Here is a 72,089-nt window from a genome sequence, read left to right as displayed (position 1 = left end):
GAAACCGAGCCCTAATAATACTCGTGGAAAGAGGGAAACCGAGCCCTAATAATACTCGTGGAAAGAGGGTACCGAGCCCTAATAATACTCGAGGAAGGAGGGTACCGAGCCCTAATAATACTCGAGGAATGTAGGGCGTAATGCTCTTTATAACGTAAGATATGAAAGTAAGTTAATACAAAAGAAAGTAAGAAAGTAAGAAAGTATGAAAGTAAGAAAGTATCAAAGTATGAATGAAAGAATATAATGTTATGTGAATGGTATGATTATGTGATTATCTAGAACTCACTCAGCGTAGCTGACTTTTAGTATGCACGCAGGTGAGTAGGATGAGGCAGCTCGCTTGAGGAGACACGTGGCACTGAACAAGAGCCTGGCATCTGAAGACTTATGATGTTTTAATTTTAATGTTTTAATGTGAAAAACAAAGGATGTTTTGAGACAAGTTATGGAATATTGTAATGTTTTATGAAAGTTTTATATTCCGCGTAAATGTTTTAATTAACTCTGATATTTAGAACTGTGTTTATGAGTAAATCCAACATGAAAGTAGGGTTACCGGTAACGGGGCCTTACAAGTTGGTATCAGAGCAAAGTTCGAGAGATTTAAGCATCCTACATGCTTAGACTCGAACAGAGAATGGGATTTAAGTAAGAAAGGAAAGAAGATGCCAGTCCAAGAATGCCATGTGTCGCTCAAGCAAGATCAGTAAAGGTAAATTGTATGATTAAATGATATATGTTAATGAGAAAGAAAAGATATGTGAACGACAGGGATAGGGATAATTGATTGTTTGATTCGACTAACTGCTTAAGTAGAACCAGCACAAATAGACTCATAAAGGGAAGTGTATAGGACACGGAAAGCAACGTGATCAGCTAGTCACAGCTGGCCACTGTTATTACCTGTTAGCCTTGCTATCCTTGTACTGAATAGTTCCTTGAGTGATGAAGTTTGTGTTTTCCCCTTAGAATACAATGGCTGGAGCTGGAGACATTGTTGGAGCTGGAGGTCGCACTGGACGACGCGGCAGGCCTCGTCGTGTCCAGCAACCTTCGGTTGAGACAGTTTCCAACACCGAAGCTGAAGGAAGCGCAGCTGGAAAAAACCCGGAAAACAATGAAGGAGTTCAACTGGATCCCGCCATTCAAGCAGCTATTGTTCAAGCTGTGGCCACTGCTGTGAAGAATATTACCCCGGGAAGGTCTGCTGGAAGCCGTGAAAGAACTGTTGAAGGGGCCGGTGGTAATGGTAGAAGGGATGATGAGAGGGAAAGGGGTGACTCAAGTGAGGTAAGGTCTGTGAAAGATGATGATAGGAAGAGGGGCCGAGGCGGTTGCAACTATAAGTCCTTCAAAGGTTGTGACCCGCCTAAGCTGACTGGTTTAGGAGACGCAATCGCTACTCTTCAGTGGATAACCGCCATGGATAAGGTTATCCGCATTAGCGAGTGCCGTCCCGATCAAGCGGTAGGTTATGCTACTCAATCATTCGAGGATGAGGCTATGTATTGGTGGGAGAGTGTGGAGCAGAGGAAGACCCGTGAAGAGATCAAGGAGATGAAATGGGACGATCTGAAGGAGTTAGTGATGATGAAGTTCTGTGCTGACGCCGAGGTTGAAAGGGCGGAGATGAAGTTCCTAAACTTGAAAGCTGGGACAATGACACATCGTGAGTACACCACCGAGTTCAATCGAATGTCTAGGTTGGTGCCCGATATGGTCAACACTGAGGCTAAAAGGATCAAGTGTTACGTGAGGGGATTACCACAGAGAGTCCGCATGTTAGTCAGGACAAGTAAACCTGCTACTTTCGATTCTGCTGTCGAACTCGCAGAAATGGTCTATGCAGACTTGACTGCGGATGATGTGGTGGTGGGAGACGAGGAGAAAGAAAAGAAATGGGTCGCTCCTGCTAAACGACCCGGTACCCAGATGTGGAACCCTAAGAACAAGCAGCCGAGAGTTTGGGAGAATAGGTCGTGCAAGACCTGTGGCAAGGCACACAGTGGTGAGTATAGGTGGGGAAAGGGTTCGGATACATGTCATAAGTGTGGAAAGATTCATGCCGGAGAATGTAGATTTGGGTCGAATGTTTGCTACAAGTGTGGGAAGGCAGGTCATTATGCTCATGAGTGCAGTTCTAAGCCTGCGTGCTACAAGTGTGGTAAGACAGGTCACTTTGCTAGGGAGTGTACCGAGAGTGAAGCTGGAGGTAGTGGAAGGAAAAATGCCGATCAAGCTAGGCCAAGAACTAGAGCCTACATGCTGACCCAAGAACAAGCCAAGCAGATTCCGGATGTTGTCACAGGTACGTTTCTAGTGAACGGTGTTTCCGCTACTGTATTATTTGATTCGGGCGCAAACAAAAGTTTCGTAGCCACACCATTTAGTAAACTATCTAAAATGAAATGTTGCCGAGTGTCTAAGACCCTTATAGTAGAAACCGCTAGTGACACTTCGGTTAAAATAATGAAAATGGTTAAGAACTGTAGGATAGAATTGGAGGGACATGAGTTCCCTGTTACCTTGTACGTTATGACCTTGGGAGGGTTCGATGTGGTTTTGGGTATGGATTGGTTGTCTGAGTTTGAGGCTCAGATAGTATGTAAGAGTAGGATTATAAGGTTAAAGTCATTGGATGGTAGCGCGGTAACGGTCTATGGTGATAAGGAAAGTTCTGGGCTTAACGTCATTTCGATGATGAAAGCCGAGGGTTTGCTAAGGCGAGGGTGTTGTGCCTACCTGGCGTATGTCGTCAACGCTACGGCCGAGACGAAAGAAATGAAAGATGTTCCTATTGTGCGCGACTACCCAGAAGTATTCCCTGAGGATCTTCCGGGGTTGCCACCAGAGCGAGAGATAGAATTTCAGATAGATTTAATACCAGGAGCCCAACCTGTCGCGAAAGCGCCTTACCGTCTAGCACCGTCCGAGATGAAAGAATTGATGTCACAACTGCAAGAACTCCTCGACAAAGGTTTCATAAGACCGAGTGTTTCCCCGTGGGGCGCACCAGTTTTGTTCGTGAAGAAGAAGGATGGAAGTATGAGAATGTGCATAGATTATCGTGAGTTGAATAAGCTGACGGTAAAGAATAGATATCCGTTGCCAAGGATTGATGATCTGTTTGACCAACTGCAAGGTTCAAGTTGGTTCTCACGAATAGATCTCAGATCAGGCTACCATCAGCTGAAGGTGAAAGAGGCAGACATCCCTAAGACAGCGTTCCGAACGCGGTATGGACACTACGAGTTCCTCGTAATGTCATTCGGTCTAACCAATGCTCCTGCAGCATTTATGGACATGATGAATAGGGTGTGTCGACCGATGTTGGATAAGTCGGTTATCGTCTTCATCGATGATATATTGGTTTATTCAAAGAGCGAGTCTGAACATGCTGGGCATCTGAGAGAGGTACTGGAGACTCTGAAGAAAGAGAAGTTGTATGCCAAGTTTTCGAAGTGCGCGTTCTGGTTAAGAGAAGTGCAATTTTTAGGTCACGTGATTAATCCTGAAGGGATTACCGTGGACCCAGCTAAGATTGAAGCGATAACGAATTGGAAGACTCCGCTGAATCCGACTGATATACGAAGTTTCCTAGGGTTAGCTGGCTACTATAGGAGATTCATCGAAGGTTTCTCCAAGATAGCCGCACCGCTGACCGGTATGACCCGAAAGTCGATAGTACTCAGTTGGGGAAAGTTTCAGGAAGAAGCCTTTGAAGAATTGAAGAAGAGGCTCACGCAAGCTCCAATCCTTACTTTGCCCGATGGCGACGAGGATTTCGTTGTTTGTGCTGATGCCTCGCATCAAGGGTTAGGTTGCGTGTTGATGCAACGGGGGAAGGTGATAGCTTACGCGTCTAGACAGTTGAAGGTCCATGAAAGTACTTATCCGACACATGATCTGGAGTTAGCAGCTGTAGTGCATGCTCTTAAGATATGGAGGCATTATCTGTACGGTACTAAGTGTACTATCTATACCGATCATAAGAGTTTAAAGTACTTCTTCGAACAGAAAGAACTGAACATGAGGCAGAGAAGATGGTTAGAATTGATAAAGGATTACGACTGTGAGATTAGGTATTACCCCGGTAAAGCTAACGTGGTCGCTGATGCGTTAAGTCGTAAGAATGAGGAAGTCCTTGCAACAGTGAAGTCATATAAGTTGATCATGAACTCAAGTCTTTTTGAAGAAATCATCAAAGTGCAGTCAGAAGTGTTAGTAGACGAAGGGTTAGTAAAGAAAGAAAGGATTTATGGCCAGCAAGATGAGTTGATGGAAAACACTCATGGAGTTAAAACTAGATTTGACCGTATGTGGATTCCACGCCATGGTGATCTTAGAAGTCGAATCTTAGATGAAGCTCATAAGTCAAGGTACTCAATCCATCCTGGAGCTACAAAGATGTACCAAGACTTGAAAAGAGATTACTGGTGGCCAGGAATGAAGAATGATGTAGTGGATTATGTTAGTAAGTGCTTAACTTGCTTACAAGTCAAGGCCGAGCACCAAAAGCCTTATGGGAAGATGCAACCGCTAGAGATACCTGAGTGGAAATGGGAACACATCACCATGGATTTCATAACTAAGCTACCTCGTACAGCTAAGCAACATGATACCATCTGGGTGATTGTGGACCGTTTGACCAAGAGTGCTCACTTTCTGCCCATACGAGAGGCCATCTCGTCAGAAACGTTAGCAAGCTTGTTCGTCAAGGAAGTTGTAACCAAGCATGGAGTACCGTTATCAATCGTGTCTGATAGGGATACACGGTTTACTTCGAGGTTCTGGAAGAAATTCCATGAAGCTATGGGGACGAGGTTGAACATCGGTACGGCGTATCATCCTCAAACCGATGGACAGTCTGAAAGGACGATCCAAACCCTTGAGGATATGCTAAGTGCTTGTGTCTTAGATTTTGGTGGAAGTTGGGATGATCATCTGCATCTGGCAGAGTTCTCCTATAACAACAGTTACCATTCAAATATTGGTATGCCACCGTTTGAGATGCTTTATGGTAGACGATGTAGAACCCCGGTGTGTTGGGGTGAGATTGGTCAGAAAGAAATGGGAAGTCTAGAAGTGGTTCAAGAAACGTCTTCAAAGTTCGATCAGATCAAAGCAAGAATGAAAGCCGCGCAAGACAGACAAAAGTCTTATGCAGATAAGCGGCGACGACCAATTGAGTTTAACGTTGGTGACAATGTGATGATCAAGGTCTCGCCTTGGAAGGGGATTATCCGTTTTAGGAAAAAAGGAAAGTTGAGTCCAATGTACATTGGACCGTTCAGGATTGTAAATCGTGTGGGTGAAGTAGCTTATAAACTGAATTTACCCGATGAGTTAGAAGGAATTCATTCAACCTTCCATGTTTCTCATCTGAGGAAGTGTCTAGCTGATGACACGTCTCACGTGCCATTGATGGATATTGAGGTTGATGAGCAATTGAACTACATCGAGCAACCGATAGAGATCGTTGATCGCAAGGAAAAGCAGCTTCGTCACAAGATTATACCTTTGGTAAAAGTGATATGGAAACACCGCAAAGGATCGGATGCTACTTGGGAAGCCGAGGATGAGATGCGCAAGTTTTACCCTAGTTTGTTTATGTAATAGTTAGGTTTCGGGGACGAAACCTCTTTAAGGGGGGAAGACTTGTAACATCCTAAAATTTATAATGTTGAATAAAGAAAGTTATGTTTGTGATTTCGCGTTTTTAATTATTAATATCGGGTAGGAGCGGATCAGGGACTTGGATTAATTGAGATGGGTTAAATGAGAATGGGATTTAAGGGATATAAATATCCCCTAAACCCAAAAATATCTTCATTTACATCTATTCCTTCACACTTCCAAAACACACACACACCCCATACACAAGCCGACCGGCGGCCGAGATCTGAGGAGAGAGAGAGAGGCCGAGAGCCGTAGAGAGAGAGACCAAGATCCGAGAGAGAAGAGAGAGCGGTTGGTTGTGATTAAGCAAGGAAACGAGATCCAACAAGCTCAAAAAGGTAAGATTCTTGAACTTTGAAGTTTAAAGATCCAAGCTTTTTTTAGTGTTAAGTGACCGGAAATGGTCGGGAAGCGTAGTGGGTGATATTGAACCATAGCGGGGGTGTTAAAATCGCTCGAAATGTTGGACAGAAACCAAACAGCAGGCTGTCTGGGCAACTTCGCCTTCATCTGGGCAACTTCGCCTTCAAGCGATGAACTTCGCCTGCAAGCTAAGTTCGCCTGATGAACTTCGCCTGCAAGCTAAGTTCGCCTGATGACAAGTTCGCCTGAGGTTTAAGTTCGCCTGATGACAAGTTCGCCTGAGGTTTAACTTCGCCTAAAGCTAAGTTCGCCTGAGGTTTAACTTCGCCTAAAGCTAAGTTCGCCTGAGGTTTAACTTCGCCTGATGACAAGTTCGCCTGAGGTTTAACTTCGCCTAAAGCTAAGTTCGCCTGAGGTTTAACTTCGCCTGATGACAAGTTCGCCTGAGGTTTAACTTCGCCTAAAGCCAAGTTCGTTTAGAAAATAAATTAAAAATCTAATGAAAAATGTGTTAAGACAGTTAATGGAAATAAAATTTTCCAAGCTGACCTGGCAGCTCGACCCCAGCCAGGGGCTCTGCCCCTTGGACCCTGCTAGGGGCTGCCGCCCCTAGACCCCCGCTGCCAGGGGCGCTGCCCCCGGACCCCCGTTCGTTGTGGGTCATATAAAGATAGAAATACATTATGAGAAGTGATAGTTAATTAATACGTATACTTGTTATACAGTCAGCCGTGCACAACTGAAGAAAGGGATTACGATTAACGGTGAACGAAACCGTGTTCAGGTGAGTTTCTAGCCCCATTTATGTGTTATGTTTTCGGGGCTGTGTGCATACTCAATATGTTTGTTAATACGCTTATCCTAAGAGATAAGTGTATGCCTTATGTGAATAATGTGAAATGTATGAATGATGGCTTGACGGTACGTGAACGATCTTCGGATATTGCACGTACTGTCAGGTTGTAACGCTAAGTTAAGGTAAGTATGCTATGTATGCTTATGTGTATGAATGTGATAAAGTTAATAAAAGAAGGAAAGGATGGTTGTATGGTTACGAAAAGGGTACCGAGCCCTAATAATACTCGAGGTATGATGTATGGTTGTATGGTAACGAAGAGGGAATCGAACCCTACTAATATTCGAGAACTAGGGAACCGAACCCTACTAATATTCGAGGAAAGAGGGAAACCGAGCCCTAATAATACTCGTGGAAAGAGGGAAACCGAGCCCTAATAATACTCGTGGAAAGAGGGTACCGAGCCCTAATAATACTCGAGGAAGGAGGGTACCGAGCCCTAATAATACTCGAGGAAGGAGGGTACCGAGCCCTAATAATACTCGAGGTATGTAGGGCGTAATGCTCTTCATAACGTAAGATATGAAAGTAAGTTAATACAAAAGAAAGTAAGAAAGTAAGAAAGTATGAAAGTAAGAAAGTATGAAAGTATGAATGAAAGAATATAATGTTATGTGAATGGTATGATTATGTGATTATCTAGAACTCACTCAGCGTAGCTGACGTTTAGTATGCACGCAGGTGAGTAGGATGAGGCAGCTCGCTTGAGGAGACACGTGGCACTGAACAAGAGCCTGGCATCTGAAGACTTATGATGTTTTAATTTTAATGTTTTAATGTGAAAAACAAAGGATGTTTTGAGACAAGTTATGGAATATTGTAATGTTTTATGAAAGTTTTATATTCCGCGTAAATGTTTTAATTAACTCTGATATTTAGAACTGTGTTTATGAGTAAATCCAACTTGAAAGTAGGGTTACCAGTAACGGGGCCTTACAGTACGTGATCTAAAACATATTATCATATTAGTCCATCTTGTTATCATTTTCTTTCAGATATTATTTAATTATAAATATATAGATTATTTAATTATAATTAATATATATATATATATATATATATATATATATGAAATTCATTTAAAGTTGGTAGCATGTAAGTTACTTAAGTGAATTGAATACCATTATTTATGAAATTAATTATGGCTACCTAGCTCATAACTTTCATATAGGTTTTGAATTGAGTATCATTAAATTCAAATCAAATATTTGTTTCAATAATCTTTTAATTTATCTGCTATACTATTAAAACAATAACTCTTTACATAAATAATGTGTATAAATAATAATAATAATAATAATAATAATAAATATGTTCCTTATTGAGTTTGGCTTTTCTTTTCAAAGTTTCATGAAAGTTATTTTTTATTTTGTTTCATTTCGGTTTTTGGTTTTTGTTCGGTATTAGTTTTTATAAAGTTGTTTCGTTTTAGTTCAATTTTGTTTTGTTTTTTGTCAATATTCTTTTAATCTATCTACTATCTACTATACTATTAAAGCAATAACTCTTTATAAAGATAATATGCATTCTCATAATTTCTTGTGAATTAAATAATTCAAAATTATATTATAACATATTCTAATCTATTATACTATTAATAATAATAAATATGTTCCTTAATGAGTTTGGCTTTTCTTTTCAAAGTTTCATGGTAGTTATTTTTTATTTTGGTTTCATTTCGGTTTTTGGTTTTTGTTCGTTATTAGTTTTTTATAAAGCGGTTTCGTTTCGGTTCGATTTTGTTTTGTTTTAGTTTCATTTTAGGTGGGTTTAAATTTATTCAGTTTTTCGTATTGGTTTTTACAGTTTTTGTTTTTGGTTCGGTTTTAGTTTTACAGTTCATTTCGGTTTATGTTTATATTTTTTGGTATTTGGTTTTATTTAGATTTTCGGTTTTGGTTTTGGTTTTGATTTTGGTTTAGTTCTTTTCAATTTAGTTTCAATTCAATTTGTATTTTGTTTGTTTGGTGTTTGGTTTAAGAGCCTATTGAAAAATGAGAAAATATGGAGGGTTCATAAATTAAGTGAAAGGTTCACATGAGTTTTAACTTTCAAGTTGGTTGAAGTCACTTAAGCTTCATATTTTTTTGAATATTCATCACCAGTAATAATGAATTCGCATATGGTAGAATGGATTTCAAAAGCTAACAATGTTGTATGTGTTACGCCTCATTTTTGTTCTTAGTCTTCAAGTGTATTATTTCAATTTTTTATTTATGAAAATGGGGCATTTTTAGAAATGTTTCGATTTGCTTTGGTTCGGGTCAAAATGGTTCATTTTAAAAGGGTATCAGTTTAGTTCTGGCCAACGATTCAATATTAAAAGGTATTGCTTTCGTTCGTGTTTTAACGGGTCTTTCTAATCGTATCGATTTAGTTCAGGTCATAATGGGTCAATTTTAGAAGACATCGATTTGGTTCGGGTTAAAATGGTTCATTCTCAAAACGTAACGATTTGATTATAGTCAAAACATGTCATTTTAAAAAGGTTTCGATTTGGTTATGTTATTAAATGCGCTTTGGGTGTGCTTCAGTTTATTAGGGTGCAAGACCTTTCACATGATATGTAAAAATAGTTTTCGTAGTCAGTTAGTCATTATGTTTGTTAGATTGGTATATGAATGCTTATGTTATCAATTGCGTTCTCAGTCTAGGAAGAAAAGCAGCCCAAATCATTCTTAAACGCTTATCGGGAAACTTTCCTGTATGCTTATTTTCTTATTTGCTTTCTTTCTATACTAATGTTAGTGAAATTTGCTTGTTTTCTGTTAATATTATTTTTTTAAGTTTATAAACTTCGTGTTTTAAAGTTTTAAATTTTCTTTATAAAAATTATACTATGTAAACTTATTCATTATAAGTTTATGTATTTCAATATTTTTTGGGTATGAAAATGAATTTTAATTAGAAATTATGTTGTTGTCTTTAAAATATATTAAAAATAACTTGAAGTTTGAAATTATATATGAATTTATTTGACGATTTCTATATTTTCGTCCGTGTTGTGCACTGGTTAATAACCTAGTCTTTCAAAAAATCTATCTCATTTTATGATCTAGCTTATTCATAATGATCATTGTTATATTATTATTATTATTATTATTATTATTATTGTTGTTGTTATACTTAGTCTGGATAGAACTGAACGTTTCTTTTATTGTATTCTATGATCAATGTTGCAAATTAGTAAGGTTATGATAAACTTATTTTATAAGATGACATTGTTATCATACTGAAATCGTATAATACTTGCTATGATACTCGCATATGTTATCATATTAGTGCTTATACTGTAACTTAATTGAAAATTTTATGAATACTATAAGATTTAAATTTAACTATTTGAAATGTATGTATATAAAAATATGTGTGTTAAAGATTGTATCATAGCTTGTTGTGTTTCATATGTTACTACTTTCAAAGTGATCAAGTAAATGGCCAAAGTTGTGGTATATGATCTCAAGTTACAAATGAAATTAGGTAAATATTCACTTGCAGTATATGACACCCCATGTGTCATACTCCTTAAAGCTCATTATTAAATTATTGCTAAAATTTTTATAAGAACTTGAAAAGATAGAATTACTCCATCACAATTACTTCTCAGTTGATGTTATGTGATGAGAAGAATATTTATACAAGTTGAATATAAAAATTTTCATTGTCAAACCTAAAATATTCTCTTGAAGTAGCAAGACTGTTAAATATATATATATATATACACACACACACACAACGTATCAAATGATCACCATGAAAGTTATGTGGTGCTAATCCATTCCTTGAAGTGAATATGATAATTGAATGATTAATGTAAAGGCCGCGATTATGTATGTAATTAAGGAAATTGTAATTACGTCACCATGAAAGTTGTGTGATTAATAATCCATTCCTTGAGGTTAATATGATGATCGGTGTAAAGTCTATGATAATGGTAATTGAAGAACTTGTTATGATACTCATGTTACTAATGAGATTAACTATGTTAACAATCTGATGATTAGACAATGATCGTTATAAAGTTCATGATCATGGTAAATGAGGAAATGGTAATGAACCTCACGTTGATAATGAGATCAACCATGTTAATAGTAAAATTGATCAAAAGAAGTGGCACACTAAGGGAGTGATTATACGAGAATAAAATCCGGAAACGTGTTTTAACATGAATGTTTGAAGTGATAATACATTATTCTCTCATATTTTCTGTCGTGTATTAAACAAACACGAGTGAAACTAAAGCATATAAGATCATAAGTTAGAAATTTATGGATCATGATTGTTTAATATATTGGCTTGACTGGTTGAACCTTTCCGAGTCATTGATGATGTGAAAATATTAAAGAACCAGAAGATTCGTCATGGTAATTAAACATACAATGGTTGCTCTCAACAGAAATCAATTATTAACCAACGATGTTGGGTGTAAATTTCTAATTTTCTATGGGAATGTTAAAAGTATATGTGTATCCCGATATGATACCATTTAGTGTTTTGAAATCGATGCATCGTCTAAATGGTTCTCAAATTCGCAACCTAGAGTTTGCATGGCATGTGGTTTAGCTAATAAAGATAGCAGACACATTATTCTAAACTATTTTAGTGATATTCATTCCCATTTTAGTAAATGATTATTGGAATAAGTGTTAACTACATTTGACGAATGTTGTTACAAAAATTGCTTTCGTCGAAGATTATAACCAAATATGTATGATTGATTGCAAATCCAATAATCATTAGAGCAAAAGTTCATATTTGTATATTGGAACATATGTCTTACATGATGTAATATTAATTTACATCAAGCCAATAAGTTATAATACCTTCCTCCCCCATTACAATTGTTTTTCGGTCAGGAACCAAATACTTCCCATTTATAGTTTTTAAAAGTGTGGTATATGTTGCAATTACTCCACCAAAATGCATAATGATGGGACGCCAAAAAAGGTTGGTATTATGCATTGTATATGAATAAATAATAACCATTAAAGGTTGAATTCGTTAATGACGAAACTAACTGGTTTCTCATTTTAGACAAATCATTATTCATTTATTCTTAACATGACGGGGAGATTATAAAAAATTGGAGAATAAAGAAAAGGTTGGAATGAATTATTATGTTATATCGATCCTCAAACTAATGATAATTCATTTACAAGAATATACTAATTAAATTAATAATTGATGTATATAAATTAATACATCTTTTCGGCACTAAAATATCATAAAAATAGCCGTAATATCGGCAATTATATTAGAATAAATAACCACCAATGTTTATAATTTCTATCTATAGGTAATATAGCCCTAAAGAATAAAACGAGCTGATATATGAAGAAAAAAGGAGAAAAAACTATGAAAGTGAACTCAGCACACCCCATGGTGAATCAAGGCATGACCATGTCAAGAACATATGAAGAAAACACAAAGTTCAGGAAGTCACAACATGGCCATCATAACCTCAACACACCCCATGTTGAAAGTACAAGAGGAAAAAGACAAAATAGAATGTTCTGAAGCTTAACATGGCCATGTTCAACCTAAACACGCTGATGTTTATAGTACAAGAGAAAATACAAATTTGGAATCTTCCAGACTCACCACGGCCATGTTCAGAGGTCATCACGGCTGTGTTCTCTCTCCTGCTGCACCATCTGACAACAAGCATTAAATATAATAGGACAAAGTGATCAACACGGGTCGTGTTGAGCCCCCAGCTCAGCCTATAAATTGAAGGATCATTTTGACATCCACATCGGTTGGGGAGGAGAACTAAGCCTTCTTTATAAGGAGGTGGATACCTTCCCCATCATAACGCGTTTTGGGCGCTTAATGGTAGTGGATGAGAGGAGAATTCCACAGTTAAGCATGCTCAGGTGGAAGTAGTATCAAGATGGGTGACCAGGGAAGTCTTCACCTGGGCAACCAAAAGCAAATCCGTGAGGCGATGGTGGTACATCCCGGCCAAAGCGGACAATATTATGATACGGCGGTAGCTGGGCTGCTACAATCATCTTCCACATTCAACACACCTTCAATAACACTAAATTTAACTTCATCCACCTCCTTTCCCCAACATTAATAATGGAATTATCCCATCCATCCAACCTTTGAAGATCAAGGAGATTAAGCTCTCGGAAGAAGTCATTAGCATCAAAGATTAGTCATCTAAATTGGTCAAATTGTTCAAATTTGATCATGTTTGTATCTATTACTTTGATGTATAACATTGTGCTTACTATTGGCTAAACTTTCATAGTATCATCTTGGTTTATTATGAATCTTAATTAAAGTTTAATAATATTGGTTAGACATGTGATTAGTTTATAAAAAGTAGAGGTTATGTTGTAATTATCAGTTGATGAGAAATGTTAAAATACTCTAAAAATTTGCACCAAGTGCCGAACTTGAAGATAAGCCGGGGAACTGCCACTCTTGTGAGGCCTTGGTTAATAAAGATATGAACCTTAAAAGAGACACCAAGTGCCGAGCTTGGCATAAGTCAAGAAATTGTCACTCTTGTGAGGCCTTGGTTGATAAACTATAAATCTTTAAAAGAGACACCAAGTACTGAGCTTAATGATAAGCTGGGGAACTTCCATTCTTGTAAGGGCTTGGTTAAATAACATGAATCCTAATATGAACATAGACCAAATAAATTATTAGTAGTAATTGATCATCTTAAAATGGGAATACTGGCAATATTGTGAAAATTGGATTGTTGATATTCATCATCTAAAGTCTGTTAATTACTTATCAAGTGAGTGTGCAATATAACGAATTTCAAACTAGTCTTGGATGGTTATTACATGAGTCTTATAATTGTCCAAGAGTTGTGTGGGTTAATACTTGGTAATTCCATATTAATCCTCTACAACTTAACAATCTTAATGGGTATTTTAAGTATAATACAATGGTTATTTTTACTAAAATATCAAGGACAATTCACTTAGTAATTTAAAGTAAGTTACCTTATAAATACTTAATACAAATCACTTGCTTTCATAAAATGATGTTTTAGTAGAGATCATAAAATTATGCATATCTCTTTCTTTAATTATCATGGAATAACATGACGTAGAAATAAGGTGTTATTCTCACATTTAATTACTATAGCAAGCTTATATCACATGTTTACCAATTACTTGTTTAAACAAGTTAAGAGGAGTTTTAACCAAGATGACACACTTTTATCCTTGATCATCTTTATAAAAATATAAAAACCCAAAAATATTGTCTTTAATTTATGCTTTTAAATTTCTTTTAAAATTTACTTGTCAAAACAAAACTTTATGATGCTTACTTCCAGTTAAAATACATACAACGATTTATTAGTAAAAATCAAATAAGTGTGTCCGTGGATCGATACTTGGTTCTTACCGATACTATTCTTCATATATGCTAGGTACACTTTCTTATTTGTGTGTGGTCTAGTTAACTTAAGAATCATTTTTATAAATTAAAAACTCAACATTGTGTGAAATAAACCTTTTGAAAAGCTTAACACATTTTCACTACACCACGCATCGTATTAAGTTTTTGGCGCCGTTGCCGAGGGCACACGGTGAATTTTTACAAACAATCCAAGTATTTATTAAACCTTATTTATAGTGTATATATTTAAAACTTTATCAAAAGAATAAAAATATTTTTTTCCTTATTTATTTTTATCTTTCTAATTTTTTATAAGTTGCTTATTTTAGCTTAATTTTAGTTGTGCTATTAGGCTTTTCCTTTCTACTTTCCTAAGTAGTGTATGTCCTTTACATCTACTCCCGAACTCGTTTCACCACTTTCCAAACCCGAACGCCACTTTCACCGAAGAAAATGCACTCGGGTACGAAAAGCAACCAAAGGAGTTAAGGATGAAACGGAAGGAGATAAAACAACCAAGGAGAACCAAGAGGAAGCTATGATGGCAGAACTAAACAGCGAGCTAAACATGAGCCAATATGGCAAGCCGACACTTGATGACTATAGAAATAGCGTTATGCCACCCGAAATTCTTGAAAACTTCAAAATAAAATCTAGCACCATTCATATGATTGAAAACTCTGTCCAATTTCATGGACTCCTCGACGAAGATCATTTATCTCATATTTCTCGACTTCGTCGAATTTGTGGAACTTTCAAAATCCAAAATTGCTCCAAAGATCAAGCAAGTTTCAAACTATTCCTATTTTCCCTATGAGGCAACGCCTTGGAATGGCTTGAATCTTTACAATCCGGTGCCATCACCACTGGAATTAGATGGTAGAGCAATTCCTTCTAAAATACTTTCCACCCAACAAAACTGATAAGTATCGCGCCATCATCACCGGCTTCCGGACGGATGAAGACGAGTCACTACATGCAGCATGGGAGAGATACAAGAGCCTTCTTCGATTATATCGCGCCATGGATTGAACAAGTGGCTTTAAGTCCAAACTTTTTTCGACGCTCAAACTAGCGAAAACAAATAAGCAATCGATCAGGTCACTGACGGAAATCTCGGAACCAAATCTCCGAATGAGACATTAGAAACTCGTTAACCCAGACGAACCCGAAACTGATAACTCAAAAATTTTAAGAAACATTCCAAGTAGTATTTAATCTTATCGGGTATTCAAACTATAAAACTCAATCATCAAACGACATTCTATATTATGTCCGGTCACCGAATCAAAACAAAACAAAAACCGAAATATAAGATTTAAGATCCATTAGGTATTTCAAATATCACCATAAACTATGTTTTTATAAAAATAAAAACATTCCTTTACTTTAATCAAAAACTAATTATCTAAAATGATAAAGACAACAAAATATATTATATCTCAAAAAAATAATAATAAATTAATTAAATATCCAAATCAAATCTCTAGCCACTCCTCCTTCTCACCATCCACGTCTCTTCTCTGCAGCACCAATAAAAGTCCTTGCATGCCTTCACAATCCAAGAAATCCTCTGTTCCCAAATCTTCACCTCAACCTTTAAAATCAATATTGATCTTCACTTCCTTCAACACCTCACCTCTTTGTTCTCTCTCTTAATCAGCCAAGAAATACCAAGGGAAACTGGCAAACTACAACCCAAACTTTCGGTATTTGTGGGTTCTGCCCAAGATCAAGAAAATCGGTAATTCCTTGTCATAACCTCATTCTATTCTGATTCTGAGCCCCGTTCAATTATTTCTAATACTCTAGTCGCATTATTGTAGCCCTAATCATCGTGTCTCTCTCTGTACTGCTTGTGGAACCAGCCCAGAAGCAAGGTATCAGGCTACTCATGAAACTCTAACGTGCACCAGGTACCACAGCCCGTATTCATTTCTGTGTGCATGTTATTCTGAGCATTGACTCTGTGTTAAACCCGTCTGTTAAACTCGTGAACAAAGCAGTAAATAACCTTACTTAAAAGTTATCTCAACACTTGTTAATGAACATATTAAAATCTGGTTAAATGCGTTAGTAAATTAACCCTTTGAATATTTAGAATCTATAAATAAAAACTATGCTTTTAAACTAACAAACGGGCCAAAACCGGGTATGTTTGCATTAATGCGGCCAAGAGCATGTTTTTAAAACCCGAGGAATGTTAAAACAACTTATTTTTATGCATCATAACTTGTCTTAATAGGTTTGATGGCTAAAAGTGGGTTTTTGTTTAAAAAGGGTATTTTTGGAACAAAGAATCAAGTTAAACCGTAACTTCCGGAAAATATAAAACGAACCTTTAAAACAGAAGATTATAATTTTAAATAGGTAAATATAAGCTATGAAATGTTTAAGGGAAATTAGATTTACAAAACAGGCCCGTTTGTAAACTTTAAAGTATTATTTCATTTAAAACCGAACGGGCCGGTTTTTAAGACTAAACGCTCCAAAAAGGTAAGACTCACATTTTTCCAGAAAATTATGTTTAAAACAATTAGCATAATTGTATAAAACATTTTATGGAAAAACAACACCTTTTTAGACAAGATTTAGCATTTAACCGCTAGTTGCGTCGTACCGACATAAACCGAACGGGCAGTTTCAAAGATACAAAAATATGCACATTCTGATTTTTTCAGTAATTGTATTTTAATAAAGTCATAATTTTAGTGTTTACTTATTTTCCTAAAATTAACCAAGTTTTAAACTCGGTTTCACCAAAACGAATGCTAAACGAAAGTACGGGAACTAAGTGCTTACAGCAACAAACTCGCTAAATTCTCAGGCCTGAAAATAATATGTTTTTGTATGCCATAAGTTTCTGGAAAATTTTGATCTTTAATTATAAGGGAATTCTTTTATGCAAACTATATTTTTAAGGCTAATCGTTAAAAACCGACAACACGGGTGACTACCGGTATTGTTAACTTTTGAAAACCCGAGGCCTAATGTTTTTAACCACAAATGATTATGCTATTAATATGAATAAATTATATAGTTTTTATCGTCGTACAGTAACCCACAACCGAACCTAAGGCCCAAACTTTCTAAATATAGGAACTTTATTAAAACCCGGTCAAGTAAAATGAGATAACTGACACATTTAGAAGTTAAACTACATACTTGAACACACATCATCGACATTATAAATTGTATAAGAGTAAACTTTCCATAAAAGAAAACTTTATCCACCGGGAACTTAACACTTGGGCCAACGCTTAGAATTAAATACCCATTTCACCGTTGAACCTTTGTTAAGGTTGGAACTAATTGAATTAAGTATTTATAACTCATTATTTACCATAGGAACCACTGCTTACGAGAAGTCGGTCGTTGAACTACTTGGAGCATTCTGTGAATCTCCCGTGTAATCCTTTTTTTACTTAAATTTTTGGGAACTAGTACATACTCCTAAACTTTTTATATGGTATGGAATTATCGGGGTGTATTACTGCTAAATTTTGTCCCGACTTTTACACAATCATTAGCCCGAGGAAATGGGTCGGAGGCTTGTATGGGAGTACTATTTGGGAGACCCCCACGCACAGTGACCCTATGTTGGGTAAACTACATTGAGATTTGTGGATCGTTGCGGCATATAACCTGCTTGTTTGATTATTGCTTTTAGCAGGTCGATAGTCCGGGACGGTATAACTTCTAGTATAAGTTAGGGATACTTATACTAGTTTTAGGTTTGATTATGGACTTGATATATGATATACCATGATGTGTCAATTTTATTATTATGTGTCTTAAACTCACGAGCTCACCAACTTTATGTTGGCATCTTTTAGTATGTACTTTTCAGGGATCTTAGCCATTGAAGAGAGGGATCAGGTCATGCCCTAGTCGCCTTAGTGAATCGTAGAAGTCTTGGTTCTCAAGAATAAGGGAAGTAGTCATGGAAGAGTACTCAAAAAATAAAGATGTAATCGTTAGATGACCTCCTAGACTAATTAATGGTGCTATGCACCTAAGACAATTTAAGGGTCATGGTTGACCCGTTTGCTTTAGTTGTACCTTTGAATTTGAAAACTCCTAGTATGTTATAAATTTTCTTTTAAGTTTATTTACTTTCCGCTGCAAATGATTGATACCAGTTGGTTACGACTAGCCCCCCCCCCCCCCCCCCCCCCCGGGACGAGTGTAACACTTATCAAATGAGTTTGCAACATAACCTTTTTCAAACAACTCTTGGATGGTTATTACATGAGTTCTATAACTGTCCAAGAGTTGTGTGGGTTAATACTTTGTAATTCAAGTTTAATCATTTACAGCTTAACTAATATTAATTGGTATTTTAAGTATAATACAAAGGTTATTTTACTAAAATATCAAGGACAATGCACTTAGTAATTTAAGGGATTGTCTCATCTTTAAAGTAAGTTACCTTATAAATACTTAATATAAACCATTTGTTTACATCAACTGATGTTTTAATGGAGGTCATGAAGTTATGCATATCTTTCTCTTTAATTATCTTGGAATAACACGACTTAGAAATAAGGTGTTATTTTCACATTTAATCACCATAGCAAGCTTATATCACATGTTTACCAATTATTTGTTAAACCAAGTTAAGAAGAGTGTTAACCAAGATGACACACTTTTATTCTTGATCATCTCTATAGAAATATAAAAACCCAAAAATATTGTCTTTAATTTATGTTTTTAAATTTCTTTTGAAATTTACTTGTCAAACCAAAACTACTATGATGTTTACTTTCGGTTAAAATAAATAGAATGATTTAGTAGTAAAAAACAAACAAGTGTGTCCGTGGATCGATAGTTGGTCTTACCGATACTATTCTATATATACGATAGGTACACTTGTCGATTTGTGTGTGGTCTAGTTAAGATAAAAATTATTTTTAAAAATTTAAACTCGACATTGTGTGAAATAAAACTTTTGAAAAACTTAACACTTTTTCACTACACCACGCATCGCATCAATAATCATACGCATTCGCTGACCTAAATAAAGTGACTAGCTAAGTCACATGTACCAATTGCTAGTTCTCCAATTACGATTAGTGCCCCTAAAGGACAACCATATATTGGTGATGAGTATATAACACGTCTGAAGCGTGATACACTATTAGGTTCCAAGAATAAAAATCTTCGAAAACGGAGCAAGTAATGAAAATGGTCAAGTCAAGGTATAGTAGAAGGGTCTCCCGAAGAGATATTAGACATGATGGTTCTAGAAGAACTTCATACCTCAATAAAGAGATCCTAGTAAATTCTATCATGTCTAAAATTATGTGTAACCAACACAAAATCGACGTCGATGATGTTTTGTATAACATTTAGCGCATGAAGTAATGAAAATGACGAGGATCAAGAAATATGTTATGTCGACAATAAATAAAACGTGAAATAATCGGCTAAAAAAGAAAGGCACAATAAGACATAACTAAAATCTCTCATGAGTCTATACGCAAACAAGGCATAGTGTGAAATGATAAATCATGTGTAGAAGTTTTTGAACAAGTGGTCCATACAACTGAAAGTTATAAAATATGGTTGACGCATATCGAGCTTTTGTACGCAAGCGTAGTTAGAAATGTAAAATTATGTTGTTTAAGACATAACTGGTGGCACAAGAATTTTCATAAAATTAAGAGATATAATCTCCAGTGATGGATTAAATAACTTCCAATTTGATAATATAATAGAGAATTGATATGCGTCTAATATATATTTAAAATGCAATTTATATGAAATCCTCAAAGGATTTAATTTACCAAAATCATTATAAAATAAGTTATCGAGAACAATATAATTAATAGCAACATGTAAATTCATATTCGAGTACATTGTTATTCTTTTATACATTGATAAATGATATATATGTGGAACTCCTAGTGAGTTTCTAAAAGACTATTTATTGTTTAAAAGTGAACATCTTAATGATGTAATTCATATGCATCAATAAGCATATGGTGAATTCAAACTCTTGAAGATTAAAATTGTATACATGAATAGTCTACATGGAAGTAAGTTCATAATGGATTGTGAATGCATGAAGCATTGTTATTAAAAGTTCGAGAAATATACAATTCGAGGAATTAAAAGCTCGAGAAATATATAACTATGATATATGTTGATGAGAGCATTGCATCTCCTAAATAGATTGTATGTGGGTCAAGCATTTTTTATAATGATATTTTATGTCAATCAAACTTCATCCTGAAAATGTTTGAACATTTTTATGAATAAAGTTCATCTAATATAGAACAAATTACCCTTAGGGGGTGTTTGGTACAGAGAATGGAATTGTAGAGAAATGGAATTGCAGAGAAAGGGAATTGGTCTGGAGAATGAGAATTGACTGTTCTGTTTGGTAGTACAGAGATTTCAGTAGAGAAATATAGCTGAGAATCATTTCTCTTGTTTGGTACATAGGAAATAAACAGATAATTATATCAACTTTATCATTAGCACAAGTATTTTTTTCATAACAAATATTTATTAAAAAATAAAAAACATATAAAAAGATGCATAAATTCCAACCAAATTTAGTAATGAAACGAACTTCCTGCCGAACAAATGACTGAACGTTCAGTTCATTTGCAGGCCTATTTCAAATATTTGATCATACAAAAATATTTAAAATTACCCGAACAAACTTGACTTCTTTCTCATAATATTGCATAGGATTCCGCATGTAAATCATTAATTCATCCAAAAGATACCAAACATCTCCACCTAACACTACATCCTTGTACATTGATTTTGTTTCATCAACTTCTCTAACTGGCTGCAGTTGTAAAATGAATTTAACATAAAAATAAAAAAAAATTGGCCATGAAATATGTATATATCTAACAAGAAAGTAAGTTTTATATGAAGATTATAACGTTACCATGATAAAGTTTTCGGCATAAGCCATGTCAAAAAGCTGATTATACTTCTTGTAGAGGAATCTTTTTGAAGTAATGTGTAAAAGCATTAGCGATTCCCTTAAAAACCACAAAACCAAGATTCCGGGAAGTAATGCAATTATAAACTTTAATAAGTAATAGCTTTGCTTCCTTTGAAGTAAGTCAACTTCAGCTCCTGAATTTGTGATCATTTCAAAAAGGTATGGATCAAGAGGCATATCAACCTATAGAAAACAACCCGAATCAGTCAAAGTCAAAGGAAAAAGTTGCAGAGTTTTTAATATATTAAAAGTATGAAACTTACAACATATTCTAGAGGGAACCCTTCATTCATTGTTACATATAATGTTTTCAGGTCCTCAGTGAACACAACAGCAGCCACCTGTCAAAGCTCTATATTGAGAAAAATGAGGTGTTCAGAAAGAGAAATCTAAGAAAAAGTCACATGTCTGACCTCAGAATGTTCAAGTTTTTCAAGAAAATAAGTGTAAGGCAGTTTAGGGCGGTAACGCCACCATCTTTTTGATATCCAAAGTGCTCTAACCCTTGTGTGCCTTTGGCTTTCGCCTTTGCATCTTCTTCACGAAAACTTTTTTCAACCTCTTTCATGTCAAATTCAATTGCATATTTAGCACGTGATGAATCTAACTGTTCGGCTAATTGCTCCCTTCTCAGAATATCTTTCCATATTTGCAGGCTTTCTTGCCATGTTCCTTTAGTTTCTTGATTATTATCTAGCAACAAAAAACCATCAGATATTTTTACTAAACATTAGTAGACTTGTAAACAAACCAAATGCTCAATGAACAGTTCGTGAACCATTCGTTTATGTTCGTTTATTTACGTACGAACATGAACACAAAGTTTTGTTCATTTAGTTAAACGAACGAACATGATTACTTGTCCCGTTCGCTCATTTATGTTCATGAACGTTCGTTTACGTTTTTTCATTTAAATTATTTTATGTTCGTTGGTTTACGAATTTTTTAGGTCGTTAACATATTCATTTAAATTTTTAGGCCCATTAAAGTTTACTCTAGTCTAAATAACTTTTTAGACCACAAACATTGTTGTTCACATTTACTTTTAATAGGTTTTAGTTCAGTTATGTTGTTCATCTATGTTCAGTTATGTTTGTTTGTTTAAGTTCCTGAACCGTTCGTTTATACTTTATGCTGTTAACAAACAAACATAGACGAATACGTTCATTTTCTTAACAAACAAACACACACAAGAAAACCCTGTTCATTTATTTGTTCGTGTTCAAACGCTTGTTCGGTTAAAGCTATACGAATGAACGAACATGAACATGCTCCGTTTGTGTTCATTCGATTCATTTAAAGGCCTAAACATTAGATACAAAAATGGCATTTCTAAAACTAACCTGAAAGCCCTAATTCTTCCTGAAGTTTATTCTTATCCTGTGTCTTCAATTTCACAATCTGAAAGCTCATGTTTTCATTTTCATCCTCACCTTTAAAGCTACAAATTACACAAAACTATAAATTTATGTACGTGTGACTTTTTTCTAACCAAATTGGATGAAGATTGAAGTTACGTTAAATCGTGTTACTTGATAGGAACTTAAATCGCCGGATGCACACAGCCCTTGTAATCGACCATTTACTCATGTTACAACTTTATGTATCAAGTAAGAATGAAAAGTACCGGGGTCATGGGTAATATACTGAAACCCCATATATAAAATGGCTTTCATCCTTGGTTCAAATAGATATACAGAGAAACTGATACGAAGATGAAGAAATCGTAGTTATAAAGAACATGTTAATGTGACGGAAGAGTGAAGGAGCAGAAGCAAGCAAAATCCTAAAGTAGGGTTTCAAAAACCAAAGATATGTTGTTAAAGAAGAAGGAGAGGATGGAAGAATCATACCTAGCAGATCGATGGAGGAAACCCTGGAATGAGACTGAGAAATGGAACCCTAGAAATCCAATTCTCCGCTTTTTTTAGAGAAACGAAATCAGAGAAATGGAAATGGTTTATTTCCATTTCTCGCCTCTTTCTTTCATAAACAAACAAGAGAATTCTTTCCAATTCCATTTCTCACCCATCAATTCCCTCTACCAAACACCCCCTTATTCTATATGGAAATTCTTGGTCAAGAAGTACCATACTTTATTGCAATTGATGCAATATTTCTTGCTAGTTATCACAACTAAAAATATTATTTATATATAATTTGTTTCTAGTGAAAGAACATCTAAATGAGCTAAACATTTTTATACATGCAAGGTATGAAAGATATGACTTTATATTTTACTAACCCGTAAAAAATGTTTGGTTAGTTGTAATAATAGAGTGATTGTAATCTAAGAAAGTCATACATGAAGATAGTACATCATTGCTCGAAATAAGGATGTGTGCACTACAAGATCAAACAGCCGATTGTTAACTGCAAAAGTCTTAAACAAACTTTTCCAAAAGATTGAAACTCGTCACTTGAAGGATGTATAAACGAGGAGGAGTATTATATGCATTGCACTCTTTTTCCCTTAGCTAAAGGTTTTGTCCAATTAGGTTTTCCTAACAAGCTTTTTAACGAGACAACATCCCAAGCATGTTTATAGAAGTTCTATATTATTTTCTTCGTCACATGAATAGTCAAGGGGAAGTGTTACGAACATTCATATATGGTGACTATTCACATTCTAACTCCCATATCACCATTATGTTTGTATTAATACTATTACCCTATAAATAGATGGTTCATATGATATACTCAATGAAAGTGTTCTTTCATTTCTTTTATATTCTCTCCATACATCGTGTGATGTTGCTATTTAAAATTGTTATAAAACATTAATTATGTTTGTATAACAATTTCCCTTAAAAGTCATACATAGTTATAGAAATGTCACATTCTTTTCTTTTCTAAAACTTTGATAGCCTTTTTAATTATCGAACGACCTAACCAGAATTCTTCCTGTCTTTTCTGTAAGACGTACCCTTCATAATTACGTAAAGTACGTTGCATAACATTATATTCTAGAACTAAATATGCTTTAATTACTGCTAGACCAACAAACACGCTCCAATTTCATACATCAGTTATTCTATTCATTATTCTATTGATTATTTAAATGAGGAATACTATAACTTTAGTCGTTACCATCTTCAACAGTTCAATGTACTTTATGTAAATTATTTTTTAGGGACGTAACCAAACGACGCAGTTGTTGACTATGTAAACATGTTTCGCAAATTTTTTGAAGTTTAGGTCAAAATATTATAACAAATTATTTGTGTAATAGATATTAATATCTAAATAAGATAGTTGACAGTATCCTTCTAAGTTCTAACGAATCCATTTCCTTGAAGCTATTAAGAAACTACATGACTCTTGCCTTATTTTTAAATTTCATGTTTAGGCCCAAACGGTTATTTAGTTTTATCATAACAAATATTAATGATTAAACAAGTTCTTTGATCACATAAATACAACTTCGATGGATTAAATTCGCATTATATGTTCCTCGTTGATAGCAAGATGACTCCACAATCAAATTGTTGTAATTAAGTCCCCTAATAGACTGGTTTGTGAAATTCATACAAATATATTTGTATAAAAATATAAAAAAAATAATTTATAAGCATGTTAAGTGTCAACGAGTTTTGGCTTAACTGGTATTGAAGAGGGGGGGGGGGGGTGATGATTTGTGCTGGAGACCGTAAGATCTCAAGTTTGAATTCGATCCCAATCTGGTTTTCCTCGAAACAAGAGATAGTGAGCTTGGGTTAGCTAGCGCTGTCAATGATAGTGAGCATATGAGGCTCAACTTTTGTCATTGGTTAACCTCGGTTAACCGGACTTTATTGGTTGATCATTAAAAAGATAAGCCAATTAAGTATTACACAATCTTCCAAAATTGATTAAAGCGAAATTGATTATTGCAAAATTGGTTATTGGTTTGTTTCAATTGGTTTTGTATGGTGGCACGTGTAAGGAAACGACATATTGACTTGTAAACAAAAGTCAAACCGCGTATGGTAGGTATGAAGGTTTAGAGCAGTTAGTGATGTCAGGGAATTTGACCCTTTTGGATTTGTCTTCTAAGTCAATAACCATCCAAACAAACATATATCAACAATTCTCAAGTTTTCTTATATCGAATGTAATCGGATATATTTATTAATTCATGTATTTATAATAGATGTTGTGAGGGAATATAATGTATAGAAGTCAACAACACTAAGCTTAAATAACAATCAATCGTATTTTATCTTCATCGTGTCCTAATACACTTTACACAATTTGAGTAGAGTGATAAACGAGTCAAGTCACTTGTATACTACTCAGGATTGGCTACTAAAAAACTCGAAACAAGCCGAGTTTAAAGTAGCATGGGCTCGAGTATAAATTAAAGCTTATCTACTAAACGAGCTGGAGTGTGAACTTCACGAGCGTTATTTAGTATTATATAAATATTATCATTTTTATTTTATATAATAGTATATAATTACATAATTATGTATAAAGTATAATAAAATAACTAATAAAAAGACAATTGTGTCTAAAAACATAAGAGATAAACCATTGATAATAACTCTATAAAAAAAATAAAAAATAAAAAGACTAGGATTAAGTGATTATAATTGTTTACCACTAACTAGTTACATCATTTCAATGAGACAGTAAACGAATAGGAATCTCAGTTGTCGATAATTATAATTGTTTACTTCTAACCGGTTTTATCATATTTTTAGAATATAGAATACTTCTTTTATTCGTCATTATATTTTTCAAAAATTATACCAATAAATCGATGATTTTTTCTTCAATATGAGTATACAATTTGTTACAGGCTCTTTTTCTTTTTTCAAAAAAATAAAGTTTTAAAGTTGTTGAATTGACCGTGTTTAATAATGCACCAGGATATCATTAAGGGTGAGTGTCTTAATTCAAACTTTGCTTCCAAACCTTTTTCTTCCGAAGCATTTACGTATTTTACGTCCACCCATTTTGAACATGATGTGACGTCTCCTAGTGACTTTTTTTTAGCATAACTCCATGATAAAGAAAAATTAAATTTTTAATAATGATAGAAACTAGGGTATGAGTCGAGCTCAAGCTTCACAACTTATTCAACTAGGACTTAAAGAATTATAAGCAAGTCAAGCTAAAACTTTCTTAAATTAAACTAGCTTAGACGAGCTCAGGCTCGCCGCTCAGGCTCCCAGCTTGTTACACACAAACACAACTATGAGTGTGTCCATAAACCAAGATGATGTTCATAAATATACACATAAATAATTTTTTTTAAATGTGTAATTTTAATAATTAAATAGGTTTACAAAAACTATGCTATCATATTAATAAACTAAATCCTTAAGACGAAAAGATTTGAAGGTGGTTTGTATAAAAAATAAAACTGCACCTTGAGCGACTTTCGACCCATTGCCACTTCAATCGAATTTCTTGACTTGACCCGCAGGAAATAAAGCACGACCCAAATCATAGGATAAAAATCTGAAGCATTATACATATCATTTGACATTTATTGCTGCAGCCATGGTTCTTAGTTTCCTAGAAACTTCCAAAAAAGACGGTCGATCTTGTGGATCAGCTGACCAGCAACTTTGCATTAATGACTTCCATTCAGGATCACACCATGTCGGTATTGTAGGACGCAACATGTTGTTCACAATTCCTCCTATTAATAACCAAGCAAGCCATAAAATATACAACTGTACAAGTATCATATTCCCTACATCTTAAGCAACGTTATAAAACTAAAAGCGAACAATCCTTTTAACGCTTACCAATTACATTAGCACAATGCATATTTGTATAAGGTTCGTCTCCGGTCAGCAACTCCCACATGACCATCCCGAACGAATAAACATCAATCTAATTTTGAAAAGAAAATGCCAACAATATATCAAATTACCTTAAAATATGTGTTATAAGGTAATAATAATATACCTTTTCTGTTACCATGTGATTTTTTCCACTAAGAAGCTCAGGTGCCATCCACGGTAGGGTTCCACGAACACCACCGGATACCATCGTGTGTTGTTTCACTTTTGATAAGCCGAGATCTCCTATCTAAAATATTTATAGAACTAACATTTATATGCAACAAGTATGGATGCATGTATATAGTTGTTTATCTAAGTTCACATAGATACCTTGCAAATTGGTCTGTGTGGATCTCTCATATTAACCAGCAGATTTTCACATTTTAAGTCGAAGTGAACAACGTTTCTTGCATGCAAATATTCCATTCCGAAAGCAGTATCCATGGCTATTATTAATCTTTTACGCCGATCTATAGTCCTGCCCAAAAAGATAGTTTTATATTTTAGACAACCAAAAACCAACTAAACTCATCAGGTTGTCATATCTAGCTCGTTTAATAAACAGGTCGTGTTGGTTTGATCAGTGTAACCTGTTTAGTTAAATATGTCTCCCTGTCAGCCCAATTGATTTGGCTAAGCAAATCGACCCGTCAACCTGCTTATAACTTGATTATAGCCGGTTTACAGCCTGTCAAACCGTCAACATGTTTGACTCGTTTATATAAATGAGTGGTGTCCAGGTTAACGATTCAACCAGCCAACCCGACACGACATGAAGATAACCACGATTTGTGTTGTCATATCCAACAAGTTTAGCAAACATGTTGTTTTCGGGTTATGTGTAACCCATTAGTTAAACATGTCACCCCATTGGCCCGTCAACCTATGTAATTAAACAGATCGACCCGTACAACCCTGGTTGTATGCTACAACCCATTTAACAAATTTACAACTCAATTATAACCAGTTTATAGCCTGCCAACCTCTTTAGATAAGCGGGTCATGTTCAAGGTACACAATTTTAAACTAGTCGAGATTAGAGTTGTCTTTGACATAAATATATATATGGGTCGGGTAAGGGTTAACGATTCAACCGCCAACCCGACACGATTGACACCTATACCAAAAACGTTACAGTTACAAACATCTAAAAAGTGACAAAAGTTGTACCTATCTTTTTTCTTTAAGAACTGTTTTAAAGACCCATTAATCATGTACTCTGTCACGGTAGCCAACGAACCATCAGGCCCGTCACGAACTATCCCATAAAACGATACAACATTTGGGTGGTGCAATGAACTTAACATCAAAGCCTCCTTCCAGAAATCTGCAATCTGTATTCAAAAAACAATAATTGTAAATTATGACCAAATTTAATAAAAAAACAATTTGACTGTATAAATATTACCATGCGTTCCCTTTCAGCTGGCTTCCCGGAAAAGCAACTGGCTTTGATTCTCTTAATTGCAACATCCGAACCCTTCCACTTTCCATGGTAAACTGCTCCATATGTGCCGGATCCTAGCTGGCGTATTTCCTCCAGATCATCATTCTTTATGGTCTAAACATAAATATTAACAATATAAAATATAAGCTATTTTTAAACATTTTAACAATAATAAAAGTGAAACTGAACCTGCAGTCCCTTAGCAACAGCTTCTTCTTCGGCTTTCGTTTGTTCAATCTTGGAATTGCTTTCGGTTCCAGTATCAGAATCCAACTCCAAATCCTCGGGTGCATCCTAAAATGTTTAATTAATAATTAATAATAAATACTAATTCGCATCAAAATGTTATGAGGGTAAAACAGTAGTTTACTCACCGCAACATCCAACTCATGGGTTGTTTCCTCATTGACCTCAGCAGATTTCTCAGTATTTTCTTTAGCATCATTTTTTTCTTCATCACCACTTTCTAAAGCCACTTTTTTAACCGATTCAACAATTTCGGGTATATAATTCAATCTCTCAATTTTAATTTCTTCCTTTTCAGGAGAATGAAGAACACGTTCAACATTCACTTCAGCATTCAACCGGCTTCCCTCTGTCTTGATCAATGACTCGGGCCCATGAGCTTTTCGGTCAACTAAAGCTGGCGATCGGTCATACCTGACTACAGATTCGTTAGGGTTTGAGTTTATCAAGTTAGCAGTAGACTGAACGGGTTCAAAAGTCATGTGGTGATCCTCTACATTGTAAGATTTTGGGATCAATTTTAACGGGCGTACAGGGTAACAATCTGGAATGTCGACCCTGTTATAACCGGTTAACTTAGGAGGTGATTCCACTAATGGACTTTTCAAAACACCATTTTCTTGAGGTGAAATAGATGCTTCGTTAGATGGAGACCCGATAACCGGACTTTGAATATCTCTCCATAAAGAATTTGAATTCGAGGGCCCATAAGCATATGGAAAATTCCCATAATTCGTAAACTCGTGCCTGTGACGCACATAAGGCGGGTGGGTATCTGGATATGCGGTGGGACCCACTGCAATAGCCGAATCTTTAAGGTAAAACGGCTGGGGAAACGGAGGGGGACAGTGGTCACAAACATTGTTTCCATCAAACATGTTGGTACCATGAAGCATGTTGTTAGGCAACCAAGGAACATTGTCTGGCGATCGGGACTGGTGGTCAACCGGTGAATACTGATTAACATATATTCGGTCTGAGTCACCAGCATAAGGTCCGTGGTAACATGCACACGAAGGCGGAGATTGATGCCTCGGGGAGTAATAAACCAGGCTCTGTGAACCCAAATGAGGGATAGTTAAGTGATGCAAGTTAACCGGTGCCATCGGGTCAAAATACTGCACATCATCTGTTATTTGAAAGTCGTTAAGACTGTTTAACGCATCTACATATCTCCTTTCATTACCATCGACATCAAGAAACTGTAACGGGTCGTCAAGTTCCGAACTTGAGAACAAAAACACTCGCAGTCTCGCGAACCCATCGCGGGGCCCCAACTTATCAAACTCCTCCATCATATTGGTTACGTCGTCATCATTGACAACCGACACAAGAGCATCAAGATCCTCATCTGGTTGCTTATATTTCATAATACTAACACCCTCAAACAACTCCTTCATCCTTGCCATCAATTCGTCAAATCCGATATCTCTGGGAACACTCAGTATCCGTGACTCACCGCCTACGTATACCGTCCTGCGGGCGGGGTAATATGGTACCATTAAAACTGCATAAGATCTTAACGCGAGGGTTCCGTAGTGAACCCGGAGAGGAGGTTATGTTCATTTGGTTACGTTAAAACCCTGATGATTTCATATGACAAACAACATTCCTGATTTGATCAGCCCCCTAACGATACAATTAAATCTAACATAATGGAAATGGAACATGTAAGAATGAAGAACCTGAAATGAAATGAGTGGTGGTGAGAAATGTGTGTGTACGAAATAGGAAAGATGCAGATGGAGAGAGAGAAGGGGATTATGGGGAAGAAGGGGAGCAGCAAAAACGCCATTTTTGTTGTTTTGATTGTTGATTCCGTGGAATGCCAGCCTGGATTACACGTGGCGGCATTGCGTCCCTTTCACGTAACTGTAATCTCCGTGTACGGGAAATTGGGAATTTGAAAAGATCCGGGAAAAAAAAATTGATATCCGAACCAAAACCGAAATAAATTTGATAAGAATTCTTATTTGGTTGTTCTAATCATATTCACCCGAATAACTAATTCATTTGATCCGATTACTTGGATTATTCGGATATCCATTTTAAAATTCGGATTGCTTGGATTATTCGGATATCCATTTAATCCGAATAAATTACATCTTTTTAATGGCATTTTCCTGTTTTATATGTTTACGTAGAGTAGTGTTTAAAGTTTAAACATTGAATTTTTCTGTTGTGTATGGTTAGTGTGATTCCAAACTAATAAAATGTTATGAGCCAAAAATTAGAAAAAATTGTTATTCGGTTGATTTAGTATTATTCCATTAATTTATGATTATTTGGATTTTATCCGAATCCGAATTTATCTAATAAAATATCTCTAATTTGGATTGAATCAAATTTCGGATAGCATCCTAAAATTTTTAAATCTGAATAATGTGTTATCAAATCCGATGAACACTTCTACGCCCATCCAAATCCTAACTATATATTGATAATATTCAAGATTTCAAGGGAATCTCCTTTATCATTTTATTACTAATAGTTTTGTTAGGATATAAGTTTTATATAAAGATATGGTCGTGTGTTGTATGAAAGTGAGGTGACAAGGCGGTACTCTGCAGAAACACGCCCACACCTCTAGGTACCGTAAAATCAATACAATGGGGGATAAGATGTGACAGCAGGTTATGACTTCAGGGTGGTAGAAGGGTTCACTCATGGGGTATTATAGTCATATAACTATTGATGTGGTTCGATTTGTTTAACCATTATCATCCTAAAGGTCTAAATCGACATAGTCATCGTTCAAGTCAATTTAACAAGAGGACTTCGATGCAACTTCTTCCTAGGTATTTGGGCAAACCCCACTATCTATGGCCACTTCATCGGATTCAGCATCTCAACTCGGATAAAGCCGCATATTACTTGTACAAAATCAGATTGCAAACATTAATCCATCGGGGAAGGTTCATGTGCATTTCAGTCTTAACATAAGAACGTGGGAAATAATAACAATTTATAAAAAAATAAGAACGTAAGAAACAATACCAACTACAATACCAATCTACATAAACAATTATTTATAATAACAAAGAAAAAAACCTAAAAATTACAACAAAAGAATCAAAATTAAGAACAAAACAATAACAGCAAATACCAACAAATACTTATATCAACAAAAGAAAAATCTAATAATAACAACAAAATATAAATAAGCAAATACTTATAACGTCCCATAATCAAAAAGTAGCAAATACTAACAAAAAATAATTGCAAACACTTATAAAAATAAACCTAATAATAACAATAAATTGGTTCTCACTGTTTTCATGTTAAAAATAAAATGTATTTGATCCTAATTCTTAATCCATTAATGTCTAAATGATTACATAACTTAATATAAATACTACTCTAAATCATAACATATAAAAACTACACATGTTCTTTTTAATCTTTTCTAACTCTTGTTCACTTTCGTATGCATTCCCCCAACAAGCCTAGTAATTCTTCTATCTTGCACGAAAACAACAAATTAAAAGTGTGTTTGAGCTTAACGTTATGTGGGGATGATAAAAACAACAATAGCTCAAAATTTAAACATACCTTATAACTTAAGCATATGGAGTACTGGTCTGGGAACGAAAAGATATACATTTGTATCTATCCTATTCGTTAAGACAAAATTCAAATCAATAACTATGTTTGTAGTGATGTTAAAACCTTGCTAAGCTGGTGAAGGTTGGTGTTTTGGACATATGATAACAAACATATTTGTGAGTAGGGGTGAGCAGAAAACCGAATTAATCGAATCGAAACCGAATTAACCGAAAAACCGAACCGGAGCATTAACCGACGGTTAATTTTTTGTTGTTTTGAAAAACCGAAATTTCGGTTTCAATTCGGTTATCCATTTTTAAAAAACAAAAAAAAACCGAACCGAACCGATTGATGATAATAAAGATTATTAAGATGATGAGAAATAGACTAAACTTTTATTATAGATAAATAAGTTGATGAATGAAGATCAGGACTAAACTTTTAACGTATTTTAATTTTTAAACTCTATTTAGCAACTTTGCATTCGTATAGTTTTACGTAACACGTGCCTATTTTTGTTTTTTGAATTCAATATATATGTGGATTGTGGCACTCCAGCACGTTCTTATACAAGCTTAAAATATTCATTTTCATTTCTTAATTTTTTTTTCAATGTCAACACATAATTGAAAAAAAAACCGTAAATAACCAAACCGAAACCGAAAACCGTAAACCGAACGGTTTGCGTATTCAAATAACCAATTACTTCGGTTTTGATTTGGATTTCGCCTAATAACCGAACCGATCCGAACCGTGCTCAGCCCTATTTGTGAGAGACAAATTTTGGGGCTGTTTGGCAAGTGCTGAACCATTTAGTGTTGAATGATTAAGAGGTCTGAATGATTAAGAAGCTTTGACCCGGTAAGTGCTGAACCAGTAAGTGCTGTTTGGTATGACATCTGAATGACTATGCAGAATGACTATTTACCCCTACAAGCTATTTCGTGCTGAATGAAATATATTCGTTTAGTCATGATCTTAATAACTGTACAGAATGACCGAACTTTCATTACAACCAACCAAAATACATCTTAAAAGTTAAAACAAACTTTTATTATAACCAACTTTTTTTGAATATTGTGCAACATTTTTAAATGCAACCTTTTTACATTCTAATGCAACTTTGATTATACTTCGGTTACAAAAATGCAACCTTGACGTAATGCAACCATTATTACCTTTTTAATAACAAAAATTGAACCTTTTTTTTAAAGTAAATGCAACTTTTTTACGAATCAGTTACAACAAATGCAACCATTCTTACACCCCAAATGCAATTTTATAACATAAACTCAATTGATGTTAATCCCCAGCATCCACTTGCATGGGTCTGGAGTTCGCCTCCGATTACTCACTTTTTAACTGGGTCCAAATTTCTGATAGAAATTGGGCCCATATCAGCTGTATATCTCAAAACGTTGAAATCATACTCAATTAGTCACACACTAACACTACTGAAAAGATACAATCTCTGGTTGTTTAAAATGACGATTTTCATATCATATATTTGTATAATAAAGAGCATATCCATTGTTTTATGGTTATACCAGTTCACAATCATCAAGCTCATTTCAAAGAATGTAAACATACTAACCTTGTGCACACGTAACACTTCTCATAATGGACTAAAAGATCATCTAAACTGCTGCATTTCACAAGGCACTAACAAGATTTCTGTTTGGCAACGTAACAAATCAAGGGCATACATGAAACATGATTCCCATGTTTATAGCATATTTATAATCACAAATTAAATATATGCATAAAAAAAGTTAACAAGTTTTTTAGCTTAACTTTAAAGATTGATTACTTAGCTCCCTGCACCCTTTGCTCCATACCATTTTACCAACCTTTTGTAAAGGGTCTGGCTTTCTACTTTCTCCAATTTCATTTTAATCCCAAGTTCAAAAAACTTGTAGTTGTACATTGCTGCAACAATTCAATATTCTAAAATTCACATCAAATGAAAAAGAAAAACAAATGACTCATATTCAATAGAAATCAATTAAAATAGAAATCAGAAATTAAACCAGAAATCGATTAATCAGAAATTAAATCTGAATAGAACTAGAGAGATGTTAATGTGATGATCAACACCCATTAATGGTCTACAAACACTATCTTTATTTGAAACCTACCAAAGTTGTTTACTTAAAAAAAATATATGTCTATTATACATAAACGTAAATGCATTGAAACCATATCCAAACCCTAAAGGTTAGAGAAAAACCTAAATCAATGAGTGTAAGGATTGGAATCGAGTAGAAATTGTACCTTGAATGGCGTCGAATAGGTTAAAATCGACCTGCTTGTTTGTGCGTTCAAAGGGGCAGAGACGACGAAAGGGGAAGTGCGTGGAATTAATTGAAGGTGAGAAGGGTATGACGCAGGGCAATTAGGTCTTCCTTACCATTCAGCGCTGTTATGAATCTGAATGGGTAAGAGGCCCATTCAGCTTTCAGACATACCCTCTTATTAAACCAAACACTTCCAAGTCTGAGCGAATCATACATATATCTCTGAATGGTCCTGTAAAGACCTCAAACAAACAGGCCCGAAGTAAGAATCCGTCCAACCATTTGGAAGATTTTTGTTCTCTCTTTTCTTGGCTTTTTTAGCAAACAATTCCAAATATTTTCACCCACCTTACTTTTGTGTATCAACATTCACATGATATTTTCATATTCTTAAAATTAATTCATTGATCCATATATCAAGATTCCAAAAAACAATAAAAATACGGAGCTGTAAACATATCTTAGATCTAGCATAGTCTAGCACAAGCTCAACACCATTTGTAACCTATGTGTTGAACATCCTTCTAAATTTGAACATAAGTGGTCAATACAAGTCATCTCTACCAGGTGTTTGGGATTTCTTATTTTGGCCTTCTTATGACTTATGGAAAAGTCATAACTTAAAAAAGTAATAACTTATCCAATTTCTCCATTCACATCATAAGAACTCCCAAACGTCATTTAACTTTTCAAAAAGTTTAAAAGTCATAAGTGAGCCAAAATATAGAATCCCAAACACCCACTAAAAGACACAGTTGGTTGGTGATGAATGATCAAAACAAAAAACATGTGAGAGTGAATCTAATTAAGAATTTTGTGATTGAGGGCTCACCGTTGCCACTTTCGTGATATACATGTCAAAGAGGCGAGCGAGGGTTGCAACGTGATAGTTTGGGGACATGATGATGTTGTGTTTTGCGGTGGGTTGTTGGTCATCGGTTTTGAAAGAAAATGCAGGATGCATGTGGATTATTTTATGTTTAACTTTAAAGGTAAAAGTGTAAGTTTACATATATATAACATAGTTTTTTAACACCCATTCATTAATGACGAATAGTGTGCATGCGAAGTAAACAATAACTATGGCATGACCAGTGTTTTCTATAAATAAAACCTAAAACTTCATTATACTACAAAAACATTTACGTAATATTATGCTCTTTTTTTTATTAACTTTATAATACTTTAAAGAGAAAATTATGATTTGTGCCCTTGTGCTATATGGGCGGGGACACTTTGCAGATTCAATTCGTAAATTGAGTGATTAGTGATAGCGTACTTTTGCAGTGCGTACAAGTGTGCCCATCCATTAGTTGACCAGCTTACGGCAACGACATTTTGTTAATTTTCTCTTAATAGCAACAACAATAGTAACAATAAAAAGCACTTTATCTCCCTCGTCTCCCTCACCCCAACCAGCATAGCACCCCTAAAACACACCGCCACGGGGCTGTCATAATTGGCACTTGTTTAGATATGATAAGACATGCTTAGCAAAAAAGCGTGTTATACAATTTTATACTTTTTTTTTAAAATAGTTAAAATTAAGAGGCTAGAGTACATCATTTCTCCTTGGTAAATACAACGTACAACTGTCATGCTCAAATCATCAAAGTCAATTGTTAAACAAGTCGTTTTCATGTTTGATACTTGTGCTCGTCTCTAACCTGTTAAACACCTTAAGACACTAACTGATGAACCCTAGGCCACGCCACCATTAAATGGCGCCACCGTACAGCTTCTCATAAACACTAGGGGGCCACCATCGGTAACTGTTAAACAAACATCTTCAACTCGTCAGTCCCCACTGATACATCACGTTCGTCCATATATTGTCTACGTCGTTGTAATCGGATTTCAAAACTCAAATTGAAGCCTAATATTGTTCAATCGGTGCCCAATCAATGTTCAAGAAGTCAATATTTGAAATTTGAAGGTTGATTTGCAGTCCTCATCGTCAACCGGACTTCAAAAATCAAATCGAAGCCTAATACTTGTTCAATCAGTGCTTCCTCTTCTTCCCGTTTTAGCCATTTGTCTCCTGGTTGAACTCCAACTTTAATCAGTGCTTGATAAAATTCAGTCACAGTGTAGATTGAATAATGCAGTCATGGTTGTGACATCTGACCCGATCCGACCCGACCCAGGTACCCGTTTCTCCGATCCGATCTCTTTCTTTTATGATTTAATATTTATTTATACTTATACTTTATTTTTAATAATAATATATTTTCCTTCCCGCCTCTTCCTCTCTTTTCCTTTCCGCCGTCCCGTCCCTCTTCTTCTCTCTTTCCGCCTTCTTTTCTCTCTTGTCGTCGTCCTGCCCTTAAGCCTTGAACCCCCTTCTCTTATTTTTGTGTCCTTTGTTTCTTCCCGCCTAAGGTTGTCTGCGCAGCTCCACGCGCCAGACTCCTTACAAGGAAGCCTGCGCGAAGACCAGTTGTTCCTGCGATACGCGAGGCGAACTGTTCTCGCAGCGCGCTAAGAATTGTAGTTCTTCTCGCAGCGCGCTAAGAACGGTAGTTCTTCCCGCGACGCGCTAAGAATTGTAGTTCTTCTCGCAGCGCGCTAAGAACGGAAGTTCTTCACGCGACGCGCTAAGAATGGTAGTTCTTCCCGCGACGCGCTAAGGATTTTAGTTCTTCCCGCGGCGCGCTGTGGACTGTTTTCTGTCTGCCTTCGCGCTCGCGCACTCTTGACCTTCTGTGTCTGTCTTCGCCCTCGCGCGTGCGCTCGATGCTTTCTCGCGCTAAACCCTTTGAGTTTTCTTCTGTTTAATCTAGCCGTTTGCTTTTGTGATGTCTTATCTTCTGTGCTGTTGACCTGACCTATCTTATGTCTGAAAAGTTACTTTCGGCGCAGCATGCGCACCAACCCCATTGGTTGGTAGAAAAAGTGACTGACATTATCTTTTGAGATCTGCTTTTTCCATGCTTGACCAGTACCTTTATCTGACCCGCCCATGCCTGTTTACTGTTACCTGTCAGCTTTTCCTTTGCCCCCTGCAGCTGCCATATCTTTTGATATCTTTTGCTTTTGGAATCTTTTACTTTTTGGAGATCTTTTCCCCTTTTCTAGGAATTGTGTTCCCTAGGGTTTCCCTATAAATAATAATGTTAATTTCCTAACACAACACACACAAAGCACTTAAACTCTCCTGTTCTCTCTTACTCCTTGCCGTTGTTCTTCCTCTGCCGTCTCCTCTCTCTTTGCCTTCGTCTTCTATCCTGTTCTGCCCTGCTTTTCCGGTAATATATATATTATATATAATAATTTACTTATTAATTATGCTAACTTATAATCTAGACTTAAAACCAATCATTAAAACAATAATCTTATTTATAGGTTAACTTGTGCTTGTTTAAAGTTGGTTCTTGCTTTATCTTTCACCACACCGTTTATCAAGTGAGTAATCTCGTACCTAATCCCTTTTTATTTTTAATGTTTTGGGATGTTCATGTGTTCATACAAACTTAGAGTCTTAAACTTGTTTATGAACTTTAGTCGCGCAGTATCCCATGTGTTGAGGACGTAGACTTGGCTGTTTATTTGTATGTGTGGATCATTAACCGTCTTGTCGGTCTATTCCGCAGTTCTCATGGTACCATTAGATGAACACGGGAGAACAATCGTTTATGATTTTCTCTTTTGTTTACACTTGCACAGTCTTTCTTGTTTGTGAGCTCAATTGTGAGCACTGGCAGTCTATGAGTATGAATCTTAGAGTTGGTCCCGATCGGATTACACCCTTGTTGAAAACCAGACATACACATGTTGCGCGCAGATTTATTGTTATCTATGTATTGTATTAAACTTGATTTCTCACCAACACGCAAGTGTTTGACGTTTTATTTTAACACATGTTCAGGTTTGCTGTAGCTACATTTGGAGCTTGTGGACACGTAGGACGTTTATACTTTTGGACCTAGATTAAAATGTATCAAGACAAGTTATTGTTGTTCGAATATTTTGCCTTATAATATATTGATTTATGTTGATTTATGTTATCTTGTGTTTACGTTGCGCGTGCGTGAATGAATATATTTATTAAATATTGACACCCAATAGTGTCACGAGTAATGAAACAATATGTGGCGCCCCGATGTATAATCCGCCTTTGGTCGGGGTGTTACAGATTGGTATCAGAGCTCGTTGACTTTAGGATAGGTGGTTAGACGTAACGGCCTAGAATACCTAAGAGTCCCTTCTCGCGCATGAGAAAAATCTCATGTTTGCGCGCTTATTGTTAATTACTCGTTATTTATAAATATGCTTGCGCAAACGCAGCGTATGATTTTATGATTTATTTCGCGATATTTCGATTTTTGCTGAATTTCGATTTTTATTGATTTTTCTTGCATATTCGTTTGTTGGGATTTGAAAATCCGAAAAGTCATGGTGATACATGAATAGTTGATTTTCAATTTCCATTTACGATTATGTTCTGAGGTTGGAGACTTGAAAAGTCATGGTGATACATGAATTGTCAACCTCCAATACTCATTTTCTTGTATATTTTATATTGAAGATTGAAAAGTCATGGTGATACATAAATCGTCAATCTCCAATACTCGTTTGCTCATATATTTTAAATTGGGAATTCGGAAAGTCATGGTGATACATGAATTGTCGATTCTTGATTCGAATTTGTTACCTTTATTAAGTCTGCATTTAGGGTCATTTATTTTACTTTTAACTTTTGACAGTAACTGACTCCGCGAAACCAAACTTTTCGAGGTTATACTTTGCGCTAAAACCAAGATATTAACTAAAAATTAAAACTTTTATAGAATGCCTCCGCTATCTCGCCGATTTCAGAGAAGAGAAGCCTCGCGCATGCGTAGACAGCAACGTTCCCAGGAAATGGCCGCCGCAATAGCCCAAGCTTTGAGCCAAAACAATACCTCCAGTTATAACATTAAGTCCTTTAATGCGGGTAACCCTCCGAAGTTCACAGGGCTTGAAGGAGCCACCGTGATGCTCCAATGGCTCGAGAAGATTGAAAACACTTTCCTCCATACCCAATGCCCATCAGACAGACGAACCCTATATGCTTCCAGTGTTCTGGAATCCAGAGCGCTTACATGGTGGAATGGAGCAGCTCATGCGCGTGGCGCAGAAGCTGCTTCTAGCATGACATGGGAGGAATTCAAGGAAATTCTGACGCGAGAATTCTGCCCTCCCAACGAAGTTAAGCGCCTGGAGGAGGAATTTTGGAATCTTAAGCAATACAGTGGTGAAGCGCGCGAGTACGCGACGCGCTTCCATGAACTAAGCCTGCTTGTCCCTCACCTTGTTACCCCTTCCCGCCGAGCCATAGAGAAATTCCTTGGGGGTCTCCCCATGGAAATTCAAGATTCTGTATGGGCCAGAAACCCAGCAACCCTCTCTGACGCCATCGAGTTGGCCGCTGTGCTCAGCGACAAACATGTCAGAGCAGGAACCCTGTTCCTGCGGGGAACTGAGAAGACCAAACCCACCAAGACTACCCCTGAACCAGCAGAAACCAAACCAGAACCCTCAAACCGTAACAACCTCAAGCGCAGGCGCAAAGCCTATGCGCTTACCAACCCGCCCATTGTCCAGCAACCCACCTACCAACCTCCAGTTTACGCGCCTAACCCACTGTCAACCTACCCAACACCTCCTGTAGTCCATAACTATGCCTTAACCAATCCGGCACTCCCTGCCCCGCCAACTAAGAAACCTTACACAGGAAACCACCCCTTTTGCCCAACCTATAGATTTCACCACCCAACCCAAACCCCGTGTCGACTTTGTCACCGATGTGGCCGCGCTGGTCACATGGCGGAAAACTGTAGAGTTCTTCCCGCCAATCCAATTGCGCAAACACCACCAGTCTACCCGCAGAACCCACAACCAACCTACCAAAACCCACGTCCCAGATCGTGCTTTAACTGCGGTGATCCCAGTCATTTCCGGAATGCGTGCCCGAGACTACAAGTTCAGATTACGCAAGCGAATCCGGTGAACCAAATCTCGAACCAAGTGACGCGTGGACGAGCTTTTAACATAACCGCGCACCAAGCGCAAGCGAATAATGACGTAGTTAATGGTACATTTTTACTTAACGGATTTTATGCTTCTGTACTTTTTGATACTGGCGCCGATCGAAGTTTTATCTCTCGCGCGTTTGAGCAGAAGCTTGCGCGACCGCGCATCGATTTAAAAGAAAATTTTTCAGTTGAATTGGCTAATGGCGAAACTGTTTTAATTAACTCAGTGATTAAAGATTGCACGCTTAACCTTAACGAAAACGATTTTCTGATCGACCTCATCCCCATGCCTCTTGGAAGCTTTGATGTTATCATTGGTATGGACTGGCTCTCGAATAATCGCGCCGAAGTTATTTGCGCCAAGAAGTTGATTAGCATTCCCCGAGAAAACGGTGATCTTCACATCTATGGCGAGAAACCCTCCAGTGGTCTTAAACTTATGTCTTGCGCCAAAGCCCGAAGGCTCATGCGGAAAAGGTGTATTGCATTCTTAGCCCATGTGGTTAAACCCGATGAAGGAAAGAAAAAGCTTCGCGATATCCCTGTTGTGCGTGATTTCCCTGAAGTTTTTCCTGATGATCTTCCTGGTATCCCTCCCGCTCGTGAAGTCGAGTTCCGTATTGATCTTGTCCCTGGTGCTTCTCCCGTAGCCAAATCTCCTTACCGTCTTGCACCCGCTGAAATGCAAGAATTAGCAAGCCAACTTCAAGAATTGACCGCTAAAGGATTCATTCGCCCTAGCTCTTCGCCCTGGGGTGCTCCGGTGTTGTTCGTTAAAAAGAAAGATGGTTCATTTCGCATGTGTATTGATTACCGCGAGTTGAACAAACTCACCATTAAGAACCGGTATCCCTTACCGCGTATTGACGACCTCTTTGATCAACTCCAAGGTGCCTCTTGTTTCTCCAAGATTGATCTCCGCTCTGGCTATCACCAGTTGCGCATCCGCGATGAGGATGTTCCGAAGACTGCTTTTCGAACTCGTTATGGCCATTTTGAATTCTTGGTCATGTCCTTCGGTTTAACCAACGCACCCGCCGTTTTCATGGATCTAATGAATCGGGTGTGTAGGCCTTTCTTGGATAAATTCGTGATTGTGTTTATCGATGACGTTCTGATTTATTCTAAGACCAAAGCCGAGCATGAGCAACATCTTCGGTTGGTATTGCAAAAGCTTAGAGCCGAGCAGCTCTTTGCCAAGCTCTCTAAGTGTGAATTTTGGTCGGATGAAGTACAGTTTCTTGGCCATGTTGTAAACAAGATGGGTATTCATGTCGACCCATCCAAGATTGAAGCAATCAAGAACTGGATTACGCCGACCACTCCTACCGAGATCCGTTCTTTTCTGGGCTTAGCTGGTTATTACCGGCGCTTCATTTCGAACTTCTCGAAGATCGCTTTGCCTTTAACAGCTCTAACGCACAAAGGTAAACCGTATATTTGGGGCTCGAAGCAAGAAGAAGCCTTTCTAACGCTCAAGCGTTTGTTGTGTGAAGCTCCTGTCCTTGCGCTACCTGAGGGTAATGTTGATTTTGTCGTGTACTGCGATGCCTCCAACCAAGGTCTCGGTTGTGTTCTTATGCAACGAGGCAAGGTTATCGCTTACGCATCAAGGCAACTCAAGGTTCTTGAAAAGAATTATACAACTCACGACCTCGAACTAGGCGCAGTTGTTTTTGCCTTGAAGATCTGGAGACACTACCTTTATGGTACTAAGTGTATCCTCTACACTGACCATAAAAGCCTTCAGCATATCTTTGATCAAAAGGAACTCAACATGAGGCAACGCCGATGGAACGAACTCATCAGCGATTACGATTGTGAGATCCGGTATCATCCTGGTAAGGCTAACGTGGTAGCTGATGCGCTCAGCCGTAAACCCAGCCAGCTTAACTGTATCTTGCCGCGCACGCAGCTTCACTTCGCGCCGATCCAAAGCAACCTTGAATCGCGCATTCGTGACGCGCAGCGCGCATCCATCAGTAATGGTAACCTTCGCGCCGAGTTAGCGTGTGGCGCGGAAGCACACTTTGTCCCTAATCTGAGTGGAATTCTCTGCTATCTCTATCGCATCTGGATTCCCTTTGATGAGAATCTTCGCGCTGATATCCTGAGTGAAGCGCATAAATCTCGGTATTCTATTCATCCCGGCGCTGATAAGATGTACAAGGATTTGCGCATTACTTATTGGTGGCCCGGTATGAAAAAGGATATTGCTGTGTTCGTAGCTAGATGCCTAACTTGTTCTAAGGTAAAAGCTGAACATCAACGCCCATCTGGTTTGCTCGAACAACCAGAAATTCCTACGTGGAAATGGGAATGTGTAGCGATGGACTTTATTACCAAGTTACCTTTGACAGCAAGCAAACATGATAGCATTTGGGTAATAGTGGATCGTTTGACTAAGTCTGCTCACTTTCTGCCCATTCGTGAAAACTACCGTGTTGAGCAACTCGCGCAGCTTTATGTCAAGGAAATTGTCTGCCGCCATGGTACTCCTTTGAGCATCATATCCGATCGCGATGGCCGTTTTATATCTCGCTTTTGGAAATCTCTCCAATCTGCGCTAGGAACTCGCTTGGACATGAGTACGGCATATCATCCTCAGACTGACGGTCAGTCTGAGCGAACTATTCAAACTCTTGAGGATATGCTCCGATCTTGTGTTCTTGATTTTGGAGGTAATTGGGATTCGCACCTGCCTTTGATCGAGTTCTCTTATAATAACAGCTATCATTCCAGTATTGGTATGGCCCCATTTGAAGCACTTTACGGTCGTAAGTGCCGCTCCCCGATTTGTTGGAGCGAAGTGGGTGAAGCTCAAATCACAGGACCCGAACTTGTTCAAGAGACAACCGATAAAATCGCCAAGATCCGTGATCATCTGTTGACTGCCAGAAGCCGGCAGAAGAGTTACGCAGATCGCAGGCGAAAGCCTCTCGAATTTCAAGTTGGTAATCTTGTTCTCCTCAAAGTGTCGCCCTGGAAGGGTGTTGTCCGCTTTGGGAAGAAAGGTAAGCTTGCTCCTCGATATGTTGGACCATTTAAGATTCTCGCGCGTGTGGGAAAAGTTGCCTACAGACTAGACCTGCCGCCCGCGCTCAGTAATGTGCATCCAACGTTCCATGTATCAATCTCAAGAAGTGTTTAGCTGACGAGAACCTTCACATTCCACTTGATGAAGTTCAAGTTGATGAATCTATGCATTTCGTTGAGAAGCCTGTTGAGATTATGGATCGCGAGGTTAAGCAAACCAAGCGCAGTCGTATCCCTATCGTGAAAGTTCGCTGGGAGTCCAAGCGCGGAGCCGAGTTTGCATGGGAAAGGGAAGATCAAATGAAGATCAAGTACCCGCACCTGTTCTCTGCGCAACCTACTTCGAGATAAATTTCGGGACGAAATTTCTTAAAGTAGGGGAGACTGTGACATCTGACCCGATCCGACCCGACCCAGGTACCCGTTTCTCTGATCCGATCTCTTTCTTTTATGATTTAATATTTATTTATACTTATACTTTATTTTTAATAATAATATATTTTCCTTCCCGCCTCTTCCTCTCTTTTCCTTTCCGCCGTCCCGTCCCTCTTCTTCTCTCTTTCCGCCTTCTTTTCTCTCTTGTCGCCGTCCCGCCCTTAAGCCTTGAACCCCCTTCTCTTATTTTTGTGTCCTTTGTTTCTTCCCGCCTAAGGTTGTCTGCGCAGCTCCACGCGCCAGACTCCTTACAAGGAAGCCTGCGCGAAGACCAGTTGTTCCTGCGATACGCGAGGCGAACTGTTCTCGCAGCGCGCTAAGAATTGTAGTTCTTCTCGCAGCGCGCTAAGAACGGTAGTTCTTCCCGCGACGCGCTAAGAATTGTAGTTCTTCTCGCAGCGCGCTAAAAACGGAAGTTCTTCCCGCGACGCGCTAAGAATGGTAGTTCTTCCCGCGACGCGCTAAGGATTTTAGTTCTTCCCACGGCGCGCTGTGGACTGTTTTCTGTCTGCCTTCGCGCTCGCGCACTCTTGACCTTCTGTGTCTGCCTTCGCCCTCGCGCGTGCGCTCGATGCTTTCTCGCGCTAAACCCTTTGAGTTTTCTTCTGTTTAATCTAGCCGTTTGCTTTTGTGATGTCTTATCTTCTGTGCTGTTGACCTGACCTATCTTATGTCTGAAAAGTTACTTTCGGCGCAGCATGCGCACCAACCCCATTGGTTGGTAGAAAAAGTGACTGACATTATCTTTTGAGATCTGCTTTTTCCATGCTTGACCAGTACCTTTATCTGACCCGCCCATGCCTGTTTACTGTTACCTGTCAGCTTTTCCTTTGCCCCCTGCAGCTGCCATATCTTTTGATATCTTTTGCTTTTGGAATCTTTTACTTTTTGGAGATCTTTTCCCCTTTTCTAGGAATTGTGTTCCCTAGGGTTTCCCTATAAATAATAATGTTAATTTCCTAACACAACACACACAAAGCACTTAAACTCTCCTGTTCTCTCTTACTCCTTGCCGTTGTTCTTCCTCTGCCGTCTCCTCTCTCTTTGCCTTCGTCTTCTATCCTGTTCTGCCCTGCTTTTCCGGTAATATATATATTATATATAATAATTTACTTATTAATTATGCTAACTTATAATCTAGACTTAAAACCAATCATTAAAACAATAATCTTATTTATAGGTTAACTTGTGCTTGTTTAAAGTTGGTTCTTGCTTTATCTTTCACCACACCGTTTATCAAGTGAGTAATCTCGTACATAATCCCTTTTTATTTTTAATGTTTTGGGATGTTCATGTGTTCATACAAACTTAGAGTCTTAAACTTGTTTATGAACTTTAGTCGCGCAGTATCCCATGTGTTGAGGACGTAGACTTGGCTGTTTATTTGTATGTGTGGATCATTAACCGTCTTGTCGGTCTATTCCGCAGTTCTCATGGTACCATTAGATGAACACGGGAGAACAATCGTTTATGATTTTCTCTTTTGTTTACACTTGCACAGTCTTTCTTGTTTGTGAGCTCAATTGTGAGCACTGGCAGTCTATGAGTATGAATCTTAGAGTTGGTCCCGATCGGATTACACCCTTGTTGAAAACCAGACATACACATGTTGCGCGCAGATTTATTGTTATCTATGTATTGTATTAAACTTGATTTCTCACCAACACGCAAGTGTTTGACGTTTTATTTTAACACATGTTCAGGTTTGCTGTAGCTACATTTGGAGCTTGTGGACACGTAGGACGTTTATACTTTTGGACCTAGATTAAAATGTATCAAGACAAGTTATTGTTGTTCGAATATTTTGCCTTATAATATATTGATTTATGTTGATTTATGTTATCTTGTGTTTACGTTGCGCGTGCGTGAATGAATATATTTATTAAATATTGACACCCAATAGTGTCACGAGTAATGAAACAATATGTGGCGCCCCGATGTATAATCCGCCTTTGGTCGGGGTGTTACAATGGTGCTTAGTAAACATTGGATTTGGATACCAAGAAATTGGAATAGATTGAATAATGCAGTCATGGTGTTTGATAAAACGCATCCTTTTGTTTATAGGCATGTTTTATGATAATGATATTGGTTTGGAAACCCTAACTGGAATTTGTGAAACATGAAGTGTTGAAGGTGGTAATATATATTTCATATTCTGTAATAATATCAAATAGCAGCTTAGTTCACATGGTAGTCTTCGTGGTTGTTAAAACGGAGAGCTGGGGTTCGAATCCCAGTCTCTCCATTATTTTGGAAGATTATTTTAGATAGAATTATAGGCTTAGGGGTAAAATGATCATTTCATTATTTTCTTGAACATGACGGAAGGGCACACCTCTTTTGCATCCCATTCCTTAGACAAATCAATAGGAAATGCCACAAGCCATTGTTGTTCATTTGACGATGAACCACTCCAATACAACAAGCTAAAGTGACTTCTACGCTTCGCCCCCGGTGTGTAGGGCCACTCCCCGTGTGCTAGCCCCACAAAAAGTAGAAGTGAGATAAAGCTGTAAGGGATTGGCTGAATATTAATCCAGTTTAGGCATCTTTCAGTCTGTATAAACTAGCTTACTTGATAAATGACTCTTTTCTTTAGCTTAGCGGTCATGGATTGATTCCAGGTGGTTCACTTGTGCACATCGAAAAAGTAAAATGACACAATTTAATCAATTTAAGAATTAGATCTACATAGTACCCGCCTATATAGCACAAGTTTTTACTATTTTAAAAAAGGAAAATCACATTGAAGCTCCGTGAGACGACACTCAACCAAACTTTGGCGGCTAGCCGAGCCGAAAGTCACACCTGTGTGACGTGGCATGTACGGATAAGCCGTAGATCCAACGGCTGACACAATCCTCACTCAGCCGTAAAGATATATTCTATGCTAAACGTAAAAGCAGCAGCAATACCAATAACGCTTACGACACTCGCTAAGACCACCCGCAGCACGGCAGCAGTAACTGCAAACAATTCTCACATACAGGTAATAAAAAATCTCCTTACTAGCAATGTCTTGGTTAGATTTTCATTTATCCCTGATTGTTCATTGTTGATCATCTATTATTAACCGTAATCGATTTAATTTTACACTTAGGGTTTCGTATCTCAGTTTTCTACTTAGAGTTTTGTTTTTCGTGATATTAAGCGGTGTGGATTGTGGTTAGGGTTTGTAAAATGCATACGCGGAATATGGAGAGGAAAAATTCGATTAGGGAGAGGGGGAAACGAGGGTTGGAAGGTGAAGAGGAGCAGCAGCAGCCGGAGCGGAAGCGGCCGGCTTTAGCCAGGTATTCAATGGACTTTGCTTTTGATTTTCTTTGTTGGTCTGCGGTGTGAAATTAGGGCTTTTTGATAGGCGAATTGTTAGTTGATTTTTGTGCAATTTGCAAAAGCAAGCGTGTTGACTGTATTATTATTATTATCGATTTGGTTTCAAGTATAGTTTTTGTGAAATTGTGTCTCAAATACTGAATAGAACGGAGATGAAATATTAGGTTTGTATTGGTTTTACTGCATACGTGCCACAAACGTTAATTCACTACATTTACTTTATGTTTGATACTTTTATCAACGCAAGGTGTTTATGAATGTGATTACCAAACGGACATGGTTGCTTATTACATAGTAGGGATAATGTATTCATATAGGTCACTTAAAGTATCCAAAAAGGTTACACTATGATCACTCAAATATCAACACACCAGCATATTAATTTGGTTTTGGTCAAATTTCATGAACTTTAACTTCTTTTGGAAATCATGCTTTGAAGTAAAATTTTAAACTTGGGAAACACTCTTTGAAGCACGGACAGAAGCTGTACTGTTGTAGAACTCATCAAAATGAACCATATTTGCGAATACACTTTCTGTAAAACCGTTGAATCAGTGTCTAGTAAGGTCTTAGCTTGATGTTATTAGAACTGGCATAATTAAAATGGAACTAATACTTGGGTGGCTTGAAATGCAATTTAAAAATTTGGTGGCCTATGTTTACATATTTGATAATCTCTACATTAACTATTATGATTAGTCTGAGATGTAAAGTTGTAAACACCAACAATTATGGAGGATTCTGTAAGCACAATGTTATTAATTGTTTAGGTTAGAGCATTATCATTTCAGCCCAAGTCTCAGTATTAACCCACATCAACAAGTAAAGAAAGACAAATCTTTTTGGCAATTGTTGGCTTCAAGTTCTTGTACTTTCCCTGTTTCTGTCTTTCAGAAACTACTTTCCAAATTTTATCTGCTAGTACGACTTCTATGAGGCATGTAAATCTTTTATTGGTGCTAGGGGTCTTTCTGGAAGCAGCCTTTCTATCCCTATGGATAGAGGTAAGGTTTGCCTACATCCTACCCTCCCCAGACCCTACCAATAGATTTGCTATTTGTTTGATTTACTGGATATGGTTGTTGTGTTAGATGATTTGAATATTGGGTGATGTTTGGTTTTTCTTTTGTCCAAAAGAAAGCATCATCATCTCCTGAAATGGAGTAATATTTGTTGATTGTTTGTTTGCATGCTAAAGTTAACCAAGTTGATTTGTTGTTCTTATTTCCTGCAGTAATACCCTCTTAAAGCTTATTTTGCTCATTTGTGAGTTGTTTATGTGCTAAACTAGCAAATCTTATCTCAAGTTTTATTTTCTATAAGCCATTAAATCTCAAGTTGGTTATTGGGGATATTTTATGTATTCTAATGATATACACATAAACTATATATACAGTGTAATTGTGGAAGCTTTGAAGGTGGACAGTCTTCAAAAGCTTTGCTCATCTTTGGAACCTATTCTTCGCAGAGTTGTAAGATCCAGCCTTTAACATTTCCATGTTTAAATTTTAAAATTTACATGCGCATCCCAACTTTATGAAGCTATTGTTATTAAATGCTCTATGATTTTTGAATTTAAAAGACTGTTTTGTGAAGTTTTTGAAGACAGTTTTGTGCACATCTTTTTGCGATCTCACAAACCATTTTCTGAACAGGTTAGTGAGGAAGTTGAACGAGCTTTAGCAAAATTAGGCCCTGCTCGGCTAACTAATGAAAGGTTTGTGGAATTTCTTTCTGTTTAATAACAATAATTACAAACTTTATATCTTAACCAATTTTATGTGATAATTCCAGGCCATCACCTAAGCGTATCGAAGGGCCTGACGGCAGAAATCTGCAGCTTCTCTTCAAGTCCAGGATGTCTTTACCATTATTCACTGGTGGAAAAGTTTAAGGCGAACAGGGTGCTGCTATTCATATAGTCTTAGTCGATGCGAGCACGGGTCATGTTGTTACCACAGGACCCGAATCATCAATAAAGCTAGACATTGTGGTTCTAGAAGGTGATTTCAACAATGAAGATGATGAAGGCTGGACTCAAGAAGAGTTTGAAAGCCATGTTGTTAAAGAACGTGAAGGAAAACGACCGTTGTTGACTGGAGACTTGCAGGTTGTTCTTAAAGAAGGTGTTGGGACTTTAGGAGAGTTAACTTTTACCGACAATTCAAGTTGGATTAGAAGCAGGAAGTTTAGGCTCGGTTTAAAGGTCGCCTCGGGTTTGTGTGAAGGGATTCGTGTTCGTGAAGCCAAGACTGAAGCTTTCACTGTTAAAGATCACAGAGGAGAATGTATGCAATTGGTTCATTTTTATTATTTCAAAAAGGAGAAAAATACATCCTGGCTCATTTTTTCCTTATTGTTATTACTTTTTCATTGATAGTATACAAGAAACACTACCCACCTACTTTAAATGATGAGGTATGGAGATTGGAGAAAATTGGAAAGGATGGATCGTTTCACAAGCGGTTGAATAGTTCGGGGATTTTTACAGTTGAAGAGTTTCTTCGTCTTGTAGTACGGGATTCTCAAAAGCTACGCAAAGTAAGTATTTAATATAGGTTTGTAAATGAACCAAACAAACTTGAATGGAACGTGTTTGTGATCGTTTGTTTAACTTTAACTGAAAACGATCGAGAAAGAACAATTAAACAAACGGGGTTTTCTTGTTCGTGTTAGTTTGTTAGGAAAATGAACATGTTGGTGTTCCTTTATGTTCGTTCGTAAAGAATATAAATGAAAGTTTATGAATGGACATAACAGAACACATAATTGATGCTAAAACCAATTAATAGTAAATGCGAACAACAATGTGTGGGGCCTAAAAAGCTGTTAAAAACTAGACTAAATTGTAATGGGCCTAACGAATTTTAACACATATTAACGAATGTAATCAAATGGATTTAAACAAAATGAAAACTTAAGAACATTATGAACGTAAACAAATGAACATATGCGAAGTTAAATGAACTAGTGTAAATGAAAGCTTACGAACATAAATGAACAAATGAGAGTGTTCATGTTAGTTTGTTTAACTAAATAAACAAAAAATTTTGTTCATGTTTGTTCGTTTCTTAATTAAACGAACATAAACAAACTTCCCGCCGCATGGTTTACAAACGGTGCACTAAACGTTCCGTTTGTTTACAAGCCTAATTTAGTAATGTTTATTGCATCATGTTGTTTTTTCACATGTTATTATTATTATTATTTAATTTTAGATTCTTGGAAGTGGCATGTCGAATAAGATGTGGGAGGCTTTGATAGAGCATGCAAAAACATGTGTGTTGAGTACCAAGGTTTATGTATATTATTCCGAGGATAACAGAAATGTTGGTGTTGTTTTTAATAATATATATGAGCTAAGAGGTCTTATTGCGGGTGACCAATATCAATCAGCTGATACTCTTTCTGATGGCCAAAAGGTTTTTGCCACTTTCATTTTATTCAAGTTATTTTACTTATTTATATATAATGTTTCGAGTATTAATTCAGTTTATCTTGTAGGTATATGTGGATACATTGATTAAGAAAGCATATGATAACTGGAACCAAGTTGTGGAGTATGATGGCAAGTCACTTGTGAACTTCAAGCAACCTAAAAGGTCCGGTGCATCCCGGAATGATTATTCAATGGGCGCATTAGATTATCAGAGATCTAATAATCAACTACTGCCGCCACACCATCCTGTTGTGGATTCTGACTCCCTCTCTGTTGATTCAAACCTGCTATTAGGAGGTAACATCTACTTTCTTTTTAGACATGTTTCTATGAATTTTATAAGAAATCTGAAATATATGCATTTAATTTCTGTCATTTGGGTTCAGGTTATAATGACAATGTAGATAATATGTACCAAACCGGGCCACAACTTGTGAGCACTAATGCACATGGTCAGTATGAGATGAATCTTGTTTCAAGTGGCCACACTGGCAATACGCAGCGGATGCAAACCAACGGGTACGATGATAGATCTGGGTTAGCCCTCGGTCCACCACAATCATCATCATCATCATCATCTTTCCAGCCCGTGAACACATCCGTTCAGCAGCAGCCCAATATGAGCCCATTTGATGACTGGTCCAACAACAGCCGGGACAAAGGGGTTGGGGATTTCATGTCAGAGGACGAGATCCGCATGAGAAGTCACGAGATGCTTGAGAATGAAGATATGCAGCATCTACTTCGGCTCTTTAGCATGGGCGGTGGCCATGGTGGTAACGTGGCGGAAGATGGGTTTTCTTTTCCATCGGTTATGCCATCACCGGCTCCTAATTTTGACTTTGATGAAGACCGCAGCCGGTCTGGGAAGGCGGTGGTTGGTTGGTTGAAGATTAAGGCAGCGATGCGCTGGGGGTTTTTCGTCAGGAAAAAGGCGGCTGAAAGACGGGCACAGATTGTAGAGTTAGAAGATGATGAATGAAAATGCACTCATGTGATTGCAGTAAATTTTATGGGTTTTTTAGGAATGGTAATTTGGCTTTGATTGCATTTGTATAGTATGAAGTTCAATATAAACAAGCTTATTTCTTGAAGACATGAACAACTCAAAACATATTCCTTTTGTTTTTTTCTTTTTTTTCCGTTTTGCTTGCGAGTTAACTTGGTTTGTGACAATTATGGTGTTTGAAAAAACAGGGAAGAATGTAATGATAGTAATATGAAACCTTTTCATATGACATTTATGGCTTTGATTGCATTTGTATAAAAATAAACAAAGACTCGTCTTTATTATTTTATTGGATAACTAGTTGCAATGAATACGAGTAAAGAATTTAAATTGTAATCTTAAAACAATATTGTACAAATAGAAATGTTCTTAAGCCATTTGACACTCGGGTGGAAAGCCTTGAGGAAATCTCTTGGAATCTGAGCAGTAGTTGTAGATCATGTAATTCTTCTGCGCCCATCTCAGTCTCTCCTGCTTTGTAATATCCAACTCCTCCGACAACCACGACTGATTGCCGCCCGAAGAAGCTGCAGTGCCACTACAAGACGACTTCCCAGAAGCCACAACACAAGCATCCAACTTAAAGTTTCTGTAGGAAGCAGTGAAGGGAGCTTGACTCCAGTCAGTCTTCACCAACCCACCCCTGGTCGCCCAATCATCCGCGTTCCATAAACTAGAGTGTATCCTCATCGGCTGTGCTTTCGGGAACGGTACGCCAATCGATTCGGCATTCTTGAACTCTCTAATCGGTGTTCCGTCAACAGAAAATCTGAAAACCAAACACAATCATCAGGCAAACAACGTTTACAAGTTAACATAAACATAGTTTAGTTAGATGATATGTGAAAAGATACTCACACGATGCGTTGAGGATTCCAAAGGATGGAATACGTGTGAAAATCAGCAGTCGGGTCGAACCACAGGTAGAACTGCTGCTCTCGGTTGCCTTTGCCTTGGCTAAACACGTTTGTGTGGAGAATATAAGGATCGCCACTCAAGTTTCCCAAGAACTCGAAGTCAATTTCATCCCAGTTTGATCCTTTCGATGACAACTGCATAATTAATACAATCATTAATATTTTCCAAGTATTTCACACTCTATCGTTAATACAATCATAGATATAGTATTATTATTATTATTATTAATAGTAGATTACATTGCCGTAAAAAGGTTAAATATTTGTTAAGAAAACTAGCTTACGTAATATGCAGTGACGGTGCCAGCTGAATTGCCAGGTACGAGTTTGAGTTGCATGTCGATTTTGCCAAACAAGTACTCGTTTCTTGACTCGAAGCCGGAGCCAGAAGCTTTATCGAGGGAGAGTGTTAAGAGATCGCCGTTGATTACTTTACCGCGACCGTCCCCCCAAGTGATATCGAACTCGTTGTTGAAATCTGCGAGGTGCTACCTAGGAAAATGATAACCAGTAGGATAGTTGAAAGTATATATGTAGAAGATGAAGCCATTTGAATATGTGTGTGTGAAATAAGTTGAGTGTTGAAGGTGAGAGACTTGCAATGAAGGGGGTTGGTATTTATAGGGAGTGTGATCAAGTGGGTATGAAGATTGAAGGAAGGTGAGACTTGAGAGTGATGTGGTGAAGTTACAGCATGGTGTTAGCGTGTGCCAGTCATGTCCTTAAAAGTGTTAGTGGTAGGGAAGACGACATAGATTTATTTTATTATTAATTATATAAAAGTTGAAACCTCAATCTAGAGGTTTCATTTAGAACGGATAAATATGAATAAATTAAGCACGCGTTTTCTTCTTGTATGCATCAAAGGGTTTGCCATTTAAAATTGGAAAATATTCTATAGTTTGTAATCATTCAACAGTACGTTGTTTCAATACTTAAATTCAAGAGAACCTTTATTATTATTATTATTATTATTATTATTATTATTATTATTAGAGGGTGGGGGGTTGGGCCCGCGTTAGGGTAATTGAACGTAAACGACTGTCAAGTGGGAGTCGACAGTATGGACAACTGTCAAGTGGCAGTCAGCGATATGGTTTTCCGGGGAAACGTCCAAACCAAACTCTGAAGCCAGCATGGGACAATTAAGACAAAATAATCTGGCCAGAGTGGGGCCTCGGGCTCTCCAAATTTGAAGAGTGAGGTAGCCTAAATACAAGAAATTCGTCGTTCTAAAAAAAATAAAAAAAAAAAATATTTAACCATATATAATTGTAAAGCCATCACCCCTTTGGGGTAGTGTATAATAAGAAGTTTTACCTTAAGTTCACATAATGGTTTCTTTTGTTTGACGTTGTAGGTTCGAATCTCACTCATGTGTTATATTCTTGTGTTTAAACCTAGGTGAATGTGATGTTTCTGTTTTTTCATTTCATTGTATTTGTACTTTATACCTGACCGGGTTTGTATTCGGATTATCAGCATTAAGAAAATGGCGTATTTATTGAGTATTTACTTGTGTTTTTATTATTTTATATTTATATGTCTTGTGTAACTAATCATTGAACCACAAACTTGCATATTTTGGCAATATTACATTTAATCTAAGTTTTGAGGCTAAAAATGTCAAAAATCCAAAAATTCTGTTTTCTTGCTTTGTCGCGCTACGCGACGGGTTTAAATCAATCCTGTCGCGATACTTGACGGGCGAGGTTTTCTGGAAACCTCTTTGTCAGTCGCGCTATGTGACATCCCACATCGATTGAGGAGGAGAACTAAGCCACCTTTATAAGAAGGTGAATACATTTCCCATCATAACGCGTTTTGGGCGCTTAATTGTAGTGGATGAGAGGAGATCTCCACTGTTAAGCGTGCTCAGGTGGGAGTAGTATCAGGATGGGTGACCTCCTGAGAAGTCTCCACCCGAGAAACCAAAACCAAATCCGTGAGGCGATGGTGGTACGTCCCGGCCAAAGCGGATAATATTATGATGCGGCAGTAGCTGGGCTGTTACAGATGATATCAGAGCCAGTGCTGGACCGGTGGTGCCAGGTCCTGCGAGTATGCTGGACCCCTAAGGGGGGTGGATTGTGACATCCCACATCGGTTGGGGAAGAGAACTAAGCCTTTTTTGTAAGAAGGTGGATACCTTCCATATCATAAGGCATTTTGGACGCTTAATGGTAGTGGATGAGAGGGGAACTCCATAGTTAAGCGTGCTCAGGTGAGAGCAGTATCAGGATGGGTGACCTCCTGAGAAGTCTCCACCAGGGCAACCAAAAGCAAATCCGTGAGGCGATTGTGGTACGTCCCAGCCAAAGCGGACAATATTATGGTGCGGCAGTAGCTGGGCTGTTACACGCTACGCGATGAAGGTTTTCTAACCCGTTGTAATGCGCGTCTGAAGCTACTATCAGTGAGAGGATTTTGGAATCTTCGATTTTATGTCAATTCAGTTTCAAACGCTTTAATCTCTTGGAGTAACCTCCAAGACATGTATGTGGACGACTTTGTGACTCCAATTCGTTAACTTATTGCAAAAGATGAGATCTTTTGTGTTAATTGCGTTCATTTCATCCTTAGTCAAATGATTTACCAAATCTCGTTAATTAAATGAGTTTAACCAGCCCCTCAATGTAAACCATACGCCCTTAAGCCTTCTCCTTTGTTGTTCATCGTTTTCTCACTATCAATTTCGGGTCTTGGTTACAATTTTGATCAATTCTTGAAGTGTTGATTTTTATAAGTCAAAGTCTTGCATTCATCATGTTCAACTCATTCCATTCACTTTTCGGGTAAGTGTTGCACATAAAAGCTGTTCATTTTTACATTCTAAATGAAAGCATTCAATCAATTTCATTAATTGATTCGGTTTCGATGCTCAATTGTATTTTGGCCCGTTAGGGTTTATATTAAAGTTAATTTGGGGCTTTTCGATTTAATTATGAATCATCCCGAATCAGCCGCTGGCCCTTTTATATTTTAGTTTTATTTCATCATTTAAACCTATTAGACCCGAATCCTGCCTCATATCGGCATCCGGGTCAATCACGAATCGACACTCGTTTAACTCTAGTTTTCTCTGTAGGTTCCCAGCCGGATCTACACGGAATATCTCGTTCTACGTAGGTGCGGAATCCCTACGTAAGACGATACGAGCGTAGAAGACGATACACGTTAACACAATCAAACACACGTTACAATAAACAAAGACACGTTGTATTGCAACTGGAAACACGTGATTCACTGATCACCGATTACACAAACTCTGAACAACTCATAAACTGATTCATCTAATTCAGCCGTAACCTAGCCGTATATAACAGACGACAACTTCGCCTAACATGTTTAGGCGAAGTTGTCACTAACTTCGCTTGTTCCACAAGTTCGCCTATATAAGCGAACTTGTGAGCTAACTTCGCTTAATACAAAATACAAATCCAACTAACTCGATTACAGACACTAGACACTGAACTACTGACATCATGTACCAACAGACTCCCCCTTGGCAGTAGCTTCATATCTCTATCTTCAAACACGTGTCTTGTAATCCCAAAGATCTTGTATCTTTCATCTTCAAGCATGAACGCCTTCTTGTACACAAACCTAAACAACTCTTTGATACTTCTTTGCTTCTTCTTTCCAAGCAGGAATATAAAATATCTTTTTCTCATTCAGCACCTGGAGATCAGCTTGAGACAGATTCACTAGATGCATAGGATCATAAACTCTCATCAGCTCTTGTTCATCTTCATCCTTCATTACTGCTTCAGCTGTTTCACAATCCACATACCACCACTTCAGATCTTTGAGCACATCCTTGGGCATTTGTTTCATCGGCACTTCTTTTAAACACCGGATCGGCTTATACTTCATGATCATCCAAGGCTTGCCATCTGCTCTCATTCCTCTGTCTTTGTCTTCAACAAGCTTTCCTTTCTGTGGTTTCAACAGCTCTAACTTTTTCTCCTTTATGCTTTCCTTCCAGACTATCTTCCCAATGACCCTAGCCATGTTATCATCACTCCTGTTTATCAACCCCAACCTGGCTAAGTCCTTCATTTCACACTCAGGCAACGTATTCAACGATCTCAACAGCCTCTTGAAATACTGAACCCCATCATACCTTTTAATCACAAAAAGCCTCAACTGCTCATCATATAACCAGCATATAATCCCCTTTTTCGATTCAGCATAACCCCTGATGTTGTAACTTTTCTTGAACATAGTAGGGACCGCCGGTTTCTTAGTCTTTACGAACCACTGAGCGTAGCCTTCTTTCCATCTTGGCTGCTCCTCCCATTCCGTCTCATCGCTTCCCATATCTTGACCCATATCTGCCTTATCAACTTCCGGAATCTCGTGCTCAACGTTCTCCTCCACAATCTCTCCTTCTTCAATCTCACTATCAATGACAATCTCAGCCCCTATCTTCTCTATCTCCTCCATCGGTAACACATCCTTATCACCTATAACATCATCTAACACCTCCTCAGCATCCACAACCACCACATCATCACCCCCTGAACCGCCAGCTGCACTCGTTGACTCCCCCTGAGATGTGGAAGTCCCAAGAGCTTGTTCAGTTCTTGGCAACTCTCCACCTGCACCTTTCGATGCATTGGGATCATCGTCTCGATCATTACGCTTCTTCGTCTCGATCATTGGGATAACTTCGCCGATGTTAAAATTTACAAAACAAACCCCTATAATTTGAACAATTTGCAATTAAGTTTTAAAACATCCTTTAAAGAGTTAAATGATACGATCAAGACCAAGTAACCAGGTATAAAATCATACAACTACATAAGTAGGATAAAACTTAGAAATAAGGTACACGGGATCAAATTTCAGTCCCGACAGGGACTACCACGTTTTAGAAAAGATCCGAACAGGAATCATACTAATTACGTGACTGTCACATAGATCCATGTTCAGCTGTATTATGACATAAAGAGACAGGTTGTAAGCAGGTAAATAACTTAAAATGGTTTTCATCGCTTCTGTGATACGGGTTAGGTTCAATTAAGCTCAAAATTTAAATGGGCAACACATCAGAGATTGTGATGTCTCCTATCTATTCTCAAAGCGTATTTGGCTTTCCCCAAGTCACCCCGAGTTGACCTCGACCCGTAGTGTCTGATTAAATAGTAAGTACTCTTCGATCTTTAGACTCTTCTTCCCGTTCTCTTTCTTGCATCTTGATTGAGAAGTATTAACATTATAAGCTCTAGAATGTCTCAGTTTTTTTTTTTTTTTTTTTTTTAATAACAAGATTTACACAGTTTCAGAGACGTAAACAACTGCAAGTCCCGAATCTGGATCACTGCAGTTTCTTGACACACTATTTTCATAGGAATCAGAACACTCACGGGCTCGTGTATGGGTAATCGCTTTTCTGCCTATCATTCGGAAAGATATATATGGAGACATGCACAACTCTTAAGGAGTTTCCACGTAAAATTTGAGGAGATTTAGTTTGTATCACTTCTACTTTTACGCACCATAAAAAGCTACCATGACATACAATGACTGTTCTAAAGTCTTTTAGGCCTAATAACTTCACTAATTAAGCACACAGAATCAGTTTGTCTATCACTTTCCAAGGTTGGATCAATTTTCTTTTAAACATAGTAAAGAAACTTCTTACGAAGTAGTAGACTTGAAAAATAATTTCATCTCCCTCAAAAAAATTTAACTTCTATCGCCCCGATCAATTCGAAGTCTTCAGGTAAACGGCTATCCTGAAGATCCAATGGATCAGCTGGACCGACCACATACGAGTATGTGTCCTTCTAACTAAGTATGAACGACTAATTTTCAGCGAAAGAATAAAAACACATCATAAACCGCCTCGGTCACTTTCAGTCATCTGGTTAATGGCTATCCTCATACTCTACAGGTAGAAATGAGGACCAAACATATCCGAAGATATGTCCTTCAAACTGAAGCAACCGACATAATTCTAAGCGATAGTGACGTTTTTTTTTTTTTTTACAAATACTCAAAAACGAAAAACACGGTTACTCGGGATTGATCATCCCATTTAGCTCAACAAGGTTTTGAAAACGAGTTTTGTCAAACGCTTTAGTAAACAAATCAGCGAAATTATCTAACGAATCAACCTTTTCGAGCACAATCAATTTCTTCTCAGCACAATCTCGTATAAAATGATGACGGATGTCAATGTGTTTAGTTTTGCTATGCTTTACGGGATTGTTAGTTACTGAGATAGCAGCAGTGTTATCTATGCAAATAGGAGTATGAGTGAAATTCAGACCATAATCGCGCAATTGCTGTTGTATCCAAAGAACCTGGGAGCAGCAGTTCGATGCTGCCATGTATTCTGCTTCACAGGTAGAAATGGCGACTGAGGTCTGCTTCTTGCACTGCCATGACACTAATCTGCCTCCAAGAAACTGACATCCACCTGTTGTTGACTTCCGATTCTGATTGCTTTTGACAGAAGACACGATTCTTCTGTTGCCATCTCAGTCGACCTCATGTCCATAATATATGTATTCTTTTCCCTTGGAGCCTTCATTACTATCCATTCCTCTGGTATCTTGAAACCAGGATACAGTACGATCGCTTCATCTTTGGTAAAGTGCACAGTGTACTCTTTGTCACAGATCTGAGATACACTCAGCAGATTATGCTTCAGTTCTTCAACGAAATTCACCTTCTCTAACTTCATTTTGCCATTAGTCACTGTCCCAATTCCAGTAATCCTTCCACCACTCTCTCCAGCAAAACTAACTCTTCCTCCCTGAACAGGTTTCCACTCGTGTAACAAATTCTTGTTACCCGTCATGTGCCGGGAACAGCCGCTATCCACAACCCATAGATTGTTTGTAGCCCTGTTCAACTGTTCCTGCACGATCAAAGCAAATGATTAAAATCTGGGGACCCAAGACCTATTGGTCTTGGGTCGATTAAATCTGTTAAAATGCATCCCGTACTTTGGCTGTCCAAAGTTAGTATTAGACTGATTTCTGTAAGTCCCAAAAGGATACCTTCTAGTAGATTGACTATGAGGCCATCCAAACCTTCGTGAGTTAAATGAATTATTACTAATGGTTTGGTTGTTAACTGGAAAAAACTGAGGTCGACTTCTTTGAAAACCTGGATTAGTCCATGATCTGAACTTTGATGAGTTTTCATTTTTACCATTATAGAAATTACTGTTAGTTCTATTCTCAGTTTTCGAAGGCCTCATACCTCTGAATCTCTGCTTCAGAGGGCAATCAGCAATCAGGTGTCCTATTTGATTGCATCTGAAACAACTCCTGTGTTCAACTTTCGTCTCAATAGTTGTTTTAGATGATGAGGCTGCATTACTGCCCGTTTGTCTAACATATGGTGGGACATACGGGTTTAGTGGAGAATTCTTTTCAGTTGGTTTATGTTCCTCTCCACGTTTTAGTAACACTTCCTCTTCTTCTGTCTCACTAGACTCGGATGTCTTGTCCGAATTTGATGAGACAGAACTAGGAACAGAAATCTTAACATTCGAAACAGGCTTACTCGTTTCGCCTTTACTAACTTCTGGATCTTTAATCGTAACCTTAACACGAACTGTCTGACCAATTTCAACATCAACAGATTTCTGATTACTAGGATCAAAAGTATAGTTATGATTATAACGTTGATCACTTACGAGGTGATCAAGTATTGCGGAGGAATTTCTAAATTGCTCAAGCTTTCTGTTTAGTTCCACCATTTTCACCTGGTGATCAGCTATTTGTTTATCCCTTTCAGCAATTAGTTTGGTTTTCTCTTCTAACACTTCATAGCTAAGATCAATTACTTGTATTTTTTCAGCTAGACTTGCTTTAAGACTTCTGATATCTTTCTCACTAGCTTTTATTTTTACCTTGTAACTGTTTTCTCTAGTTTTAGTGTAATAATGATCTTCTTTTAATGTTCTGAATTGAGCATCCAAACTAACAAACTGATCAGTTATTGTTTTCAACTGTTCAGATAGATTTTCACATTTCATACAAGGGAGTTTAGGACTTACCTCAGAAAGCTGATCGTTCACTTCTGCCATGTAGGCTTGATTTTCTTTTGTCTCTCTGGGTTTTTCTTCAGTTTCGATGTTAACCAAGTTGGCCTGTTCGAACACTTCCTCAACTTGCAGATTCCAGTTGTATTCCCCGTTCTGTCTGGATATCATCGCCCTATTCTCACTACCACCACCACTCTGTTGTGTAGACCTGTTTTGACTGCGTTCTACTCTGTCATTTGTGCATTCTTTAGCAAAGTGGCCATTCTGTTGACAGTTATAACACCGAACCTTTGACTTGTCAAACCTGGTCTTTCACCAACGAATTTTCTACCAGTTTTCTTCATAAACCTTTTAACTCTTCTTACAATCATTGCCATCTGCCACTGCAGATCCATCTCCTCCAGATCATCAGCATCGATCTGATCATAGTCTTCGTCTAAAGTTGCAGGATCAACGATTTTACCTTTAATATAATTTTCGTAAGAAGCAATGAAAGATGCATAGAGAGCAAACTGCTGTTCAGCAGATTTAACACTCATGGGCATCTGAGAGTAGTTGATGTTCGGAACACTTGAAGAAAAACTACCCTTTGTTGTTTGAGGTTTAGAAGAATTTGTTCCACCAGCTACGAAACACACATCACCGTCCATGTTGAGAGAAACATGACCATCATGAGTTGAGTTAGAGCTCGAGTCTCCCTTTGAGTAGTAAGCAGATGATTCTGACTTCGAACTTGAACTTGAATTAACTTTCGCACCATACATTCCCGGATCCTGAACCTGATCAGTTGGTGTCTCTTTTCGAACCATGTTAAGTTCAAAAGTTTGTAGTTTGTTGACTGCTGTTTCCAAGTCATAGTAAGCAAACTCTTTATCTTCTCTCATCAAGACAGTGTACATCTCCCATTTCGGTGGGAGAGCATCAAGAAGTTTTTCTACAATCTCCTCTTCTTTGTAAGCAATGGAATAATTGCTGAGTTCGGTCATCAGGTGATAATATCTCGTGATGATATCATCAAGTGATTCATTCTTCAAATACTTGAACACCGAGAATTGGGTTTTGAGTAGTTTAATCTTGGAGGCACGTATCCCCACATTACCTTCAAATCGGTTTTCAAGTGCTTCCCATAACTCTCTAGCGGTTTTATACTTCCTGAAGGTGTGAAGAATCTCTTGTGGAAGAGCCATTGTTATCGCAGCATGAGCTTTGCTTTCAGCCTCATACATCTTCTTTTCTTCTTCTTCCATCTTGTTGTATTTCTTAATTTGTTCACGACCCTCATACAAAGCAGTTGGTGGAATGTATCCATCTTGAATGCACACCCACATCTTAGCATCTTGATATTTAACATACTGCTCAAACCGATCTTTCCACGCCACGAAATCGGTACTCTTAAGCATTTTCGGTGCCTTAGTAGCTGAACCCGCTTCCACCTCCATTTTTACCAGTTCCGTAATATTTATGGAAGTCATCTTTCACGAAACAAAAACACAAAGAAACCCGAAAAAATAAAAATTTTATTCTGAACAGTACTGTAGGCGAAGTTAAAGTTAACTTCGCTTAAGTCTTATCTTCGCTTGATTTCTCAACTTCGCCTGATTAAGTTAAGCGAACTTGTGAGGTAGGCGAAGTTGTGGATAACTTCGCTTGAGATAAGCGAACTTGTGAGGTAGGCGAAGTTGTGGATAACTTCGCTTAACCTTATATCTTCGCCTAAACCCTACAAACAGTAGCGGCAACTTCGCCTGATGAACACGATGATTTTGCAGGTTTGATTTTGACGTTTTTCCGAGGTATGCGAAGGTGTAATGGGTTGTTTATGATGGTGGGAGGTGAGTAGGACACAAAAATTCGGTAAACTCGTCCCGCGAATAGTCGAACGGAACGATTTCTACACCCGCGTGATAATCCCGAACCACACAATCACGAGCAAAAGCTCTGATACCAATTGTAGGTTCCCAGCCGGATCTACACGGAATATCTCGTTCTACGTAGGTGCGGAATCCCTACGTAAGACGATACGAGCGTAGAAGACGATACACGTTAACACAATCAAACACACGTTACAATAAACAAAGACACGTTGTATTGCAACTGGAAACACGTGATTCACTGATCACCGATTACACAAACTCTGAACAACTCATAAACTGATTCATCTAATTCAGCCGTAACCTAGCCGTATATAACAGACGACAACTTCGCCTAACATGTTTAGGCGAAGTTGTCACTAACTTCGCTTGTTCCACAAGTTCGCCTATATAAGCGAACTTGTGAGCTAACTTCGCTTAATACAAAATACAAATCCAACTAACTCGATTACAGACACTAGACACTGAACTACTGACATCATTTACCAACATTCTCAATAACTAGAGTTAGGGGAGGATTTAATCAATAGTTCTTGTTTGGTTAAGTTCGATTTCAAATGGAGAATTTACTGTATATTTTCTAGAATATTTTATTTTCAAGTCTGCCGGCTCGCTTATCTCTCATTTTCTCCATAACGAGAGTTGTAGCTTGCATTTTAATCTAATTCCAGTTCATTTCTTCTTAGCTTTTAATATAATCTATTATTATGTACTTTTAGGGTTTATCAATTAAGTTTGGTCGTCTCGTTTATTTTCGCACGCTTCATCTACCTCTTTTACTCGCCTAATAACTAAGGTGAGTAATCGCATTCCCCCTTTTCCTATTTTAGTTTTGAGGGCTTTATATGTACACAAAACCCTACTTATTATTATTTACACAATTACTCAAACACAATTCCAATATTTGCGTACTTGTAATATTGCTTGATTAGTTGCTAAATGTTATATGACTATGTGTTTACTGTTTTTTGGTTGGTTGGTATCTCATCCCCATCCATATAGTATGATCATATGTCGTCGGAGTAACTTGACCCAATTTTGAGCCCAAGATGAAATGACAATTATATTTTACTTGTTGCATTAATTGACGTGATTCACATGTCGCAAGGGGTTGTTATTTTTATTTATTATACTTATATCAAATTGTGGCTACTCGCTCAATATGTTTTATTGACAAATCTATATTATTGTTACGCATATCACTTACAACTATTTGTGATGATGTGAAGATGAAAGATTTAGAATGGACCATAGGTTTTGAATTAAAAAAAAAGGACGATGTTTGATTTTTGTGATGATGTAATTGTTGTTTTTAGACGATGTGTACTTTAACTTGAATAAAATAATTAGTTATTGTCACTTCATTTACTTAGTGTCTTCTGAACTTAATACAAATTTAGTTGCGTTTCGACATGTTCCGTTGTAGGTTGGGGTGTGACAGTGAAGCACTAATGGATAGATTAAGCCTCGTGACATTAAACTCCACTAAGAGCTTTTCGAGAGTTTAGTCAAGTGTTAGTCATTCGAAAAAGCTATAAATGTATAAAAATAATGAGAGCTGAGTATCATATTATTATATATAATAAATAATAACTTTGGTGTCATAAGGGTCCCATTGGACCGCTGATTTTTTTTTTAAATAGTAGGTTTAGTATTAAAAAAGTGGCTTTTAGGTACCTAACAAGGAAGCAAATGGGATTTAGGTGTCTAGCCATCTGAGATGGCTGGATTGAATTCTTCTCTCCTAGTGGCAGTCCACGTAGGCGACGATGTGTAAATGTTTGGTGACTGGATCAGCTATCTCAAATGCTAGATCCAACTTTATTCCATTTTGACATGTGGCATCACCATACAAGACCAGCCATTTGAGATAGCCGGATTCATTTCCAATCATCACAACCTGTGAGTTATTTTTAAAGATGACACATGACCAGGGGCGGATCTATGTATAAGGGTGCGGGTTCACAGGAACCCACTGAGTTTCGGCTTTTATATATAGCGTTTATATAAAATATGAGAGTGAACCCACATGTAAATTGTGAGTGAACAGTAGCCAAAGTGTAACAATAGTCTCGTGGTAAATTCCTTGTCATTCAATCGTGGGAACCAGGGTTCGATTCCTCCTTTAAGCAATATTTTTTACTCTTTTTTTCTTAACTGCATATAATTAGTTAGGTTTCTACCCAGCTAGGTGGAACCCCAACACAGTACACATAATGAAACACAAACTATATAGAGTTTAGTGTGTCACAAATAAAAGTTATTTTGGATTATCTGGAGGGTATGCTCTTCAATTGGTTATTTACATTTTTTATGTATTCATTGATTATTTTTGTTCACGTTCTTTTTTCACATAGCATTTGAATAAAAATGGTGATGCCACATGTCAAAATGAAATAAAGTTGGATCTAGCTATCTGAGATAGCTGATCCAGTCACCAAACATTTACACATCGTCGCCTACGTGGACTGCCACTAGGAGAGAAGAATTCAATCCAGCCATCTCAGATAGCTGGACACTTAAATCACATTTGCTCCCTTGTCAGGTACCTGAAAGCCACTTTTTTAATACTAAACCTACTATTTTAAAAAAAAAAATCTTGGACCGCTTGGCGACACCTTAGTTGTCGACTACATTTTGTTTTTTTTTAGTTCAGAGAATGTAACGTAGATCGATTGAATGACAATTTTGTTTTTTTATTTTATGTATGAACATGGCAGAAACCGACCGAATTTTCGTGGACTCGTCGCATTTTGTTTTAGTTCCGGTACCGTAACGAAACTGACCAAATGCCAAATTTGTTTGGATTTTTGTTTTAGTTCTGGTATCGTAACAAACGTGGCAGAGAGCAACCAAATTTGCATAGACCTCACATCAACGCCCAAGATTAACTACGCTCGGGTTTTACCAATGCCTGAGTTTTGCCAACAGACACCGCCCATTGGTCCACCTCAGTTATTATTTTTTTTTTGCTTTAATTTTAGTTTTAATTCCGATACCATAACGCACATAATCGCAATTGACCGAAGTTGTGTCGACTTACTGCCTCAAAGCAGGAAACTGACAATGCTTGAGTTTTACCGACTTGCTTCGGCGCGTTGCTCCGGGTGAAACACTAGTTACACATAAGATTAAAATCGGTGTTCGATTTCTTGGATTATTTTATTGGTTTTTCTTGTTTTTCAGTTTTTTTCTATTTTTACTGTGTGTTTTTTAGATTGTTAATTTGATGAAATAATATTTTGAGTTTATTCTGATATCATAACGAACCTAATACCGATCTAATTCCTATCAACTCGCGGTTGCAACAACCAAATTTTATTGACTGAATTAACTTCGTTTTAAGTATGTTTTTTTTATATCTCAAGTTATACAAGTGTCACTACTATTTTTGGTGATTACTGATTATTTTTGGGTTTAGTGTAGGTTCTTTTTTGTTGTTTCATACATGTTAATTTGTCGAAATTTTTTTTTTGGTTTAATTCTTATACCGTGACAAACCTAACAAATATTATCCGAATTCGCGTTACGCATCACTATAACGCCAGGGTTTTACGGAACAAATAAACATCGTTTTATATATGTTAATTTTTGTATCATAAAATACGCGAGTACCACTACTATTTTTGGCATTTACAAACAAATTTTTGGGTTTAGTACTGGTATTGTATAAACTTGATTGATACCGACCAAATTTGTGTCGTTTTGATCATAACGTATACATGTGCTGATATCGCTTTTGGGCATCTACAAAATTATTTTATTGATTTAATGTTGGTGCAGTAACAAATTTAACATATACCGATGGAACTCGCATCACTAGAACATCGCACCACGGCAGGTTTTGTTACATGGTTAGGTTTAGTTTGTTTGCATTAATCCTAAATGGTAATGGGTCCCAACCAGTATTTGGACCGATCACTTATCCACTCTATTTGGGCTTTAGGTTACTATGCCTCAAGAATTTCTTTTAATGTAGTGTTTACCAAAAGTCACATAAGAATATACACAATGGTGCACGTGTACTAACATGTAAGATGGAGTAATATATACATTGTTGGTATGATTTTATTTAATTTGTTTAAAAGGCGAAAAATTGGGTTAGATTTTATTGGAATCAATAGACTACATTCTGGTTTAATGTGATGTTGCACAAACGGTTTGGTGTCAAATTTGTCTTGGGTGCAAATTGTCAGTTATCAGCCCATGTTTATTCGGGAGTTACCGGAGATACGAAACTAAATAGTAAATACCATTCTCTAAAACATGCTGGAAAATAATGCTAACGGTCTTTATAACCACCGCATGTTAGCGTATTTGGCGGGTCCAAAACAAGAAAGTTTTCAACAAGAAGAGTCAAATTGATCGAAGAAATCAAATCATCTAGCTTGATGGAAAACATGGCAAGATACCGTCCTTAAAATTGATCAAAATAATGTTAGTTTTATTTTCCACAAAGTTGTCTTTAAACGTTTGCATGCTGGTTTATAGCCACTTGATAGAAACCTTTTTTTTGGTTTATAAAATATCTCCTTGTGGCTCAAAAAGTATATATTTTTTTATTACTTTAGTTTTGAGACTTGGATTCAAACAAGCTGTTGTTTGATGTTTCATTAAAATCTATGGACTTTTAAAGTAAATTAATAATTGAGCCACCGAAAGAGTTTGTTTCGAATTATTATTGGATCCTGCTAGGGAGACCCCACCACACCACTCTATACGCCGCGTATATGGCTATACGCGGCGTATTAAGGTACGATTTAACGTATTAGCCTGACTCTGTCATAGGGTTGTCGGATCGTACGAGCTATACGTCGCGTATAGGGCTATACGCGGCGTATTGGCTTTTGTATATTATTGGAGCCCGGCTCCCTCCCCTCACTCTCCACCATTTCTTTTTTCCTTTATTTTTTTTTCTTAACCCTCACCCTCTTCATCTTCATTCAACCAACACCAACAACCATATATGTTTCCGGAGTCGGACGAGGAGATGCCGGACGGCTAACGGTCAGTCGGAGTTAAACCATGTATGTTTCCGAAGTCGGACGAGGAGATGCCGGACGGCGCTAACGGTCAGTCGGAGTTAAACCAAGTTTCGTTTTATCTTTATTTTTTACATGTTAGGACATAGTTGTAGATGTTATGACAGAGATTTAGTGAATGGTTTACTTTAGAAATTTGTCTAGGCATCGACCATTTCGATGGTAACCCTAGTTCGCCGGGCCTCCTAAACTTAAAATAGATTTCCCGTATTGTTACCGTTAGCGCTAAAAATTTTTATTATATTATTACTATTAAAATATTAATATTATTATTAAGATATTGTTGTTATGAAAATATTATTGTTAGTAAAATAAAATACAATTATTGTATTTATTAAAATAGTATTATTATTATTAAAATAATAATATTTAAATACTATTTAAATATAAATTATTATTATTATATTATTATTATTATTAAAAAATTATTAAAATAATTATAGTAAAATACTATTAAAATATTAATTATTATATTATTATTATTTTTATTCTAAACATATAATTATTAGTATTAAAGCATTAATTTTTCTATTATTATTAGTACTAAAATATTATTATTATTATTATTATGTACTTGATGTACGTCAGAGAGTCAGATGCCGGGGTTAGGCGGCGACGCAAGACTTTCGGAGGTACGTTTGTATAGCATATTGTATAATATAATATAATATATTAATATAATATAATATAATATAATAATATTATTATATTATATTATGTTATATTGTATTATGTTATATTTATGTTAGTGAGTTTTTCTAGAAAAGCCCACTAGTGTTGTCTTATTATGGTTTTTTTTTCCTTTTTTTTATTTCTTTTCTTTTCTTTTGTTATTTTTAATGTTATTTATGATTATTATTAATGTTAATATTATTTACTTATCAATAACATATTATTATTCGAAATTCGATAACGGGCGTTCAGTAGCAGGACTTATTTGAGAAAATTGATTATGCGAGACGAACTTATAATTTATTGACTGGTTCCATTATGGGCATCTTGAATCAGTTACAGTGGCTTACCTGGGAAAACTGGCATTTCCAAACGAACTTTCAATTTCTTGGCCGCTTTCGTTATCGACATCTCAAATCTGGCTATTCGATTTCTTCGAACTCCTACGGTCTTGACCGTCGGTCACCACTGACATCCGTAGTTGTGTTCACTCAAACACATATGAGTCGTCACTAAGCTTAATTTTAGGCTTGCTATTAGTTTTATTTTTAGTTGGGGGTATTCTAAGTTGATCATCTTGCGTATATTAAGAGAATTATCAGCTTATATATATATATATATATATATATATATATATATATATACACACGTGTGTATATATAGTAGATGTGCAATATAAAAATTCATTGCACCGACATAACCAGCAGCAGATCGAGATACTAGTTTGATGAGTTTGAATCTCTCGGATCCGTGGTATCCGCTAACGGCAGCGAGAACGCGAACCTCTACTTTGGAGAGATAGGTGGAAATTCGGTCATTGCTCCAACATAACGAGCACCAGATTGAGATATTAGTTCGGATTTAGCTGAACCGGTTGACACGTATGCAGACGTGGATTTAGGGTTCGGTGTTGATGCGGATATTAACACGGTTGTTTACAGCATTGGTTGACAGGTTTGCATAATACACAATGAAAGCACAAACTCAAACAACAATCCATACAATAGCAATTGTCTTCGTTATTTTTCTCTTCTTCTTGTTTGACTGGTCGTTGAAGAGAATTGATATTGTATGGATTGTTGTTTGAGTTTTTGCTTTCATTGTGTATTATGCAAACGTGTTAATATCAGCTTCAACACCGAGCCTAAATCCACGTCAGCATACGTGTCAACAGGTTCAGGTAAGTCCGGGCTAATATCTCAGTCCGGTGCTCGTTATGCTGGAGCAATGACCGAATTTCCACTTATCTGTCCAAAGTATGGGCTCACGTTCTCGCTGCCGTTAACGGATACCGCGGATCCGAGAGGCTCAAACTCATCAAACTAGTGTCTCAATCTGCTGCTGGTTATGTAGGCGCAATGAATTCTTATACCGCACATCTACTATATATGTATACGTATATATATACGTCTATCGCAACATGACCAACTTAGAATACCCACAACTAAAAATAAAACTAATAACAAGCCTAAGCTTAAGCTTAGTGACGACTAATATGTGTTTGAGTGAACACAAGTACGGTTGCCGGTGGTGGCCGAAGGTCAAGACCGTTGGAGTTTGAAGATATCGAAGAGGCGGATTTGAGATGCCGATACCGAGAGCATCCAAGAAAGGGTTCGTTTGGCACTGCCATTTTTTCCCAAGGTAATCACCGTAACTGATTCAAGATGTCCATAACGATATCAGCCAATAAATTGAAGGGTTGTTTTGCAATGTCAATTTTCCCATAAAAGCCCTGCTACCGAACACGCTTTGCCGAATTATGAATAATAATATATTATTCATAAATAAAATAATATTAATAATAATAATTATAAATAAAAATAAATAACAAAAAAAAAAAGAAAAGAAAAAAAAACAAAAAACATAACAAGACAAGCTTGTTGGTTTTTCTAGAAAAGCTCCCCTATACGCCGCGTATAGGCCTATACACGGCGTATTAGTTTGATTCCAACCTGCTCTGCAAAAGCTGGGCAAGGTTATCAACTCATACCTTATAGGCCGTGTATAGGCCTATACGCGTCATACCGGCGTATTGCTTTTGCTGAATTATTGGAGCTCGGCTCCCCTCCCTTCCCTCCTTTCCTTTCTTTATTATAAATGGAGACGTTGTATCTCTCAACGTTCAACAAAAAAACACACAGCATTTGTACTATATATACCCAGAATGTCTTGGTTTAACCATTTATTTCAAGAGGAGGAGCCGGGTTTCGCCGCTAACGATCAGCCTGGCACGTCATGGTTACCCGACTTGAACCAGGTTTCGTTATATATTTATTTAGTATGAATTTGGTAGTTTTTTTTACTAACACATGTTGCATTACGTTTTGTTAGGAGTATGTCGGGTATGATAACCAAGCCCCAACAACCTTACTGTCAGCCCGAACAGTTTTATGGTAACACTGGCTCGCCGGGTTGCCAAACTTGAACCAGGTTTCGTTATATAGTCTTATTGTAAATATATGGTTATGTTATTATTATTTTAATACTATTATTTATTATTAAAATATTATATTTATTTTTTTTATAGGTATTATTATTATTTATTATTATCACTAGCACTGTTGTTTGAATTTTTAATTTATGTATGGTAGGAGTCATTCGTGTCGGATTACGGTAGTCAGCTATCGTACCCGTCATCTGTCTCCTGGTCGGATTATGGAGTTCAGCCAACATCATCGTACCAACCACCGGTAGCAAATGATCCGTTTTATGGAACCGAGTCTTCATCGCACCACGGGCGAAATGATTAAGCCGTGCCAAACCCAAATAAATAGATGGGTACGATGACGACTATATACGCGAGGTGAAGGTTTCGTATAAAACAGATGTTGTAAGCCACCGTTTGTTTTGTTTAAGTTAATATTGTTTGTTTGTATTTTATTTAATAAACGTCTTAAGAATTAGCATAAAATGTTTCAGAGTTTTGAGAACCGCGAGGAGCTGGAGAAATGGGTAAAAATTAGAGGACGGGAGCATGGGTTTGTTGTTGTGGTCCAGCGGTCAAGGAAAAACGCCGTGGACCTTGCATGCAATCGTGGAGGCGAACCCAAAATAAAGGCGACGGTGAGACGTACCGGCAGCATCAAAAAATGCTGTCCGTTTAAGATCCTGGGCAAGTACGACTCGAGGGGTGCATGTTGGAGGGTTCAAGTGGTAAACGAGACTCACAACCACGATCCCGTTGAATTCGAGGAGGGGTGTGCGTCTTTTAGAAAAATGAACACCGACCAGCTGGATATGGTTGAGAGTTTACACAGGGCCGGCATGAAGCCGCAAGAAATCGAAGCAGCTCTTCGCGAAAAGTTTCCCGGTGTGCAACCTGTAATAAAAGATATATACAACCACATCGCCAAGATTAGGAGGGATGGGCTACTAGGCGACACCCCTATAAAGGTAGTTCAAAACACTTGTAGTTTTAATGTGTATTTGTCGTGCTTGTAATATTTACCAAAGTTTTATTTCATCCAATGCAGGCGCTGGAAAATTTTCTCGCAGGCAACGGTTTCACATTCTATACCCGGGAAAGTAATACCGACGACAGGACGGAGGAAATTTTCTTCTGTCATAGTAAGTCGCATAAGATGTGGCGTACGTTCCCCGAGGTGCTGATGATTGACACGACGTACAACACCAACATGTACGACTGGCCGTTGGTTCAGTTTATCGGTGTGACCTCGACATCACAGTCGTTTTGTATGGCCGCCGCGTTTGTGATCAGGGAACGGTAGAGGAACTTC

General features: G+C 37.3%; 3 protein-coding genes and 2 pseudogenes across 5 annotated transcripts; 2 read left to right on the top strand and 3 right to left on the bottom strand.

The window, feature by feature from the left end:
- Positions 1-20,497: 20,497 nt before the first annotated feature.
- On the bottom strand, positions 20,498-22,658 carry LOC143575625 (ATP-dependent zinc metalloprotease FTSH 12, chloroplastic-like). The gene is made up of 7 exons (XM_077059943.1): positions 22,589-22,658; positions 21,854-21,938; positions 21,659-21,779; positions 21,509-21,586; positions 21,186-21,428; positions 20,940-21,080; positions 20,498-20,509 (listed from the first exon to the last, which is right to left on the bottom strand). Exons 1-7 carry the CDS (start codon positions 22,656-22,658, stop codon positions 20,498-20,500), a joined length of 750 nt encoding a protein of 249 aa, XP_076916058.1.
- A 3,965-nt stretch (positions 22,659-26,623) lies between these two features.
- Positions 26,624-30,127, bottom strand: LOC143575623 (uncharacterized). Its single transcript, XM_077059942.1, has 8 exons — positions 28,847-30,127; positions 28,662-28,766; positions 28,434-28,586; positions 28,196-28,359; positions 27,356-27,503; positions 27,150-27,272; positions 26,987-27,074; positions 26,624-26,877 (listed from the first exon to the last, which is right to left on the bottom strand). The coding sequence occupies exons 1-8, from the start codon at positions 30,125-30,127 to the stop codon at positions 26,711-26,713; spliced, it is 2,229 nt and encodes a 742-aa protein (XP_076916057.1). The 3' UTR covers positions 26,624-26,710.
- A 17,105-nt stretch (positions 30,128-47,232) lies between these two features.
- On the top strand, positions 47,233-51,930 carry LOC143575629 (calmodulin-binding protein 60 B-like; annotated as a pseudogene). The gene is made up of 8 exons (XR_013142801.1): positions 47,233-47,345; positions 48,785-48,860; positions 49,044-49,105; positions 49,183-49,676; positions 49,769-49,929; positions 50,607-50,810; positions 50,893-51,124; positions 51,214-51,930. The product of XR_013142801.1 is annotated as a calmodulin-binding protein 60 B-like (transcript).
- A 275-nt stretch (positions 51,931-52,205) lies between these two features.
- On the bottom strand, positions 52,206-53,311 carry LOC143575628 (putative xyloglucan endotransglucosylase/hydrolase protein 23; annotated as a pseudogene). Its single transcript, XR_013142800.1, has 3 exons — positions 53,038-53,311; positions 52,695-52,888; positions 52,206-52,605 (listed from the first exon to the last, which is right to left on the bottom strand). The product of XR_013142800.1 is annotated as a putative xyloglucan endotransglucosylase/hydrolase protein 23 (transcript).
- An 18,257-nt stretch (positions 53,312-71,568) lies between these two features.
- LOC143575622 (protein FAR1-RELATED SEQUENCE 5-like) lies at positions 71,569-72,080 on the top strand. The gene is made up of 2 exons (XM_077059941.1): positions 71,569-71,745; positions 71,826-72,080. The coding sequence occupies exons 1-2, from the start codon at positions 71,569-71,571 to the stop codon at positions 72,078-72,080; spliced, it is 432 nt and encodes a 143-aa protein (XP_076916056.1).
- The last annotated feature ends 9 nt before the right edge of the window (positions 72,081-72,089 follow it).

Source organism: Bidens hawaiensis, unplaced genomic scaffold (assembly GCF_021521415.1).
Source record: "Bidens hawaiensis isolate Kalapana, Puna unplaced genomic scaffold, B.hawaiensis_p1.1 tig00027553_1, whole genome shotgun sequence".
NCBI classification, from domain to species: Eukaryota; Viridiplantae; Streptophyta; class Magnoliopsida; order Asterales; family Asteraceae; genus Bidens; species Bidens hawaiensis.
Note: the sequence above shows the minus strand (reverse complement) of the source record. Positions and strands in the feature narration are given on the sequence as shown.

Excerpts from the sequence above, each read along its gene's own strand:
- LOC143575625 (XM_077059943.1), bottom strand. The coding sequence starts at position 22,658 with ATGAGCTTTCAGATTGTGAAATTGAAGACACAGGATAAGAATAAACTT. Across the intron at positions 21,780-21,853 it reads AGGGAGCAATTAGCCGAACA|ATGCAAAGGCGAAAGCCAAA; the intron begins GTTAGATTCATC and ends TTCGTGAAGAAG. Across the intron at positions 21,587-21,658 it reads AAAAACTTGAACATTCTGAG|GTGGCTGCTGTTGTGTTCAC; the intron begins GTCAGACATGTG and ends GAGCTTTGACAG.
- LOC143575623 (XM_077059942.1), bottom strand. The coding sequence starts at position 30,127 with ATGGCAAGGATGAAGGAGTTGTTTGAGGGTGTTAGTATTATGAAATAT. Across the intron at positions 27,273-27,355 it reads CACACAGACCAATTTGCAAG|ATAGGAGATCTCGGCTTATC; the intron begins GTATCTATGTGA and ends TAAATATTTTAG. Across the intron at positions 27,075-27,149 it reads ATCACATGGTAACAGAAAAG|ATTGATGTTTATTCGTTCGG; the intron begins GTATATTATTAT and ends TTTCAAAATTAG.
- LOC143575622 (XM_077059941.1), top strand. The coding sequence starts at position 71,569 with ATGAACACCGACCAGCTGGATATGGTTGAGAGTTTACACAGGGCCGGC. Across the intron at positions 71,746-71,825 it reads TAGGCGACACCCCTATAAAG|GCGCTGGAAAATTTTCTCGC; the intron begins GTAGTTCAAAAC and ends CATCCAATGCAG.